The following is a 72,089-nucleotide window of genomic DNA, read 5'->3' on the forward strand; positions in this document are numbered from 1 at the left end:
TTTGTCGATTCCCACGCGATGTTTGACGCGACTACGATGCTATGACCTTTGTTTGTCCTGTTTTTACGTTCAATTTCACGCATAACGCGTGATTCTCGCAGTGTACGGAAAATGGTCTATTAAAAACCAACAAATAATTAATGCATTTACAGTATTTGTATAGTACGGTAGAATAATACTGTTTAGATAAAGAATCATTAATAATTAAAGTATTGCCAACAATTATTACATGTTTCTGTTCAACATGGATTCAGTAAGATGTGGGCAGCACAGCTTTTATTTTCAAAATTTTGGAATGAAAGCAAATTTAGTTTTGCTTAAAAATCATAAATTTAATGCCAGTTTCAGAATAAAATGCATCGATTTCCAGGAAAAAAAAACTGAATTTCTTTTTTACCATACAGAAAAGCAAAAAAAAAGCATGGGATGGTAATTTCTGTTCATTGAGTCAATACTGATGGTACTACTGTAAAACATGTCGAAAAAGCGGCATGCAATTTTAGCGAATTGTGTTAAAATGACGTAATAGCGAAATGTGGATTTAGCAAATCTCTCTTGTCATTGTTGATTTCTTTGTCTGGTGGCCATTTTGAATTGATAATAAAGTCATTAGCGACATCTTGAATTAGCGAATCAGTTCTTTCGCTAAATTCGCGAAAAAGACATGCTGGCGAAAAAGACATGTTTTACAGTATTATTCCTACTGTCTAAACAATACAGTCTGAGCGCAACATAAAATTTAGCCGACTTAAATTCAGCTTGGTGACAAGCAGTAAAACATGTTGAAAAAGCGAGATACAATTTTAGCGAATTGTGGTAAAATGACGCAATAGCGAAATGTTGATTTAGCGAATCTCCCTTCTCTTTGTTGATTTCGTTGCTGCGTTACATCCAGAATATTGACCTTTCATATTGGGACTCAAAAATACTAATTACTACTAATTTCCGTAATAATGTATTAGTATCACTTCATTTGTTATTGTTATAATAACCACAATGAATATGTTTATTTTTTTTTGTGTGTGTTAATTTACTTTTCAATAAAGTGTATTTATCATGTCAATGTATTTTCTGTGTGTTGTTTACAAAGTGTGTGTGGAGAAAAATATGTTGTTTGGCAGCCATTTTGAATTTATAATAACGTCATTAGTGACATCTTAAATCGGGTCTATCCCTAAATTCGCAAAAAAGACGCATTTTGTGACAGTAAAATACAAATTGAGTACAGTAATCTGTCTGAATATGGTATAAACTACAAAACAAGCTGAAATTATTGACGAAATTTTGGAGTTTTTATGAAAAGCAAAGCCAGCTTGGTTAAAGTTATTGCAGAGAGGTCATCAACTGTGCATACAGGGTAATTAAAGCGGGAGGGTCGTCACCTACGTATGCACAGGAATAGAGTCCCAAGTGATGATAACAACGCACGCTAAAACGCAAAGGCTCATGGGTAGACGCTTGTTTGCAAACAATGACACGCTATGGTCATCTGACGCATGCGTAGGTGACGACTCGCCCGCTTTAAGTACTAAGCGACAATAGCAATGAAAAGGCTCATCGGTAGCTGCGTGTTTATAAACAGCGACATGTATGACCGGCTACCGAATGCATAGGTGACGAATCCCCTGCTTTAAGTTACGCTAGGAATGTACTGTATTTAGCCAACAAATAGTGTGCCCCTAGAGGGCGCTCATACCAGAAAACCTCAACACAGAACCCACCCTGAAATAAAACTCATAAATAAGTAAAATTTAAAATTAAATATAAAATAAAATCGCTTACATTTATATTTATATAAAGAATGTCTACAAATTTAGAAATATCTAGATACATGTAGACTAAATACTGTGGAATACTTTATTTTCGCTGGAATTAATTTTCGCTGAAAAGGCTTTTTGGGAGTTTTGCTTGGGATTTATTTTCACTGATTTTTGATGAGTTTAATGTGAAATATAGGAAAAAAAGTATATTCACTGGATTTTATTTTCACGGAATCATACCTTCAGCGAAAATAGCGAAAATAAATTCCAAGCGAAAATAAAGTATTCTACAGTAGGCCAATTACAATATATTAGTCTACCAGTCTATTATGAAATAAGCAGAATTAGTTTATACTAAATTTTCCTACATTTGGCACAATTATATTAAAAATTAGATAAATAATTTAAGCAGAGATAATTAAAAATTTAGTGAAATATTCTACAAAACTCTATCACTTCAATAATCATCGTCCTCATCATCATAATCATTCTGATCAGTGTCATCGTCTTGATCATTATCATCATCATAATCACTATCCTGATCATTATTATCCTGATTTATTTCATCCTGATTAATTTCATTATTTTCATCTTGATCACTATCATAATCATCTTGATCACTATCAGTGCCTTGATCATCAATTAGAGTTGTATCACTTTGATTACTATCAGCACCATCATGATTAATTTGATTAGTTTCATCATCATTATCAATATCATCACCAATTGGATCATCATTTGTATTAGTATCATCATTATCAAAATCACCCTGATCATTATTTGTATTAGTATCATCATTATCAAAATCACCCTGATCATCAGAATCATCACCTTCATTAGCATAATCATCATCTGCGTCATCAATCCCTTGAAGCAAATCGTTGACTTCATCATCATGTTTTTTTAAATGGCTGTTTAATTGTCTCTTGAATGTGAAATTCTGATCGCATAAATCACACTCATATGGTTTCACACCAGAATGTATTTTTGCATGTCTTGACGCAGAGCTTTGATTACGGAAATATTTTCCACACCATTCACATGAGAATGGTTTCTCACCAGTGTGAATCCTCATGTGGTTAGTCAGTGTGATTTTCTTTGAGAATGCTTTCTGACACACCATGCACACAAAAGGCTTGTCTCCAGTGTGTGTCGCTTGATGAAACTTAAGATGGCTGACACTTCTGAAGCTTTTCCCACAGAGTACACAATGGTAGGGTTTTTCACCAGTATGTGTTCTAAAGTGTTCTTTTAGATGACTTTTCTTCATATAGGTACGTCCACAAAGTTCACATTGGTATGGCCGCTCTCCTGTGTGTACACGCATATGGATTGTCAGGTCGCTGACGGTGTAATACGCCTTTCCACACTGCCCACACATGTGCTTTGTTCCATTCTCTTTGCGGGCAGTCCTTTTAATCCCTGCATGCATCCGTTCATGGCTCCGCAAATGGCTGGACGTTGTAAAACACCTACCGCAGAGCTCACACTGATAAGGTTTCTCACCAGTATGTGTTCGCATATGCACTGTCAGTCCCAGAGCACGTGTGAAACCCTTACCGCACTGATCGCATTGGTGTGCTCTTTGTCCTCCATGAGATATCATGTGTTCACGTAGGTGGTTCTTAAGCCTGAATGTCTTGGAACATTTTTCGCACATGTACGGTTTTTCCCCAGTGTGTATCCTCATATGCTCCGAGAGATGACTTCTGGTGAAGTATCTCTTCTCGCAGAGTTCACACTGGAATGGTTTCTCACCAGTATGAAATCGCATATGTACTTTCAAATCGCTCTGAATCACAAAACCTTTATTGCATACTTCGCATTTTAACGGCAAATCAACCGTATTTGTGTGTTTTTTCATATGTCGGTTAAGAGAGCCTTTATCGCGGCAACGATAATCACAGTGTTCACATTTACTTTTTAAATTCTTTTTAACGTCCACAAAACCTTCTTGATGAACAACTATGTGACTTTTAAGATGACTCTTGGTAAAATACGCTTTATCACAAATCTCACACTTGAATTGTTTTTCACCAGTGTGAAATCGATAATGCATTTCCAAGTTACTTCTACAGTCAAATCCTTTCCCGCATTGACCGCATTTAAATGGAATGTCTTCCTCACACGTGTGTTTCACCATATGTCTTCGAAGCGAACTTTTATCATTGCATTTGTAGTCGCAATGTTCACATCTAATCGGATCTAGGTGCACTTTCCTATGCCGTACTAAACTACTTTCTGCTTTGAATAATTTTCCGCAATCCTCGCATTTATGTTCTTCTATAGCTGGCGCTGTTTTGCGTCCACTTCTCGTCCGATGCCTCTTTGTTTTGTTTTTTTCAACGTCTACATCGCCATGGAAGAGCATGTGAGTGCTAAGAATACTTTTATTAGAAAATCTTTTATCACACAATGAACAATTGTATGGTTTCTCTTCGGAATGACTTTTCATGTGTTTTTTTAAAGTAGCCAAAGATGACAAGATACATTTACATGTATCACATTGGAACTGATCAATTTTTACTTCAGAGCCCTTCTTATCGACATGTTTTTTCATGTGCCGTTTCAGAGTGAACTTATCTGCGTAGTTTTTATCACAGTGTTTACAATCATATGGCCGTTCACCTGTGTGTATTGATCCAATATGTCGCTCAAGTTGATTAGGTCTCACGAATTTTTTCCCACAATATTGACATGGCAGCGTTGCTTTATAGATTCGCTTTGCATTTTTAGTAGGTGGGTCCTGAACATATTCCATCGGTTCTTCTTTTATGTCCTGTCCGACCCAGACAAATATTGGTGGAGGTTCTTGCACAGTTGATGATCCTTCATCATCATCACTGACACCTTGTGCATTTGAACTTGTTTCAGTTACATTTCCAGCATCTTCATCTTCATCTTGTACTACCTGACCACTCATCTTTTCTGCTTCCAGCAACTCTTCATTTCCTACTTTCTTCTCAGACAGGTTTGAATCCACCTCAGCACCAGTCGATTCAGAATGCATGTTCTCTGTGTCTATTCCTTCTACCCCGTCTGAGGACAAGCCTTCATTGGTGATCTTTGCTTCAGCTTTATTGATTTCACCATCACAAGACTCATTGGTATCGACCTGCATATTTTCCTCTGTCGACCCACTATCACACGCTAGTTGTTCAGTGGCTCTCTGTGATATCATTTCACATTTCCCATCATTCATTGCATCTGTATTGGCCCCTGCTGTAATACTCTCACCCACTGCATCAGAATCTTTTGGCTGGTTCATGATGATAACAGAACTATCTGCATCTTCTTTTTCAGAACTGTGTTCAGCCTGTTGGACCGAAGACTCTTCAAGATGATTATTCATTGTAGTATTAGTTGCATCTTGGGGTACATCTTCAAAAGTAACTACCTCATTCTCACTGGATGAAGTTGTTCTCTGATGTCTGATTGTCTTGGCTTCATCACCAGTGTCGCATTCATGTTCATCATCTTGATGTCTGGCTTCATCATCGTCCACACAAACTGATGAATTTGTCTTTCTAGACTGATCTTCAGCATAGTCTTCCCCTCCTGAAAACTGATTCTCACTTTGAATGGGTTTGCTTGGCTGGTTGACACTGTTTATTATTTCATCTCGGTCTTGAAAAATATTTCCATCAATGTTGCTCCCCTCTCCATCCATAATAGAGTACCTATCTCTACCACCACCTTCATCTGCACAACTCTGTGCACCGAAATCTGCACAACTCTGTGCACCGAAATCTACGACATGCGCTGTATCTGCTGTAGTTTTAACAACAGACAAATGTTCCTGCTGCAGGCCACTAACATTAGGAGAACTCAGACTCATATGCGGTAATGAACTTGAATCGGACATTATCACAGCGCCATCGGGTGTTACTTTCTGACCGACGAGCGCCGCTGCGCGTATAATATCATCAACAGTAATCTGATCACAGGAGAGATCGTTGACCGTTCCACTAACATCAGAACTCTCTGTGAATTCACATTCAGCACTCAGTCTCTCAGCTGGTGAGAACGCTTTCTCAGGAATGACATCATTCCCTTCACCATGATGGGATTCATCCATTGTCTGGGTCTATCTGTACACTCTGTAATTTAAAAATAAATTTATATTATAAATCTGTGTGCTCTCTGGATTTTTTTCAGGGTAATAGTATAATTAAAAAAAACAGCAAACATTTCCGAAAGCGCCCAGGATCTGAACATAGAAAATTATCAAAAAATAGGGGTGGGTATGTACCCCTCCAAAAAAACGAGAAGGGAATAGAATGGCGAATGAAAACATGCAGTGGAAATAAATGAACAATATGCAACATTAGAAATATAACAAAAATAATTTATTGCTTATAATGTGACAAATAAACCAGAAATAATAAAAATCAGCAGTTAGCGTGAACTCAAATTGAACTAAAATGTCAGGGATTAAACTGTGTAAAAATTATTTCCGGTTTTGATAAATACCAGATCAACAGACATACACGAACAATATCAGTAATATTATAATTTAAGATTGACACAGAAAAAATTACAAAAGTTCCTAGTTGTTGAAGAAATTTCTCAGATCTCTATTTGCACGTTCATTGCTATCTTCGTAAAAGTCAAAACCCTCAAAGTCCAAGTCGGCATCACTGTCGTTATCAAAAAAAATCCCTACAGCTTCGTCCTGAAGTTCATTGATATCGCCGCACACAATTTGAATTTAGCACTTTTTATCCATGGATTCCGCTGTGTGTCAGATTGGGATGTCTAATCACAATAAAGAGACAAGAAAAATTGGGTCGTGTGCAAACGACTCTGCTCTATCATCTTTGACCTTTATTTTTCAAGAATTTTTATCAGAATTTGTATTTTTTGTATTTATTTACACCAGATAATATAAATGAATCACAACAGACTGCAAGGAAATCAACTGTTAACTTAATACAACGAACAAAAAATAGATTGTTATTTTTTTATTACAAGTGTAAGAAAATACCCTTGGGCATATGCCCTGACATGACCTCAATTTCTTTATTGTATCAATATTAGGATGGTCTTTTGCCAGGGCATGGGTGCCTTCCCGGACAACTACGATACATACAAAATCATAATATAATTTTACTCATTCATTTAGGAGATACATGTACTAATATTAACTGAACAAGCAGCCTGTCGGCTGAGATAGCTCCGCTGTTAGCAATGCACATGGCAATTAAAGAACAGAAGATATCATTAGAAAATGAACAAATCTGAGAGAGGTCCACATGTAGTACCTATATGTATAATATATCAAAGCAATTGGACTTGCGGTTTTCAACAAGAAGTCGAAAATATCACTTTTTACCAAAAATTACAAAAATATTCATCAAAATTAGAGAATTAAAGATATCATCATGAAATGAACAAATCTGAGAGAGGTCCACATGTAGTACCTATATATGTAATATCAAAGCAATTGGACTTGCGGTTTTCAACAAGAAGTCGAAAATATCACTTTTTACCAAAAATTACAAAAATATTCACCGAAATTAGAGAATTAAAGATATCATTACAAAATGAACAAATCTGAGAGAGGTCCACATGTAGTACCTATATATGTAATATCAAAGCAATTGGACTTGCGGTTTTCAACAAGAAGTCGAAAATATCACTTTTTACCAAAAATTACAAAAATATTCACCAAAATTAGAGAATTAAAGATATCATTACAAAATGAACAAATCTGAGAGAGGTCCACATGTAGTACCTATATATGTAATATCAAAGCAATTGGACTTGCGGTTTTCAACAAGAGGTCGAAAATATCACTTTTTACCAAAAATTACAAAAATATTCACCAAAATTAGAGAATTGAAGATATCATTACAAAATGAACAAATCTGAGAGAGGTCGACATGTAGTACCTATATATGTAAATATCAAAGCAATTGGACTTGCGGTTTTCAACAAGAAGTCGAAAATATCACTTTTTACCAAAAATGACAAAAATATTCACCAAAATTAGAGAATTAAAGATATCATTACAAAATGAACAAATCTGAGAGAGGTTCACATGTAGTACCTATATATATAATATCAAAGCAATTGCACTTGCGGTTTTCAACAAGAAGTCGAAAATATCACTTTTTACTAAAAATGACAAAAATATTCACCAAAATTAGAGAATTGAAGATATCATCATGAAATGAACAAATCTGAGAGAGGTCTACCCAAGGTACATATACACCAAGTATCAAAGCATTCAGGCTTGTAGTTTTCAAGAAGAAGTCGAAAAAGTAAAACATTGACACGGACGACGGACGACGACGACGGATGACGACGGACAATCACTCATATGATAAGCTCCGCTCGACAAAGTCGACAGCGGAGCTAATAAAAAAATCTCATTCCACCAATGAAAGGAAAAGCATACTAAATATGCATAAAAATGAACATGTTGTAATAAATAGTTGATTACACAGCTAATCCTGTAGTTTTACATGTCCAAAATGTGAAAACTGGAAGGCATTACCTAGTCCTATGTACTCACTGTAAAAATACAAGTACCGGTACTGAATTACAGTCACTTTAATTTTTATTTAAATTTTTGTTAATCAGGGGAAATCATAACATTTTGTAGCTGTCCACATTACTCTGAAGTCCTATGACACAGTGTCGGTAAATTTTGTGAATGCCAAAAAGATTTACATTGTTGTATACTACACAGTACAGTGAGGGTATACCCGGTAACTTCTATTGCATACTGAAATTAAATACCATGCCTTGGGTATTTCTCTGTAGATAACCCCCCCCCCTAAATGTTTTCTGCGCAGATTGTTTTTGCTTACAAAATACACCCTCAAGATTCTAATCGTCAAACCCCTTTATAAATATTCCTTCGCCCTTCTGAGCCCCCCCCCCTCCCAAAGGTTTTATAATGCACACCAGATGGAAACTTGTTTTTCACCAACTTTTGTTGCAATATACCAGTAAGATGTGTGACCTTGGTAGAAATAAAGAAATCTTTATTGTGTAACCTGAGGACATTTCTATTATTGAGAAAGTTAAGATATTCTACATAAACGCCTATATATGCCCCAGGACACCTATAGGTAAGAGTTTTTTAAGGCCCCCTCACCCATAACTCTAATTCTAACCTTGCCCCTCCAGTGCCCCTCCCCAAATTTAATTGTATATACTTCTCTGCAGGATATGCATAGTTATTTGGAGAGGTATATACAATTACATTAGGGTCTGGAGTGGTAGGGTTAGGGTTAGGGGTATAAAGGGGTATAAAGGAAACTTTTCCCCCCAGAGTTCATTATCAACATGTGGACCGTTTTAAGGTAGAGATGCAGGTTCGTGGGCAATTTGAAATTTGTTTTTTTTTTGCTTTTTATTATCCAAAAAGTCTTCGCTATAGACTGTTGAAATTTTGTAGAATTGTGAATAGTGGAACATACTCAAAAAACAATTTTAAAATATAGATAACAGGTGCAAAATTATCTCTTTTGAATGCTTAGCAAGATTTAGCAAGGCTGTACCATAAATAATTAAAAAAAAACATGGTGAAAAAAAGAAATGACAGGATCTCAGATATTAGGCACTGTATTTGCATTAGCAAACTTCTTACTGAGTGAATGGTTATGCAAATTAGCAATTATCTCAGCTTTATTTTAGTGCACATTCCAGAACTTCAAAAAAAATAGCTCCTAGATGCTTTGACCTTTTGTTTTGAAATTTTCACAAATGATTGACAATGTGTTTATCTTCAAACCGCAGTGGGGCATTGTTTTTAGTTGAATAGTGCATGGAGGTAGAAAAAGAGAAGGAGTGAGGACGCTATTGTTTCCGCTGGTTTCATGATGCTTTGGATTTGTTTGCTCAGTACACATAGTAATTAGTTTGCAAACACGCTGTACAATGTCACAGTTAATCGGCTTACGTGTTTCGGCTGTATTCGGAAGCTTCACGAAGATTCTCAACGCACTGCGCATGCCCAAACAAATAACAATAATACAAAATGCAGCGAAAAACGTACGCTGAGTGTACTCAACGCCCGAAATCTATTACAACAAAAGGCGCGATTTTCGACATCTGCACAGTTCTGCACACCAATGAAAAATGACTCGTCAAAACATCTTGTTATAATCTTATCATGTATCTTTAAATTTCACTGCGGAAATTTGCGGGAATTTTTTAATCAATGTCCAAAGTTGGACGACTATTGCGATAAAAAATATCAAAAAGAAGTAAGCACACATCTTGGTAGCGTCCGTATGCAGAATTTCCGGTATCTACAAGTGTGAAATGACCTTTGTGGTCCGATAATGGTCATTGCGCATGCACAATTCTGGTATTTATGGTTTGCGCATTCAATTTTATAGACGATGTTTAAACATAATTTATTTTTTCCAGTTCTACTCTCGTTTTCTTGTGTAAATAAGCGGCTATCATCATGTAGATAAAACGACTTCTAAACAAAAACAATAAGTGGCTTAACCAGACCGAAAACAAAGGATGTTTATAAGATTAACATGGGCTTAAATAGCGTCCTCACTCCTTCTCTTTTCTACCTCCATGAATAGTGTTACAGCAATCGTTACAGACATCGAGCCTGGGTGTTAATTTATGCATAAACTTGAAGTAGTGAAATTTGAGCTGCTGCCCTAAAAAATTGACAACTGGTAGACAGCGCTTTCTTCATAGCAAACAGATGTACCCATAAACCAATTTTGACAGGAAACAGAAGCATGGATTAGAAGCTAATTTTTTTTTAATCACTTTTGACCAAAAAAGCACATTTTTGTGCATATTTCAAACCACAGTGTCCATAAAAATAAAATACTAACAAAACTTTAAAATTCATACAATGACCTTTCCGAAAATATATAGTTTTGTGGACAAGGGAGGTCATCTTGGTTTCCTAATTAACTAATTAAAATAGCTGTCAGGTAAACTGCATCTCTACCTTAATACCCAAAACACCCTGTAAAACAACACCCCTATTGTAAGTGGGCCCCAGGCAGAGTTTGAGCGAAAGCAACTACAATATCAATCGTGGCGCTGTAAGATTTCTTAATCAAGATTTTTCTAGCCAAGCAACAAATTCAACAAAAATTATAGCACGAATTAAACCGCGTATCGGCGACCATGCTTTGTATCCAATTGTATCCAATTGATTGGTATTTGACCGGTCGAGGTCAAGTTGGATCTTCCGTTGAAAGGGACATTCCATTATTATGCAATGTTCTCAACAATTCATACAAATTATGAACAGTAATGATCTGTCCGTCTTACCTTGAACAAAAGATGTCAATTGCAAAAAGTCCAGGTGTAAAACCCGATAAATGGCATTAGTATAGACCAGACGCCCAAAAGACAGGGAGACTTAGGAAAAGCATTATTTAATTGTAGGTTGTGTATTCGAATATACGGACCGTCATTCACATGATAACTCCGAATAGTTGAATAGATCGACGAAATTTATGAATATTTCAAAAACAATTTTTTCTTGGGTGATTTTAATTTCATTCATTTTTTGAACACATTTCCTTTAGGTCATTTTTTGCTGGAATCGTGAGTTACAAATATTGGTTTATGATTCAAGGCGTCAGTTTGCCTAAGATCGTACGTTGTCCAATGTGTTTTGAAACTGGATACATTATAAATGTTTTTACCTTGCCCGTAACATCAAAAATGGAAGAGGAGGTATATTAAGGGAACAATTTCTGTCCGGCGTTGTCGTTAATAATTGTTATTATGTGCACAATAACTTTACTAATTCTATTCCAAACTTTATCAAACTTGGTCACCTTATTCTTCAGTATAAAGTCTTCCCTGAGTATGAACGACAGATGTCCTGTATGAAAATGTCATGCAAAAATTGAGAAAATCTGATAAAGTATTTTGACTGTTTCTACTTGACTGATCACTGGTGATACACATCAAAGGTCACTGATCTCAGTGGAAATATGCATTGTTGTCTGTGTTCAATGAAGCAAATCATTTATCTTGTAATCATATCCTTGGTAATGTATCCCCTAAAATCCATGGGAATACTATACTGGGTTTCAAAACCAACTCGTGGAGAGAGTTTTTGCACAGTCTGATACACATTTGCAAACCTAAAATCTTTACAGAGAACAAGATGACAGAAAATCAATATAATTAGCACCCCTATGAATTGGGTGCCAAACATTGATCAAGATTTGAAGCTAATAGAAAATCTGTTTAGTCCACAGTTATCAAATCAAAAACAATACATAAAAAATACATAAAAAGCAAAACATTGCATCCACATTTTGAAAAGAAAATTGTACTAAAAAATAGGTATTCTGTATTTGACAAACAGTTCACTTGACAAATGAAAATTCACAGGAATTTGTTTCAGCTATTAGAACAGAATAATAGAGCTTTTATAATAATAAAAAATTAAAAAGGCACTTTAAAAACAAAGATTGCAGTGTTTGAAGATGTAGATTCTCAAGCAGCTGTTCTCAGGAGGCAACAGTACTGTTTGCTTCTCTCTCCACTGGACACCAACTAACTATTTAAGTTGATTTGCATTACAAAGAGCATGCAACATGATAGCTATTCATAGAGGGCGTTTTTGTTACTTTTCAAATAATACAGAGTCACACAATGAGTATACTAGTAAAGGCAGTTCATATTTATCTCAGTGAATCATATCAGTGAATCATATCAGTGAATCATCAGTGAATCATATCAGTGAATCATATCAGTATATCAGTGAATCATATCAGTGAATCATATCAGTGAATCATATCAGTGAATTATATCAGTGAATCATATCAGTGAATCATATCAGTATATCAGTGAATCATATCAGTGAATCATATCAGTGAATCAGGGGTGAAATATACTTATATAAAACACGAGCGCATATACAGATAAAAAAAATGCCTGTGGTTTAGGGTATATTTTTTAAATGCTTGACAGTGAAAGGGAAAGTTAATTTCAAAAAACGAGATTAGGTAAAAAATAAGCCCCATTTTTAAGTTAAGTACTCAAGTTTCGGCTTTAACAAATTTGTGAAGACTCGGGAAAGTGAAACAAGATAGAGGGGTATAATCGCATTCACACAATAACTATGCGAATAACGTCTCAGTGGTCTCCGAGTCCCTCACTGACCCTACACATCCAAAAAAACACGGGTTAGGGCTGACTTCACAGCAATATTCACATAATTTCTATTGCAGACAAATTATTTTCTCTAGTTTCGTAAATGTTGCTGTATTATTAGTTGTTTTTAATTTTCCCAGTGAAAAATGTGTTTCGCTATTCTTGTTGCTCTGTTTTGTGTGCTGATTTGTTTTAAAAATCCACCCAAAGTGTGACACCTAAAAAAACATAAAAACATTTCCGCCGTAATAATAATAATAATAATAATAATAATAATAATAATAATAATAATAATAATAATAATAATAATAATAATAATAATAATAATAATAATAATAATAATGCCTTTATTGAAATCATATCCTGTTCAGGATCTGGATTTGTAAAATATAATAAAGTGTCTGATACATGTACATACCAAAATGGCAAGACAAAATACAAATGAAGACAACTGTGCTTACGCACTTGAGATAGGGTCCGTTAGAGGAGAGAAAGGAATGGCCAACAAAGGCGTGAAGTGGAGTTGGTTATCACAACGCTTCATTCTAACAAAGCACTCAAAATCAAGAACAATGTACAATGCTTATATAACAATAACACTATGAATATTAATGAGTAAACTTAAATGAGTGACATATAATTAACATAATAAGTAGGAGGTGTTGATGGGTGGAGCTTACATTTGCACACGGTTCCCGACATCCTCCCCCTAGCAAAGATGAAAAACACCGAATAAAGATTACATGACTGTTTATAAACACATCCTGTAAATCGTATTAACAGCAGGATTAACAGATGGAGCATGACAAACAAGACGTTTACAAGAAATAATACATAAAATACTACTACTAATACTAAAAGTCAACACCGTCTGGAATGTAATTATACTTGGTAAATAAACGCTGGGTTCTAACATATTAGTGGCGTTCACGTTAGAGATCTCGGCACGTGCTGAGACTCGGGACCGAGTCGGCACGTGCCGAAAATTGTGTGTGAACGGTCGGGACCGAGTCGGCACGTGCCGAAAAGAACTCGATCTCGGTCCCGATGGATGCTTGGGACCGAAACTAGGCACGTGCCGAGATTTGCTGCCTGAACGACCGGCACGAGCCGAAATCACGCCCTCGGTGGTAAATTTAAGAAAAACATAAGTTGATTGATACTAGCATAAAATGACGATGACAGGAAATTCGGATACACTAGTAGGTGGTCGGATGCTGAAGTATTGAATGCAAACCGTCATCAGCGACGCATATTTATGTGCTGCTACAACCTATATTTTCGTGAACAAAATAATTGTGTTTCGAATCTTCTTTGTCGTTCATGTGCACGATGGCTCGTAATAAACACCATTGCAACAAATGGATATAATTTCACTATAACAATTATTATTATTATCATCATATGCGTATCGTTTGTGCCAACAGATCGACGAATGAGAGCGTGATTTCGGCACGAGCCCAGTCGGTCCTAAGTGGGTCCTGAATAACGTGAACACAACTGCTGTAATCCCTCTGCAAACACAACTGATTAAAAATTTCGGCACGTGCCGAGATTCCGTAACGTGAACGTAGTAAGTGTTAGACACATAATCGAATGTTGACAATCCGGCTTTTAATGCCTTTCCCTTTTGTTATAATTTCTTCCAGGTGTGGCAATCTACAGTAACTCATGCTTACCATCTGTCTAAAAGGATCGTCTAAACGATGGCGTGAATAAATATAAGACTGAATGATTTTAAACAAGGTATAAAGTTATCAACCTAAATTACGATAACACATGAAACGAATGTTACGAATACTAACTTGAAATAAAGGTTCTCAATGACCAAGTATTTCACAAGGTTGATAAAGTTTGCATGGAAACGAAAATGTTAACCACTGTTTGATACATTACATAAACCAACGTTATGTAGAGAGAATCGATGACCAGACTTTAAAGCGTTGGCGAGCTTTCGTAGCCGTCTTGCGAGTTGGTCTCACAATATTGGTATCATTAACCTTAGATTGTACACTGCCTTCAGTAGGAGTGTAATTTTTACCATTTTCTAATTGATAATTGACCTCCAATGGATAAAGTTTTGTAATGGGTCTGCTATTCTTGCCAGTGGCTGTCCTGATATATGCAGACCTCACTAAACCATCATTTCCGGTGTTCAGTTGTTCGATCATGGCCAGTTTCCACTTTATCCGTGGTACAGAAGTGTCTTCCACCAAAACTATATCTCCCACCCGAATTTGATTTTGTAGGGCCCCTTTATCTGATAATCTATCTTGTTCGCGTAACGAATTGAGATACTCTTGAGCCCATCTTTTCCAAAAATGATTTTGAATTTTGGCAAAATGTTCAGATATCTTTTGGAGGTTTTCAAAATTGCCATATGTTGGGTCATTTAGTTCCTCCTCATCTACACTGTAATACGGCATAGTCGTAATAAGGCGGCCATGTAAAAAATGTGAAGGTGTTAATGGTAGTATAATGGTGTTAATGGTAATATATAGTATACTGGGAAGATATCCACTTATCATCTCAAGCATCAAACGTATGATTAACTACTGGCTGAAAATAAAACATATGGATGAAACCACTCTGATCTCTGAGGCCTACAAACTTGGCACCAATTTGGACAAAGAAAACGTCAGTAATTGGACCACAGGCATAAAAAAATTACTGAACCTTTTGGAAATTAGTGATGTTTGCGAAAAAACCAGTATTATCCCATTAGCTACAAAAAAACTAAAAAATATGTTTGAGAAACACTGCACAGAAACAGTGCATAATGACAATAAAGGCACTAATCACAAAAATAAACTTCGTACCTACAGACAGCTGAAAACTGATTTTGCACTTGAAAAATACCTTGAAATTATTAAAAACCCCATCCACAGATCATCTATGACTAAACTGAGGATAAGTGCCCACATACTTCAGATTGAAGTTGGGCGATATCACAACATAGATGTCTTAAATAGAACATGCCCTGTCTGTGACTCCAATGAAATTGAAGATGAAGAACACTTCCTCTTCAATTGTAACCAGTACAAATTTGAAAGAGATGCTTTGTTTGAAAACGTAAACTTATCCGGTAATCTGAAAGCACTTCTCAATAACAAAAATTCTGAAACCGTCCAAGCAATTGCCAAGTTTATCAGCGACTGTTTCAATAAAAGAGAGAATTTCATGAAAAGCAATTTATCAGCTGCCTCAAAATAACACCAAAAAAATATTTATATAATAATATTTTCACAGTATTACTATTTATTTCTTTTTTATTATTATTATTATTATTACTTATGTATTTTATTGTTCCTTATATCCTTATTGTATTCTAATCTAGATCCCAGAAGGGATACGATATCAATAAAGGTTGTTATTATTATTATAGTAAATCATTGGAATCAGAGGAGAGATAAGTTAGTGGGCGGTCATTTAATGTGGCTTCGATTTCTGTAAGAACTGTCTGTAGTTCGTCAACAGACACAAAGGCGCGACCGAGGACTTTTTTGAGGGATGTTTTTGTCATACCAATAAGTCTCTCCCAAAATCCTCCAAACCAAGGGGCACGTTTTGGTATGAAGGACCACTCCATGCGGTGGTTTGCAAAGTAGTTTTGAATTGACGCTGACTCGAATAATTTCTGTATTTCTTTAGCTGCGGAAAGATACGTTGATCCATTGTCCGAAATAATTTTACTAGGTAATGAACGCCTCGCAGCAAACCGTCTGAAGGCACGTAAAAATGTATCGGTAGAGAGATCCATAACCAATTCTAAATGAATAGCCCGAGTCACAGCGCATGTGAATAAACAGATATAGGCTTTCCGCTCTGACTTCTCTACCGAGACAAACACGGCTCCGGTAAAGTCCACACCTGTAACGGTAAAGGGTGGAGCATTATGTAATCTACATGCTTGTAGGGGTGCAGGAATCGGTTTCCTGTAGGGTTTTCCACACACTAACCGACAGACAACACAATTTCTCAGTATCGATCTCACAAACGGCCGAATTTGTGGAATCCAAAATCTTTGGCGAATATGTACAGTATATTTTTATTAGACGCATAAAATCCTTAGGAAAGGATAAAAAGGGTCTTACAGAAAGAAATTAAAAAACAAACAAACTACAATCTAAAAAATAAAACAAAAAATAAAAATATTTCTAAAAAAAAAAAAAAAAAAAAACAAGTCAAAAACAAAAAAATACAATTTGCAGCCAATGGTGAATACAGAATATAGAATGAACACAGAATGTGGCCTAATACACTGATAGTTGTTGCTGTTTTGTGTGATTGTTGCCTGGGAACCCGAGTGTTTAATATTTGAATGGGCGGCGGTCACCACAAGTTTTGCGAAATGGTTTCCTCTAGGGAGAAGAATTGGAAATTTTGTGTCACAATTCACTGGCGCATTGTGAAGCCTGCCGCCAACACAAATAAAGCCCTCTCTATCAAGAAACAAACGAAGTTGGTGGGCTAACGGGCTTGTAGATTTCTGTTTGATACTCAGTACTTTAATTTCTGAAGGGTATGCGTGAATTTGAGCATCGTGAATCCACATTTTTTCGGCAGAGTTAATTTCACGAGCAGTTAAAGTGCTCAAGTGTCGGTCTTGCTTTTTGGCCTGTATGTTATGAATAAATCGCATAACATATGCGCTTACACGTAACAGTTTTTAACTGTAATTGGACGCGTTAATAACATTAGCAATACCGATAATTTCAGTAGTATGTTTATCCGTAATTTTGTGGGTGTTTGTCAAAGATTTCACAAACAGGCCAATCACCGAATTTAAGCCACTGAGGCCCATACCACCAAAGCGTATTATTTGAAAGTTGGCATGGGGTAATTCCGCGAGATAATATATCTGCTGGATTGTCATTTGTAGGACAATATCTATACTCATTGATTATCGCATTTGTTTTGATTTCAGTAATGCGATTCTGCACAAAACAAGGTAATTTTTTGTTATTTTGTAGCCAATGTAGGACGATCTGACTATAGCAGCACAAAACACACTTGTCAATATTAATCTGTTCATTTAGGCTTGAATAAACGAACTTTATGAGACGTGCTCCTAACAATGTACCCATAAGCTCGGTACGTGGGATAGTCAATGGTTTCACACGGTTCCCGACAACAACATGAAAACATGATAAAATAACAAATAAAAACAGGGAGAACATAGAATGTTAGAAAAACAAAACAGAAAAGGTATCTTAATGAGTTATGCCAATTATAAAAATTATAAAGCAGCTGGTATTTTTTGTTTATGGGTGTCATTTCTTAAATTGAAGCACTCGTACGTAATGCAGGACAAGGTACAAACCTAATCATTCTTTATCCTCTAGTGATTTGAACCACGGGATTCGTAAACAAAAAATGAAAAAAAAAAAACTAACACAAAATTATATTTACGGAATTGATTGATATTGCTGTAACATTATTCACAAAATATATTACAATAGTTTCATCTTTTTTATTTACATCATTTTAAGGACTATTACGAATGACAACAGTAACGAACACCCGCGCTGTGAATTCATCATTTCTTTAACAAGTCGGCAAGTGTTTGTTGCTCGAGTTGATAGCAGGCGCCTATTCCAAAGAACGTTAATTACAAAACTTGGACATGGTCTCCAGGCGGTAACGTTGTCGTCGTTAAAGTGGTTGATTAAGGTAATATTACACTTAATGTTAAAATGTCCTACAGTTGTGAACTGAATTTGCGAATGTACCTCTCACTCGACACTCTGACAGTCCTGGTCCGGTATGTGGCGTAAAAAATAGTTGAAGATTGTGTTGATATGAATCGCGGTTTTCACACAAATTTGTGAGGCTCGATCGATTTTATTGACCTAATTTTTGAGACCTTTTCAATATTTCTTTCCTTAATGCGCCTTTACAAAGTCCCACAAATTGGACATGAGTTGCCTTGATGAAACTTGGCCATCAGGCGTTGTTTTGATAATGCACAGTCCCTCTGATGGATAATGGTACTTGCCAGAAAAATAACATAAACATACTCGAATAGCAAGGCTTGTAACAATATTTTGTAGTATACCATAAATTGAAAGTGAAAGGTGCGTAACAAAGAATATAAAACCATATACCAATTAATCACACTGTACATGTGTTTAATTCACTGCTCATGCAGAATTACCGGTATTAGTTTAGTTGCCAGACTTAGTTAAGGTAGAAGCCTACTCATAAATTAAAAAAAAACAGAATTTATTCATTTTGCAGAAAATTGTACTCCAAGGCAATATAAGGATATTGACCTAAAAAAATGTTGGGTGTCACCAGCATTTTTTTCGAGAAATTGATAGTTTTATTTTAGTGGAAAATCGCCATTTTGACACTATTATAAGGCTTTTACCACAGGTTTCTATGGCAGAGATATTATGCAATATCTCAAAATCTAGCCTGGTGACATAGGCTGAAAAAATCATATATTGTTTTTGTTTTTGTTTTTAGTAATATTTTATTGGGGTATCTCATATGAATTACAATACTTGAAATACACAATAAAATAGGATTACATTTCTTGTATTTTCTTGCTCATTTATAAGTTCCAATACTTGGTTTATAACTAGCTGCAATGACCTCAGGTACATTTATTACATCAGTCTAACCCATAACTTTCAGAAAATTTCCCCATTTTTTAAGGTGTCCTTTTAATTTATTTTTTCTGATTGCAATATGAAATTCTATACTTTGAACATTTTGCATGTATTTTCTATAAGCCATTAAATCCGGCTTCTGTTTTTTACACCTTGCACTGTATATGTAATATCTGGCTGCCAATAATGTAAAATTTAAGAGAATGGAAAAATCTTCATCTCCAAGGATAACCTGTATGGGATTAAGTGTATTTACCAATCCCATTTTCCTTCCCCACAGCATGTAAAAACCATCCCAGAATTCCCTAATAAAAATACAATCGTAAAATAGATGTAACAAAGTTTCATCCTGTTCTCCGCAAAAGGAACACTTTGAAGATTCAACAAGACATGGTTTGAAACTTCCAGACAACAGATGTTTTATATTATTACTATTACTGCATAGATGGCAGTGAGATTTATGTGTCTGTCAATCAGTCTATGTCTATCTTCATTGATGAGGTAGAGTTAAATAACTCAACTACAATAACAAATATTATTATAATAACTTTATTACAAAACCAAAACCATCAGAGGGATAAGTATAGTACATTGTAAATAACAAAAATTAAAGTAATAAAACTAACTAAAATAAAAGTCAAAAATTATTAGGAAAAATAGAAAAACAATGTATAAAATAGTGAAACTGACATTGGGCCATTCCAGTTTATATCTGCACCCCCCCCCCCCCCCCTGTTGATGAGCTTGTGTGTTTACTTCATACAGGGTATAATTTCCATGGGTGTATAAGTCATACAAAGTTTTATTTCCAAATCACCATTCATCATACAGTGTTGGAAATCCAACATCATCAACCGGTATGTGGTGAGATAAACTAGGCCATATTTTATTTAGTAGCCATAACTGCCTGGATTTCCAGAATTTTTTTTTTCCATACTCGTCTGGATTTCCAGATTCTGTTTCTCCATATACAGTTGGAATTCCGGGGTATTTTCCCCATCATACAGTGCTGGAAATCCGACCTCATCAACAGGGGGGGTGCAGATATTAACTGGAATGGCCCATTGCATAGAAAAGACATTGGTTCTCTCATGGGTTAGATGTGTTTTTATATAATTAAGTATTTCCATTGAATAATGTATTTTTTCAAAAATTTGGAGAGGGCAAGGTCATGCTTCATTATTTTAAGAAAAACATCTGCATTTTGCTTGCCTGCAATTTTTTTAGTGATGTTACACTCTGGAAATAAAGATTGTCTTTCAATTTTAAAACATGCACATTCCAGAATGAAATGCATCTCATCCTCTATCACATCATTATTACATTTCTTACACTTTCTATCCTCAAGTTGGATTTTTGGATTTTTTCGGCGACCTAATTCTATTTCTAGAGTGTGAATTGATCACTTAGTCGAAATCTTGATAATATTTTCTGTAGATTAAAATTAATGATATTATAGTGCTCAACATCAAATAGGTTACAGAGCTAGGCATACTGTAAAATGGTTAATTATTCACTGGGTTTTAATTTGGCTTATTTCGCTGACTGGAAAATGCGCTAAATTAAAACCCAGTGAATATGTAAAATTTAGCATAGAACACATTATCTAAATGATAAAACCGTGAACTTAAAACCCACTGAATATGCCAGAAATGGTAAATCTGTGAAATTTAAACCCAGTGAAAAATAGTTATTTTACAGTATAATAATTACACAGAGGTCGAAATTTAGGCCTCTCCACCTAAATCATACAGGCATATTTCAGCTGTGTGAGGTAAATGTACAAACTACTGTAGAATACTTTATTTTCACATGAAATTTATTTTCGCTGAAGGGATGATTCCGTGAAAATAAAATCCAGCGAATATACTTTTTTTCCTATATTTCACATTAAACTCATAAAAAAATCAGTGAAAATAAATTCCATACACAACGCCAAAAAGCCTTTTCAATGAAAATTAATTCCAGCGAAAATAAAGTATTCCACAGTACTTGTCCCTCTGGACAGGTAAATATCAAGTTTTCACTAATTTACCAAATCAGGTTTTCCAAAATTGCTAATGCCCAGAAAATTGCCAACAATTGTTTAAAGGCTTATGAAATGATGAATCTCCAACGTTTTATTTCAAAAGATATGTCTCCATTTATCTTTTTTTTTTTTTTTTTTTTTTTTAATATGTTTTTGAGCCAGGCGACAGTTCCGGACATTTAATGTCACTGTTGTCTCTCCTGACTTTTTTTTTTTGTAAGTGCAAATTGCAAGTGCTATTGCTGACACATTGTGCATTTTCCCACAGGAGTCATTTCCTGTTTGGGACTACCAGGTACATGACAGGGCTGTGTGGCCAACTCCCTATCAAATGGCAATTGTAATGCGCTATCCTTGCGTCAACCAGGCCTGGTCGAACACAAGCACCTTAACCAAGGTTCCCCCAAAGTCGCATTCGTTAGTGAATGAAACTCGGCCAGTGGAATTGGCCTTCCCATTGAGTCTGTGGCACACTCACCCAGGGTAGGGGTTGACCCTTTGATGTTCAGCCTAAGGTAGGATTTGAACTTGGGTCTACCGATCATGAGTCTGATGTGACAACCACTATGCTAACAGTGACCGGTCTCCATTTATCCTGATAGAGACAGGTACATAATCATTTAAGACAGGCACTTTTATATTCCGACCAGTCCAATTGGCAATAGGCAAGTGGTTCAAACAATGAGCAAATTTAAAATACTGTAAAGGGGGTAATTTTGCTTATTTCACTGACTGGAAAATGCGCTAAATTAAAACCCAGTGAATATGTAAAATTTAGCATAGAACGCATTATTTAAATGATAAAACCATGAATTTAAAACCCGCTGAATATGCCTGAAATGGTAAATCAGCGAAATTTAAACCCAGTGAAAATTAGTCATTTTACAGTAAGCTGCCATCAAAATTACCGGTACTGTACATAGAAGTGGGTAGACACACAAAACCAAAGTCAAAAGTTCAGGACAGGAAATGTGACAAATGTAACATGATTGAGGATGAAATCCATTTCATCACTGAGTGTGATCTCCATACATAAAATAGACAAGAATATAGTCTATTCTCCAATCCAGATTTCAAAAATTACAACAACAAAGATAATTTTATACACATTTTAAACACAACTAACAAACAATGTCTACTCAGTTTATTAAATTACATACAGAAAGCCTACAAAATAAGAAAAGAAAAGGTGATAATTAATTAATGTATTGTTGTGCTATAATTTTAGTTGTAGTTTATTTAAAATCTGTATTATCAGTTATTGTATTGTATGTGCAGTTTAATTGTAGCTTTAACACAGCAATTACCAAAACTGAAATGTCAGATTTCATTAAGGATATAGCATATAGCATTGTAATTGTTGTTAATTCTGAAAATGTTTATTTTTCAATTACAGGTTGATCTTGGGTGAGAATGGATAATATTCTTGCTATTGGTGACATAAGAAGTGAGCAACAAGGGCAGAGATGTGACTAACTGCATTCCAGGCAGTGACACTGAAAGGTTATATTCTCTTTGTGTTGGTAACATAGAACATGAGAAAATGGCCGGGCCTGGAGTCATTAAAACTGAGCTATTTATAGGAACAGACTTGGGTAACCATGGTAATACAGATGCCTATTCTGCCACTGAAGCTGGGCATGATGACTTGTCAGGAGTTGATAACATAGAACATGAGAAAATGGCCGGGCCCAAAGTCATTAAAACTGAGCTATTTATAGGAACAGACTTGAGTAACCATGGTAATGTGGATGCCTATTCTGCCACTGAAGCTGGGCATGATGACTTGTCAGGAGTTGATAACATAGAACATGAGAAAATGGCCGGGCCCGAAGTCATTAAAACTGAGCTATTTATAGGAACAGACTTGAGTAACCATGGTAATGTGGATGCCTATTCTGCCACTGAAGCTGGGTATGATGACTTGTCTGGAGTTGGTAACATAGAACATGAGAAAATGGCCGGGCCCAAAGTCATTAAAACTGAGCTATTTATAGGAACAGACTTGAGTAACCATGGTAATGTGGATGCCTATTCTGCCACTGAAGCTGGGTATGATGACTTGTCTGGAGTTGGTAACATAGAACATGAGAAAATGGCCGGGCCCAAAGTCATTAAAACTGAGCTATTTATAGGAACAGACTTGAGTAACCATGGTAATGTGGATGCCTATTCTGCCACTGAAGCTGGGCATGATGACTTGTCAGGAGTTGATAACATAGAACATGAGAAAATGGCCGGGCCCAAAGTCATTAAAACTGAGCTATTTATAGGAACAGACCTTGGTAACCATGGTAATACAGATGCCTATTCTGCCACTGAAGCTGGACATGATGACTTGTCTGTAGTTGATAACATAGAACATGAGAAAATGGCCGGACCCAAAGTCATTAAAACTGAGCTATTTATAGGAACAGACTTGGGTAACCATGGTAATGCGGATGTCTATTCTGCCACTGAAGCTGGACATGATGACTTGACTGGAGTTGGAGTTGTTACGAGAAAACAAACAAACAAGGATTTGTTTTGCCTGCAGTCAAATGTTGGAGAGAATAAAGATGAATGCACATGTTCTGCGAATGATGAGTTTGATCTCAGAGACAACAAAATTAAAATAAAACAAGAGCCAAAACTTAAAGATGGACAAGAATTGATGGAAATGAGTGACCATTATTCAACTGAAATGATGTTCAATGATGTAAATACACTTGAGATAAGTTGTAATCCAGGTGGAAGCATTGTTCATGTAAAGAAGGAACATGCTGTCTCTATGCCAGGGGTAACAGGAGATGATGTCGAGACAAAAGAGGAATGTACATGCGGGGAACCAAATATGAATTCAGATTCTGTGGAACAGGATACAAAATTACTGTTGGTGGGCTTGGATAACTCGGTAAAGAATGAATTAGGTTCATTTGTTGTGGAATCTGTTTCTTCAGATACTTCAGTTCAGCAAATTGCATCGACAATTGAACCTTGTGAACAAACAATTTTAGAATATAATCCAGATAATAAATTAGAGGTACCTCATAAAGAAAATAATGAAACGAGTGTCAATTTCTGTAAGGCTGTCAAGACAGAAGTATTGCCAACAGAAGACTTGAGTTGCCAGAATTCAGATGTGGATTGCTTTAGGGGTAATCAATTCGGCGATGAGTTTGATGCCTCTGTTTCTGTAGAGACTGATGGTAAGAAAAATGCATTCAGCGACCAGATAACACTTGTTAATACAGAGGATTTTGAAAAACACATATTACGCCTTAAAAAAGCAACTTCTCTGGAAAGCAGTGGTGTCAACACTTTAAGTCTGCAGTGTTTGAAGTGCAGTTTATGTTTTCCTTCATTAGAAACTCTAAATACTCATACGATAACCCATACTGAATGTGAGTTTGTATTTTTTTGTAAAGTGTGTCATAATGTGTTTACTGAGAACTCAATTAATGCACATATACAGACACATACTATTGCCCAACATGTAGAACAAGACCCAGCTGAACCCGTAAATGCAAATTTTAGTAATACTCTCAAAGCAGATATATTATTAAATAAAAACTGCCAACATTCAGATGAAAACTACCAAGCTATAGATGTATCAATTTCTGCAGAGACTTCTAATAAACAAAATGCATCAACAAGTGAAACTTGCGCACATACTGTATCAGGAGAGCCCCATCAAAATCAGAGAATACTTGTTAGTAATGATGAACTTGAATGTCTCAAACATCTCAAAACGACAGTTTCTTCAAAAAGCAGTGATGGCAGCTCTACAGTTAAGCTTTTCACTTCAGTTGAATCGCTAAATACTCATAATAAAGTCCATCCCGAACATGATTTCAACCAGTGTAGCATGTGCAAAAATGTGTTTCCTGAGAAAACATTTGGTTCGCACACATGCACAGTACCACGTTCTAATAATCAACATAGTGAACTAGAAACGTCTCTTTTAAATAAAAATGCCCAGTCATATAATTTTGTCAAGAGATTACGATGCAATATTTGTCGAAAGACATTCTCCAGCAGAAAAAGTCTTAAAAAGCATGAAATCACACACAGTAAGAAATGCAACGAAAGAAAACCAGGATACAAATGTCAGTATTGCACAGAAGCGTTTACTTCGAAGATAAACTTGAGAATACATGCAAATATACATTCAGACCAATACCAGTATGAGTGTGATCACTGTGAGTATCGATGTAAAGCTAAATCCCACCTTGTGACTCATATGAAGACACATACAGAGACGTCAGTGGGATGCGTAAAGTGTGGGAAGCGGTTTGCGTCACAAAACAGTTATACTCGACACATGGCAGCACATGCTAAAAATGAGAAATGCAAATGTGAATATTGTAACTACTCCTGTAGGAGCAATTGTAATCTGAAACGTCACATTGCATCCATGCATCAAGATACAGAAAAATTACATACCCATGAGAAATCATACAAGTATGGTAAACGGGACACAGGTTTTAAATCAACTTTACCCAATGTACATTTATCAAGTCATTCTGATAGGGTGCCTTTTCAATGTAAAGTCTGTGGAAAGGGATTCTCACGAAAATATTGTCTGAATGTTCATATGGCTATTCATTCTGATGTTCAACCTTTGAAATGTGAACACTGTGAGAAGAAATACTATACAAAGCATGGTTTGAAGGACCACATGCGAAAACACACTGGTGAGAAACCGTACAAGTGTAGTGAATGTTGTGCAACATTTAGAGTAAAAATTTCTCTTGACAGACACTTGATAACTCACACTGGTATCATACCGCATCAATGTGATGTCTGTGGAAAAGGATTCTTGAGGAAATATTGTCTGAATGTCCATATGGCTGTTCATTCTGGTGTTCAACACTCTATAACTCACACTGGTATCATGCCGCATCAATGTGAAGTCTGTGGAAAAGGATTCTTGCGGAAATATTGTCTGAATGCCCATATGGCTGTTCATTCTGGTGTTCAACCTTTGAAATGTGAACACTGTGAGAAGAAATACTATACAAAGCACGGTTTAAAGCAACACGTGCGAAAACACACTGGTGAGAAACCGTACAAGTGTGCTGAATGTGGCGCCAGTTTCAGATTAAAAATCTTTTTTGATAGACATTTAGTGACTCACACTGGTATCATGCCCTATCAGTGCGACCGCTGTGGAAAAGGATTTGTGCGGGCTACACATTTAAATGCTCATATGAGAAAACATGCTGATAATAAAAACCCTGAGCATAAAGAAAGTTTCACCATGAAAAATGGCGAGCACCATGCGACTCATCTCAATTCATCAAGTAAAACTGACTTGAAAAACAATGTCACACTTGTGTGTGAAAAATGCGGCAAAACTTATCATAAAATCAGATCGTTTAAAATTCACCAAGAACAAGCACATAGTCAACGACAGTACAAATGCCACCAATGTGGTAAAGTCTATTCAGGACTGAAAAGTTTAAAAGCACACCTGCGGACACACTCTGCGAAAAAATCCTACCAGTGCATTGCATGTGGCAAACGTTTTATATCGAGGTCACAACTTACTGTACATCAGCGGATACACACAGGAGAAAAGCCATGTAAATGCAACGTGTGTGGAAAGGACTTTCGAACTTTATATGCTCTCCGATATCACCAATTTACTCATACAGGGGAAAGACCACATAGATGCAGTTACTGTTATCAACATTTTCGCACAAAAATGGCCCTGAGCAAGCACATTCGCCAACATACTGGTGAGAAGCCCTTCCGGTGCGAGAAGTGTGGAAAGTTATTCACAAATAAAAGACCTTTTACAGAACACTTAAAGCTGCATGAGAAAATCAACTCTTATAAATGTGTTCAGACTTTGGAAACAGTTAAATAACCATGAGAAAAAAATAATAATAAAATATTGAATTTGTTTAAAAGTATTGAGAAATAAAGGGAGATGTGTACTAATAATTTACGGGAAAGTTAGTCATAAATCACTTGACAAATGTTTACTGGTTTATTATGTAAAATCATGAAGCATTTTTGTGTGTGTTACAGTGACATATTTTGTCCTAATACTATTTTAGAAATCGCTAATTTCAGAACAATTCTATAAACAAGTTATTTTTGAATAAGTGGGGGGTGTATTTTCATGTCTCATGAAGACATCCATGTGAATTATGGGAGTAGACGATGATTTGTAAAGTTATTGCGCAGAAATGTGTTGACTCCATATTGCAAAGGATTGTGGGATAGAAAATTGAACTTGTGTTTGGGAAGGAATACTTGTATCTAACATCAACTGTAAACCTCTTTTGTTTTTAAGTAATTCATTCGTGTATTTTTTTAAATTGTATGGTTATATTGTTGGACTTTCAGTTAAAATCACTTTTACTGTTTTTTATTTTTTCGCAGTTTTAGAAGACATTTTAAGTGTATGGTGACAGCCATGCCCCTTCTGATATCCTAACATTAAATTATGATCTACTGTGGAATACTTTATTTTTGCTGGAATTAATTTTCGCTGAAAAGGCTTTTCGGCCGTTTTGTACAGAATTTATTTCCACTGATTTTTGATGAGTTTAATGTGAAATATAGAAAAAAAAGTATATTCGCTGAATTTTATTTTCACAGAATCATCCCTTCAGCGAAATTGGCAAAAATAAATTCCAAGCAAAAATAAAGTATTCTACAGTATTTACTGACTCTTTGAGTGGGGGCATACAATAAGTTTGTTATAGTGTTCACTATAATGAAGCACTTAATACTTTGGGTTTGTTATAGTGAAGTGTTCATTATAAAGAGGTCACTGTGTAGGTGAATAATGATTTCTTTTATCTTTGCGCGATACCATAAATATGTTTCCTCTATTTTCTCTCATTTTTTAATATCTCCCAGATATTTGTATATTGTTCACTTGATGTGTCATATTTTCTCTCTTATTAAACAGATTGCATTTATTGTATTCCACATTCCAATTATTAATTTATGTAAATTTATGCACTTCTAAGAGACAAATATGGTATTCAAATGTGGGTGTAAATGAAGAAACAAACGAACATGTAAATGAGAATGGCATATGTTCTGTTTAGAATTTTCGTCCACTTGTGACTGTTCATATCTCTCTCTCCACAAAATATCCAGAAATTTAACTGGAACCTTGTACATTTACCTTGAAAATTCAGGATGTATTGACTGACCATAACACAAAAATATATTTTTTTTTTGCAAACTGAATGTTATCTGCTTTTCAAATATTTGTAACAAGTACCAACCATAACGAATGACATACTGTAAAACATTAATTATTCACTGTATTTTAATTTCGTTATTTTCACAGATAAGTAAAACCTGCTAAATTAAATCCATGTGAACATGTAAAATAACAATAAATCTTATTTTTTTCTTGAAAAATTCGTAATATTAAAACACAGTGAATATGCTCAAAATAGTGAAATTATATGTTGGTGAAAAATAAATGTTTTTACCGTAACAGAGTTCAAAATCTATTATTTCTTTTCAGATTCTGGAGTTTGAAATAAACAAAGTAATATTACTTAGAGGGCAGTAGTCGTCACACCACACATTCATGAGAAATATGGGTCTCATATAAACAAAGATTTAGACTGTTGCGCAGATCAATGAGTACAAACTGAGACATTATCAAGTTTTAATTAAACATTTTCAGGTAATTGGAAGGTATCAAAGGAATCACCGGCGGTAATTATGCGAGTCAAGCCCAGGTCAAACCTCATACTTGTGATTTCCATTAGAGGAGCGCATTGGATTGTGGGAAAATCAATGTTTATCAACACAAATGTCGACCACCACCCCTAAAATGACCTGTGTATGCCATATTTTTAAAAGTAAATATATTTTGATCTTAAACACACTTAGAAGTCAAAGTGAGCAGTGAGTGTTACACAAAATGTCATATGGTGATTCCCCATAATTCAATGTGGTCTCCCAGTGTGAAAGCAGGTTTTGACCTGTCAGCGAAGTGCACTAAATACTGTCTTTGAATCTTTCTAATTGTTCCCCAAATTTATTGGTATAATAACAAAATATCAATATCAATATCTTTGTTAATATGCATGCGAGGTGTGGCAAGCGAGTGTTACTAGGGCCAAACAAAAATTTTGTTTATTGTCCTAGGGAAAAGTGACAGGGTCCAAATTTTTTTTGGGGGGGGTGGGTTTGAATTTTGGTCCTTTAAAAACTTGTCTTGATTTTTTATATATTGTATTTTGGTCAGCAAATGAGAGCAAGTAAAACGAAACAAAAAATGGTCTTAGATAAACAAAAATAACAATAGAAAAATTTGAAAACAAAAAATTTGGAGGCTATAACGACATCTGATTTTAATCAGCTAAATTACAAATTGTACTGTCTAATTGCATTTTTCAGGGATTTCGGGATGACATTCTTAAGGTAGCGAGAAGGGAAATTTTCACTTTTTTCTTGATTTTTCAAAAATTGATAAAACGGTTACTTTAGACCTTGATACATCACCCCAGGTTTACAAAAGATCGAAATTGCGAAATAACGTTGCTCAAATTAGTGTTTTAAAACACTAGCAGAAAAGACTACAACTGCCGTTTCGTGGATATTTGCATAGTGTTTATCTTTGGAAGGAATTAAATGATAACATCTTATCTGTATACTCTGTTGTTGACGATTCTGATATAACGGGTGATAAGCTTCCAGTTGCAAACAATGTGTGTTTATCTAACGTCCATTGTCAGCATTATTGTCAGTCGAGACTTCGTCAGACAGTACTCATTTCGCCCAACTTTCCGCTTTTACATCGACCGCTTATCGCTTAATTTCCGACCACGCGGTCTTGTCCGACCGGAAACCGACCGCATTTTAATCGCGTTTTTTTTTCGCTCGCTCGCTCGCTCATTGAAAACATTGACCGCTCGCCCAAACACTGAAAACTGGCACATGGGTGGTCGAAATGGTGGTTTTGATAGTAAAGTGTGAACATACAACTAGTATTAACTATTATTACATTCTGAACGACACTTCAAATCTAATAGCTCTATTACACTTGTATCGTGAAAGCAACTGAACTGGGACTTCTTGTTACGTGTTTTGGGTGCTTGTTCTAGATGTAATATTTTTATTTTTATTTTAATGAGACAGTTACGTGAAAAAAGCCTAGGTAACTCCTTTTGACAGAGCAGAGAAACGAGGAAATGTTAGTGATTAATTCCAAAAATAACGATATCGAATCCACATCGGTCCACGTCTGGTAAAATTTGACATTCAATTTTTAAAATTAAGTCACGATCATTGAATGAGCTCGGTCTATACCGTATACGTACCGCAAAAGTGTTCCCACAAAAAATATTTTCGACTAAAAACGGCCACATGCCCTGAAAAAATCGAACAGAGCTTGACATGTATGAATAATTTATTGGGCTTAAATGAAAAACGTGTCAAATTTAGTTATAGCCATAACTATTTGGTGGCCAGTCGATGAACAATTCAAAGTCCTTCAGGGCTGAAAATCATCGACGCTACTCTGGTTTACTTTATTTCACAACTTGCAGAGAAAACTGATTCGCGTGAGCTCTAATGTATCTTAGTCTAGTATTTTCTTTTTGAACTAAGGTCAAATTCCATCAGTTTGTCAAAATATATGTTTTTCAGCGAATAATTTTGAAGCCTGTCACAGCACAAACAACTATGTGAATCGACGCCGGTGATTGGATTGTACGACGACCCTTAAATTAGCGTCAGATATGCTTTGTTACAACATCATTGATTGGCTGGGAGTCACCTGATCGGAGCACGAACTGGGTCACAGAACCATATTTGTCCGTATTATCAACAGGACTTTGCAAAATAACCACACCCACATTTTCAATCATTTTTAGCGCGGAAGTTGCCAACAAATGTAAAAAAAATCGTGAATTTCATGGATTCGAATAAAATAAAGCAAGCGATTGATAAGGATGATTATTAATATTTGCCCCGATGCTCTTCGAATTTTTATTTTTTTTATTTCAAGGTAAGAAATGGCTAGCTGAAGTTACATCGTCTTCAATGCGGTTGTTTCAGCGCGAACAACTCTAGCTCTGTTTTGGGCATGGTTTAGTTTTGCTATGTAAAATAAAATATATATTAAAATAATAATACTTGATTAATTATTTGGGGTTTCAGTCCACAAATTACGGACATGATCTCCATGAATTACGGTCAATGTTTGTCTTCTCTCGGCTAATTGTCACGGTGTTGATCGACGCCCTTCCTAAACTCAGTATAGAGAAACCAACGGGGATCGACATTCCAAACAAACAATCGAAATTATCAACGAAAGACGAGATTTTTCTAGATATTTACAAACATACTGTCATGACAAACATATGTAAAATTAACAAATACACAAAGAGGTGTAATATTAGGTTTTATTTTAGGCTTAGAAATATTTTCTTTCACTCAGCCCATGCATGTAACTGCCATTTAGCTTTACGGTCCTTCAGCATCGGGGGAAAACAACAATAATTATACAAAACACATTGCGAAGACTCAACAATCAGGAAAGAAACCCCAGACAACCCTGTCGTACTTGTGTTGAAATACATTTTGTATTTCACGTCAGAATATTGTTTAAAATAAAATATTCAGTCCAAGCCAAATCGAGGTCAAAGGGTCAGGTTGCGTGCATATAATTATATATAGTTAAAACAAAAAGTATTTGAACTTTTGTCAGCTGTTCAACATCTATAAAAACCAGAAAGACAATTATAAGACAATGTGAACCTCGCAAATTATTCTGTTAGTCCAAATTTTAAATGCGCGCGAGCGAGCAGGTGGGCGGTGATATTTCGGGGTTTGCGCGATCGAAAATAAAGCGGAAATTGTTCGGTCGAATTCAACAAGCGGTCGCAAAAGCGAGAGAAAAAGGTGATTGGAAAGCGAAAGCGGGCGGGAGGTTGTGCGAAAGGAGTACTGTAACTTTTCACAACTTTCTTTTAAATCATTTTATTTTCCAAGTCAATATTCTATTTTACTAATATTTTTTTTTTCTAACGCAATGGCGAAGAAAAGAAAGAAAGCGTTGACAGACGAGGCAAAGAAAAATCTGCCACTCAGTGTCGCACTCTGACACAGCAATATTTTTTCAAACATCGGCCATTTTGTTTCACCATGAAAACCGTTTTATTAGATGTCTTATCTGAGACACTTGAAGGATTAGCTTGTTTGTAAACTGTCAGCGTGTACAGTGGGACAGTAATGTTTGTCAGAGGATTATCCCTCGTTGTTCGTTTGCATAACAATGGAAAACCCGAACGTTCCTGGAGTACGGACTCAAATGCCAGCAGTTTTCTTCATTTTTCGCGCTCGAGCTTGAAATTATTCATTATCTGACACTCTTTATGAGTTCTATGATATCAGTGGTTAATATGTTTGGCCATTTTTAGTGTATATTTATAATAATGCAGCAAATCTACAGTGTTCTATTAACCAAAACTGTTTTTCGCGTTTTTCTCGAGTTGAAGTTTTGATCGAGAACGACTCATTGGGACCGCCGCCAAATCAAGTGCGTTCGGACTAGGACATTCAAACTCGCAGTTATCGTTCAAAAGATAATGATGGTGCGAAATATGTCTGGGTTTTTAAAGAAAATGCTTTGTCACAGAATAATAGTCTGTTAAAGGTGCCAAGTATGAAATAATTTGGGGACAAAAAAACAAACCTGCATAGAAATCGGAATAATAGGTCTTTTGATTATCGGAGACGCATTTCAATGGACTTGATTACGGACAATGCATAACTTAAATTTCACCAGGAAATTCCGCAGTGTGCTCTCACAATCGCGTACTTAGTCATTATTACAAGGTTCGCCATTTTTGATGTCACGTGATAATTATGTAAACAATGTCTGTCCAGTTTGTGCGAACTTGCACCTCTATACTTAGTCTTTTGATATAGATAACCTAAATTACTGTTCTGAACGAGACAACAGACAGAGAATGTTTTATTTAAAAACGTCACAAAACCTTCTCGCTACCTTAATCTGTTAATTCAGTTATAAAGATTTGAAGATACATTATCCAAGATTATGCCATGGCTAAAGATGTGTTTTTAGCTCCGCTGTCGACTTTGTCGAGCGGAGCTTATCATATGAGTGATTGTCCGTCGTCGTCGTCGTCGTCCGTCGTCGTCGTCCGTGTCAATGTTTTACTTTTTCGACTTCTTCTTGAAAACTACAAGCCTAAATGCTTTGATACTTGGTGTATATGTACCTTGGGTAGACCTCTCTTAGGTTTGTTCATTTCATGTTGATATCTTTAATTCTCTAATTTTGGTGAATATTTTTGTCATTTTTGGTAAAAACTGATATTTTCGACTTCTTGTTAAAAACCGCAAGTGCAATTGCTTTGATATTACATATATAGGTACTACATGTGGACCTCTCTCAGATTTGTTCATTTTGTAATGATATCTTTAATTCTCTAATTTTGGTGAATATTTTTGTCATTTTTGGTAAAAACTGATATTTTCGACTTCTTGTTAAAAACCGCAAGTGCAAATGCTTTGATATTACATATATAGGTACTACATGTGGACCTCTCTCAGATTTGTTCATTTTGTAATGATATCTTTAATTCTCTAATTTTGGTGAATATTTTTGTCATTTTTTGGTGAAAAGTGATATTTTCGACTTCTTGTTAAAAACCGCAAGTCCAATTGCTTTGATACTACATATATAGGTACTACATGTGGACCTCTCTCAGATTGTTTATTTCGTGATGATATCTTCAATTCTCTAATTTTGGTGAATATTTTTGTCATTTTTGGTAAAAAGTGATATTTTTGACTTCTTGTTAAAAATCGCAAGTCCGATTGCTTTGATATTACTTATATAGGTACTACATGTGGACCTCTCTCAGATTTGTTCATTTTGTGATGATATCTTCAATTCTCTAATTTTGGTGAATATTTTTGTCATTTTTGGTAAAAAGTGATATTTTCGACTTCTTGTTGAAAACTGTAAGTCCGATTGCTTTGATATTACATATATAGGTACTACATGTGGACCTCTCTCAGATTTGTTCGTTTTGTGATGATATCTTCAATTCTCTAATTAATTTATTTTGGTGAATATTTTTGTAATTTTTGGTAAAAAGTGATATTTTCGACTTCTTGTTAAAAACTGTAAGTCCGATTGCTTTGATACTATTCATATTGTTCATTTTCTAATGATGTCTTCAGTTCTTTAATTGAAAAGTGCATTGCTAACAGCGGAGCTATCTCAGCCGATAGGCTGCTTGTTTAAAGATCAGTATTGCTTTTAATTAGCATAAAGCAAAAGCAGTCAAAATGATAGTTTCTCATTCATTTTTGAATTTTAGTCATTTTTTTTAAAAAGATTTTGAGCAAGCTTGAGTCTGCCCTAGCTGCTGCGATATATTTTCAGAAAACCTAATTCCTCCACCTTCTTATTACAGATAATATATAAAATAATATAAACACCTAACATAGTGATTTCAGAAATGGAGGTACATCATAAATTGAGACATCCAAGAATAGATGTGAACACCAATGTAAAGAACGCAGAACGTCTTTTGGCAACAACTCGCTTTTTTTTTTTTTATAAATTCTGTCAATACCTCCCCAAAATGCCATGAGCTGCCCCTTTATTTAAAGCGGGGGAGTCCTCACCTGCACATGCATCAGATGGCCATATCGTGTCATTGTTTACAAACAAGCGTCTACCCACGAGCCTTTTGGGTTTTAAGCGTGTGTAGTTATCGTCGCTTGGCGCTCAATTCCTGCGTGTACGCAGATGACAACCCTCCCCCTTTAATATATATATATATATATATATACCTGTCAAATAATTTGTAATTTTTGTTTTGTAATCCTAGTAACTTTTTATTTTTTGTTATGAGCTGGTTCTCAAAATAAAAAAAAACCTCTCCAGTACCCCAGAAAATATTTCTGGGTAGGGTTATAAAGGAACTCTATTCCAAATAAATAAATAATAATAAATTAATAGTCACTTGTGTAAAAATGTGTACGTTAATGACCAAAGTTATAAAATAGGTGGTGCACAAAATCTGTTTGTTTTTATCTATTTCACTACTGCACAGCGCCCTCTATTAATAAAACCTGTAAAAATTGTGTCCTGTCAAATATTTTAGCCAAAAGCAACAATCGCCTCATAAACATTTTTTCTTACTATTTAGCTTAATAAAATAATTCTTTTAAATCCTCCAGCCCCTCCAGATTGCTATACATCATGTCTTCGCATATAAGTTACAATGCCGTAAGAATCGATGCATTGCAGGACAAGATACGAACACAAAGAGAACATTAGAACATATCTTCGTAATTTATGCCACCTGGTTTATAAACAAATGTAACAGACAAAAAAATTAAATTAGATTGATGTATAATTTTTAGTGACTTTTTACCAGCGTTAATTATAGACGGGTGTACATTTTTACTTTTCATAATTAATCTTATGAAAATAAATGCGAAAAAATAATGATCGAATCCCCGCACTACGAATGTCATTTTCTTACCTCAGTATTCATCTAGTTGATTGAACGCTAATTTAAAAAAAGTCGAATGTAATATTGGTTTCAAAGAAGTGCTGGAAGAAGGTAATATTTTTCTCATTGCCAAAACTGATTAATTCTGAGAAATTTGGAATGCTATTATTATTTTCTTACATATCGGACGATTTTAGACAGGGTTTTATTGTCAACGGAAAAACCTCGACCTTCCATGCAACCTTCAAGTTGCAAAACGGCAGCAACTTTTCTGCTTTGCCGCTAGAGGAAACTTGATGATACCCCATTCCATGGAACTTCTCCAATCCCCGTTGGGAGGTTGGATTTTCTGATGAGCATTACTGGAAGGAGAAGCTGCCATACCCACACCGTGGCACAGCCACTTTAGGGTATTTTAAGCTATTTTTTTGTTTGTTTGTTTGTCTATTTATTTAATGCTCTACTTTGTATGTTACTAGTTGGGTATATGGGACTATAGTTTTTTTTTTTACAATTATCTTAAAATAAGGTATTATTATTATTTACTTATCTGACGTATTTCCTGGGGGCAGACAACTGCCAAACTATGAACCACAATTATTGAGGGCCAACAATTCCAAAAAACACACAATCAGTACTATTTATTATTAATTGTACTGTACTGCACAGTTTACTAGTGATTTGAAAGATAACACTGATATAGATCATTAGAAACGTCTATTTTGCATCAGGGCTAATCTTCTATTACGGAAATTTTCAAAATGTAGCTATGAGGTCAAACTTTTGTTATTTAAAACTTTTTGTTATAACTTTTTCTGCTGTCAACTATAGTACTCCTTTTGGAAGTCTGACCTTAATGCTTTGCGTGTATTTTATAATAACTTGTTTCGCCGCTTTTTTCATTACCCACGTGATTATAGTGTAAATCATATGTTTGTATATAACAAAGGTCAAGTCTTTTTACGAAATTTTTAGAAATCTTGTATTTAAATTTAGAGAGCGTATATACACCTCTGATAACAGTCTGTTGGTGAGCTTATGTAACTCTGATGTCCGTTGGAAGTCTGCCTTGTTCCAGCATTGGAATAATATTTTGTACTATTAATGTTGCCATAAGTACACTGACCTATATACATATATTTTTTGTTCATTTATTTATTTATTTTTCATACTAGTTTTATATGGACTTTCAAATGATTGACAGTCTGAAATAAAGATAAATAATAATAATATAAGGTTATTACGAAGATACCTCAAAGTATGCACGAAGACAGTACAGCGGCAGTATTGACCGACGCGCAGCAGAGGTCGATGCGACAGCGTACTGTCTGAGTGCATACCTTGAGGTATCTTCGTAATAACCTTATTATTATACATCTTTTCCCTTCAAGGATACATCATGGAAATGCCGAAATCCAAAAAGTTTAGAATAGGATCAGCGAACTTCTTTGTCCGGTCAAATCCTGGTGGCAGCCATGTTTGTTTTTATTATTAGAGGACGCTTACGCGCGTAATCATTCCATATTTGGAATTCGCATTTCCAAATATGGTAGTATGAAAATACCCCGTAAAATACCGCAAAATTATGGCACGCTGTAACTTATGGCGTTACGGTGACAGATGTATAATAATAATGTGTACTGTAATTTTCAGAATTTTGTAAGGCAGTAATGCGTACCTTGAATAAGAATTCATTTTCAAGGAAAAAAAAAGTAAAATCACACCACTGTGTTTTTATTCAGATGTCAAAATAAAACTAATTACCTGGTTGTTCTGTAGGACAACTGCTATAAAAAACTGATGTTTCTATGAAAATGTAGTAATAATAAAATTGTGTTTTCAGGGATCGAAATACCCTGGTGCACACTGCACTCTGCACATAGATTATTAGCTCATGCAAGTAAACTCAAAATATAATGTGCACGCTGTGCATGTAGAAATTAACACAACATTTTCTCATTATATTCACTAAGCTTTAATTAAGTTCAACCAAGATTGTGAGACAACTAAAAAAAATCAAATTCTTTCATGATTGCATCAATCGAGAACCTATAAATTTTATTAAAACTTTAAAAATGGTGCATTTCACAACAAGTTAGTGCAGGTAAATTTCAAATTCAACATGCACACTATGCATGCAGAGAAAAAATTCTATTTCAATCCCTGGTTTTCAAACTCTTTGAACATCAAGGTCAACTTTTATTTATCTATTTATCGATTAATTATCGGTCATAGGCAAAAAAATATACATCACATTTTTCAAAATATGTAGTGTTGTGGAATAAAGCTAAATAAAATTGAAATTAGACCAAATAAAATTAAAAGTGTGTTTCTGGTATGTTGAAAACAAAAGTAGGGCAGGTAGATAGGAATAACTTTTTATTTAAATAAAAATTAATTTTTTATTCTCAATTTATTATTATTACACAGTGCTGCTTGGTCCCATACTGTTAGATAAATATTTGTCTTCAATTAGGCGCCACTTTATTGCACTTTCATTTCATGGTAGCGCTTATTTGTGGTTAAATTTGAGCAACTTTGTTTCAAATATTTCAAGCACATCAAGTTTTTGTATCGGTAACTGTGTTTCAAGCCATTGTTCTTGCTCCATTCTGGTGATATATTATTGGCAATATTTTACATTACAGTCAGACACTTAGTCACTGTAGCCTTTATTTTAAATAATGAGTAAATGATCTGTTTTCAGACAGTCTAGAAAGTTATACAAAAATTATCATCTCTTAGAATACATTCACAGTGTGTCGTACGATCAACAGAAAAATAAAACAAACACAAATGCATCGCTTAGTAGTAAATGATCACGGTAGCGAAATCTGGTCATGCTGCATTCCACAGTTACGATTATTACTCAGTCGTAATTATAACGTACAAAAAATAAAATGCAAGTAAAATTCAACTTAATTTCATCGTAAATGCTCGATGCGATACGATGTCCGCCATGCTTGCTGTTTAGGACTTGACCTGAAACATGTTCTTTGACCAATCAAAATGCTGGATGATGCCAATGTGATCAAATTATCATAATTCATTTAAATAATGTATGAACGCAACACGGAAGAGATTTGCTGATGTTTGCGATCTTTTTACTTTGATTTTGGTGGGCAACGGCATGATTTTTTTTTTTCAAATCAAGAACTTAGTTATTTTTGGAAAGTAAACTGAGCATTTAAAGAATAATTTAACACTGTTTACTGTGATAACAGCGCATTTGAAACAGAACATTTTTGTGTTTATGGACTTATGGACCACGCGAATATTTTCTACAGTAGACCAAAGAGACATGTTTCAAAAGATTATAGACCGATTTCTCATAATTTGTTAGAAACAAAACCATTTTTTTTTACATAAATGCCCATCGTACAGTAACAGTGAGGGACTTCACGATCGTGTCTATCGCTACTAGCCGGAAATGGTAGTTGATTCGCTGGCGCCCAATTCACGATCATTACGTGCCAAAATTTCAACTTTTTCTGGCGCTTAATTGGGGTGTAAAATATGATGTTTTCAAGGCACTGGTGCCTAATTGAAGGTAGCGCTTAACTGAAGACAAATACAGTATTTTTAAATACTACACAACATTTTGTTTATACATATATTTTGTATATATTCATTAAAGTAACCTTTTGATTAAAAAATATCAATGAAGGGTGTATCTACAAGTGTCCATTTTCCAGTCTGGCCATAAAAAGATACTGAAAATCTAGGCAAGGTCGGGTTACTGCTGGAAAATGCATTATTTTTTTTTATTTGGCCTTAATATCATAGTTACAACTATCAAAACTAAACCTGAATAATTTGTTGGCAACTACAATGTCAAATTTATATCATATTATTTTTAGAAACTAGCGTTTTTATTGAAAGTTATTTTACCTATATTATGATAATGTTTTTTTTTGTTTAAATTGAAACTGTTGTATTTATTAGTCCCCGTTCGGACGCAGTCCGAAAACGGGGACTTATGTTTTGCCCTGTGTGCGTCCGTCCGTCCGTCCGTCCGTGCGTCCGTGCTTCCGTGCGTCCGTGCGTCCGTGATCACCTGTATCTCGAACATGCATGGACCGATTGAGTTCAAACTTCACTCATACATCACACATTATATGGGACATATGCACATGCATTTTTTTCATGATCCGATTAACGATAGCCGAATAGCGGCCATTTTAAGGCCGAAAATGCATCAAAATCGCACATTTTCACCATTCCGAACCTGGATCTCAGTTATGCATGGACAGATTTTGTTCAAATTTGGTACATACATTAAACATAATAGGACCTTGATGCACGTCATTTTTTTTTTTGGATCGGGTTCGAAATGGCCGACTGGCGGCCATTTTGTTTTAAAGAATTCAGTTCTGGATCCGTATCTGAGACATGCTTGGATTGATCGAGTTCAAACTTCACACACACAAGGTACATCATGTCACAAATATGTATGTGCAATTGTTTCATGATCTCATTAACGATAGCCAAATGGCGGCCGCTTTAAGGCCGAAAATGCATTGAAATCGCACATTTTCACCATTCCGGACCCGGATCTCAGTTATGCATGGACGGATTTCATTCAAATTTGGTACATACATTAAACATAATAGGACCTTGATGCACGTCATTTTTTTTTTCGGATCAAGTTCGAAATAGCCGACTGGCGGCCATTTTGTTTTAAAGAATTCAGTTCTGGATCCGTATCCGAGACATGTCTGGATTGATCAAGTTCAAACTTCACACACACAAGGTACATCATGTCACAAATATGTATGTGTATTTGTTTCATGATCTCATTAACGATAGCCAAATGGCGGCCGCTTTAAGGCCGAAACTGCATTGAAATCGCACATTTTCACCATTCCGGACCCGGATCTCAGTTATGCATGGACGGATTTCATTCAAATTTGGTACATACATTAAACATAATAGGACCTTGATGCACGTCATTTTTTTTTTCGGATCAAGTTCGAAATAGCCGACTGGCGGCCATTTTGTTTTAAAGAATTCAGTTCTGGATCCGTATCCGAGACATGTCTGGATTGATCAAGTTCAAACTTCACACACACAAGGTACATCATGTCACAAATATGTATGTGTATTTGTTTCATGATCTCATTAACGATAGCCAAATGGCGGCCGCTTTAAGGCCGAAACTGCATTGAAATCGCACATTTTCACCATTCCGGACCCGGATCTCAGTTATGCATGGACGGATTTCATTCAAACTTGGTATATACATTAAACATAATAGGACCTTGATGCACGTCATTTTTTTTTTCGGATCAAGTTCGAAATAGCCGACTGGCGGCCATTTTGTTTTAAAGAATTCAGTTCTGGATCCGTATCCGAGACATGTCTGGATTGATCAAGTTCAAACTTCACACACACAAGGTACATCATGTCACAAATATGTATGTGTATTTGTTTCATGATCTCATTAACGATAGCCAAATGGCGGCCGCTTTAAGGCCGAAACTGCATTGAAATCGCACATTTTCACCATTCCGGACCCGGATCTCAGTTATGCATGGACGGATTTCATTCAAACTTGGTACATACATTAAACATAATAGGACCTTGATGCACGTCATTTTTTTTTTCGGATCAAGTTCGAAATAGCCGACTGGCGGCCATTTTGTTTTAAAGAATTCAGTTCTGGATCCGTATCCGAGACATGCTTGGATTGATCGAGTTCAAACTTCACACACACAAGGTACATCATGTCACAAATATGTATGTGCATTTGTATCATGATCTCATTAACGATAGCCAAATGGCGGCCGCTTTAAGGCCGAAAATGCATTGAAATCGCACATTTTCACCATTCCGGACCCGTATCTCAGTTATGCATGGATGGAATTTGTTCAAATTTGGTACATACATTAAACATAATAGGACCTTGATGCATGTCTTTTTTTTTTTTCGGATCAAGTTCGAAATGGCCGACTGGCGGCCATTTTGTTAAAGAATTCAGTTCTGGATCCGTATCCAAGACATGTCTGGATTGATCAAGTTCAAACTTCACACACACATGGTACATCATGTCACAAATAGATATGTGCCTTTGTTTCATGATCTGCTTAACAATAGCGAAATGATGGCCATTTTAAGGCCGAAAATGCATCAAAATCACGTATTTTCACAATTCCAGAACCGGATCTCAGTCATGCATGGATGGATTTTGTTCAGATTTAGCACAATGTGTTGTACATATGCAGGTGCATTTCGGTCATGATCTGCTTTGAATGTATATGTCACTCAAATATGAACGGAACGGGGACGTGTCATTGACAATGACTTGTTTTCATGATGGTCCTAAATTAACAAGTTTTCATGTTTGATTGCCAGTACAAAATTGGTTGTCAGGACAACCAGATAACTACTAATTTCAACCCTTGTTATTACGTGATTATTATTTTTTTTCACTTACAGATAAAATTTGGTTTTGGGCACTAATCCAACTTCATAACTGGAACAAGGATGAACAGTTTGCATGCAAATACTGACATTGATTGTCAGCCAGGAATATTTAACAAAGTACCTCAGCAGGGAACTTCACAGACAATCCCATCTAGGTGTGTTAAAGAAGAAACTACAGAGAAGCTACACATGCCAAAAGATAGTATTGTTGGAGTCAGGTGTGGGGACTTGACTGAAGTGAGAGATGGGAATACAGAAATATTACCAATTGAAGACTTGAGTTGCCAGAGTGCAGATAAAGATGTTAGTGAAAGAAATGAGGAGTGTAGTATTGATGCGTCTCGTTATGGAGGCAGTGAAGATGAAGTGAGAAATGTGACAAAACTGAGAGAGGATGAACAAGGTGAACTTTGTGTTATGGAACTGATTGAACAGTGTCCAGATGGGAGCCTTGATGTCAATGGAAAGGTGACCATTGGGGAGGGCGGAGATGATAGGACAATGATAGAATACGGCAGACCTGAAGGGGAACTTTGTGTTAGGGAACTGATTGAACAGTGTCCAGATGGGAGTCTTGATGTCAATGCAAAGGTGACCATTGGGGAGGGAGGAGATGATAGGACTATGATGGAAAGCGGTAGACCTGATAACAAGTTAGAAACTGAGGAACAAGTTAAAAAGATCTTTGTGTGGATGGTCGGGGGAAAATTGGAAGAGAATGAATCAAATGCCGATGTCAAGGATTATTCTTCTAATAGTAGACATCTTGGCGACTGTTCAATTATCCAGTGCTTAAGATGTGGATTACTGTTTTCATCCCAAGAAGCTTTAGATGATCATGAGAAAATTCACAAAGAGAGTGATCCATATCAGTGTGGGGTGTGTCAACAAGTGTTTTCTGAGAATACAATTGGTCCACATATGCAGTCTCATTCCGATAATGATTACGAAGTACCTCAACGACAAATAACGATAAAGAAGCCTTTACATGCTCCTGCTAAGAGATTAAAATGCAGCTCATGTGAAAGGACTTTTCGTTGTCAGCGAGGTTTAACTACACATGTAAGGACACATAAAACCTACAAATGTAAAAACTGTACATTGGAGTTTGCGACGAAACAGAAGTTGGCTAAACATCTTAAAATGCATCTTTGCCAAGAGTTTTACGTGTGTGCAAAATGTGGAGACCGATTTTTAAATAACAGTGCACTTTTGGATCATATGAAAACCCATAAAGATAAATCTGTGAAATGTCGGCAGTGTGGAAAACAGTTCAGTTCACAGCGCAATTTGAATATTCATATGAAAATACATTCTGATTATAAACCGTGTGAGTGCCAATATTGTGACTATCGCTGCCGTGACAAGGGTATTCTTAAGAGACACATGGCAAAGCACCGAGACAAAGAAAAAATGCCATTGAAATGCAAACACTGTGGAAAGGGATTTGTAAGGCAGTATGATATGAATGTACATATACAGTTTCATTCCGGTGTAAAACCATTCAAATGCGAGAATTGTGAAAAGAGCTACTATACTAAAGGACATCTTAGAGAGCATATGAGAAAACATACCGGTGAGAAACCATACCGGTGTGACAAATGTGGTACTACGTTTAGATTAAAAATTTTCCTTGATGATCACCTGGTGACTCATTCTGATACACAACCACACCAATGTGGTGTCTGTGGAAAGGGATTCACACGGGCGGCTACTTTGTCTGTGCACATGAGAACTCATACTGGTGAGAAACCTTACGAGTGTGGCGACTGTGGGAAACGTTTCACAACGAAAAGCCACTTGAAAAATCATGTGGTTGCGGTGCATGATTGCGCAGCAAATGAAGTCATTTTAAAAGGCAGTGCTACCCATATGTGCGAACATTGCGGTAAGATATACTACAACAAAAGTACACTTGTAATACATCAACGCGTGCATACGGGTGAGAAACCATACCAGTGTCCACAGTGCGACCATACTTTTGCCTCAGCGAGGAATCTAAAAAGTCATCTTCATTTCCACTCAGGCGAGCGGCCATACCAGTGCATGCTATGTGGAAAATGTTGCAGTACAAAAAACCATCTAAAGGTTCATCAACGCGTGCATACAGGAGAAAGACCCTATAAATGTACAGTGTGTGGAAAATCTTACGTAACCTCCAGTCATTTAAAATTCCATCAACTGGTTCATACAGGGTGGAAGCCACATAAATGCGGTCTCTGCTTTCAGCAATTCCGCAGCAAGCAAGCTTTGAAAAGCCACATGAGGGGACATACTGGTGAGAAGCCCTTCCAGTGTGAAAAATGCGGAAAGTTATTCACAAATAAAAGACCTTTAAAAGAACATTTAAGGCTGCATGATGGAATCAAACCTTACAAATGTGAACTGTGTGATGATAGATTTCGACTTTTAAAACAATTACACAGTCATGAGAGAAAACATGATAAAGAAGTATTGAATGTGTTAATAAACCTGGAAGACTAAGAACATTACAGTAAAAAATTACTGATGACATGGGTGTATATCACTGAGGGTGTATATCACTGAGGTGTATATCACTGAGGTGTATATCACTGAGGGTGTGCATCAGTGAGGAGGTGTATATCAGCATGTGTATACATTTGTTGTATCACTAAGGGGTGTATATCAGGAGGTGTATATCACTGAAAGGTATAAAGAACTAAGGTGTAACAGGAGGTGAATATCATTTAGGGGGTGTATATCAGGAGCTGTATCAGTGAGGGGTATCAGAAATAGGGTGTATATCAGTGAGGGGTATATATTCTAAAAAATATTTCTCCCTGGTGAGATTGTTACTTTGGAAAATTTGCGTAGTATAGGTTTACATAGTATACATGTACAACAAAATGTACGACCCAGTACTAATTTTTTAAGGCTTGGATTATCCAAAATACATAAATTTTGACAATTAATTTGACCTTGTTAATCTTTTCACCACCTGACCTTTCGCCCAAATATTTCTGCACTTTTTTTTCCCTGATATTCTTCAATAGTTTTTGAAATGAACACTAATTTTGGAGACAACAAAATTTGAGTCAATTTTCAGTTTTTACCCCCAAAAAAATTGGCTTGTTTTGTCTGAATTGCAGAAAATAAACTGGACTATGTTGTGAATTTGTGATAAAAAGAGGGGCTGCATGAGTGAATCCAACAAACTGGTGGTGGTGAAAAAGTAAAGCAAGTTTTGCATCAGTGTATAAATCATGGACTGACTAATTTGTCGTATTTATTTTGACACGTACATTTTTTTCCTAGTAGGATTTAATTTGTTTTGCGAAAAACTGCTTCAAAAGATGCAAAAATAGACAGTTTTGAAGAGATTTCCATAGGGTACAACCATAAGTAACCGTAATTACATATGATTTTATCACCGTATGTAATCACACAAAATTTTGAGATATGGTGAGAATGTTACCATAGAAACCAATGGTAAATGCATCAAAAATTATCAGTAGTTTCATGGGTGTTTGACTTGTTTTTGATGACCATTTGTATATTTTATCTGAACAAAAAGCATCAAATAAATCCATTGTGTAAACATCAAGTACGTTTGACCATTTGTTTTAACTTAGACTAGCAAAGTCTGGACTTCTTTTTTGTTTTACAAAAAGAAATAATTAATTGTTTTAGTGCTTTTAGCGTGAGCGCGAAAACTAAACTGACTGCTAAAGAGGGATTTCTTTCGCAGTCGCGCTAGTTTTTGTGATCATTTTAAAATGGCTAAATTGACAAATATATTTTTTTGTAAAACAAAAAAGAAGTCCCGACTTTGCCAGTCTAGTTTTAACTGAGAGGCGGTTTTACAAATATTTTAATCGATGACAGCCAGAAAATTTGTTTTTGCAAAAAAATTGCTAATTTCATAAATGTACTGTAAAATACTTTATTTAATTTTTGCTGTATAGACTTTTTTGGTGATTTGTATGGAATTTATTTTCACTCATTTTTGACGAGTTGAATGTAAAATATTGGGAAAAAGGTATATTCGCTGGATTTTATTTTCATTGAATCATTCCTTCAGCACAAATTAATTTCAAGTGAAAAAAAAGTATTCCACAGTATGCCGCCTTACTGGTAAATTAGTTCTTGGTATTACCAGATTTGCTCTATTAACAGCACATGTGCTTAGATAGATGGATAGAATTTTTTATTTTGAACGTACCAATGAAAACTTGAGTAAAGTCCAAAAATAACAAAACATTCAGAACAACAAAAACTTACAGTACTAAAATATATCAAGAATATAGAAAATAAATTTTGCAAAAATGCTAAGAATGAAAAAATCATTACTTGAAACAATAATAGGAAATAATTCATCCATGCTAAAATCTTCCAGCTTTGGGGCATAGATGTATAAAGCTGCAAGGAATCTAGATCTTTGTTCTTTGATTTGACAATTATTACAATATAAAATGTAATGTTTCTCATCCCCTACTTCATTGCATTCATGGAGATTACATAGCCTGTTTTCCTTCAAAATGCCTTTATGTCTACCAGTTTCAATGGGAAGAGAATGTGCAGTTCTAAATTTAGTATAAGCTATTCTATGATTTTGATTTTTAATTTTTTCTAAATAATGTTCAAATTACAAATTTTCTTTAGAACACCTGTAGAAGTCAGGCTTACAATTGTTCAACAAATTGTTTTTCCACTTCATACGATACATATATTTGCCTATGTGAATGACAGAGGTGTGCCTATGGCCAAAATACACATTTACATGTTCATGGCAGTCAATATCCAAGTTGTATTACATGAATAAGTATTAGGGAAAACAATGATCCCCTGATTTGGATTTTTAACTAGGAACTTATCTGTACTTTGTAGGGTCACTTATTAATTCTACTGGTGCTAAAGATTGGTACCCTGTGTATACATAAATACCATAGATTTTGATCATTCTCAAATTGTTCTGTGAAAGATAGAAATTGGTCCATTTTTATTGACATTATCTTGTGTGTTGAGTTTGTATTCCAGCCATGTCACAGATATGCAGAGAAAGTGTGGAGACTCTGCACGTGGCCGATGCCTTAGATTCTCACTCTGAATATAAATTGGATTTCTCAGATCAAAGTTAAAGTTATAACCAAAGAAAAACTGTAGAGACTCTGCACGTGGCTGATGCCTTAGATTCTCACTCTGAATATAAATTGGATTTCTCAGATGAAAATGTTAAAGTTATAACCAAAGAAAAACTGTAGAGACTCTGCACGTGGCCGATGCCTTAGATTCTCACTCTGAATATAAATTGGATTTCTCAGATCAAAGTTAACGTTATAACCAAAGAGAAACTGGTATCATTCAGATTGTCGTCGGCCCCTTTGTATAAATAATGATATTTGGTATGCTCATTTGTGAATGCAAGCATCTGAAAATAATGTTTATTACAGAGCAGGTAACTTTCTGGCAGGGCTGGTGAAATTTTAAATTTACCTGCCTCGGTGTTTGATACACAATTTTGAGAAATTTCAATAACTTCAATCTTTAAATCCACTGAGCCCAAAATTAAAATTTTCGGACTATAAAATTCAAACATGGTTATTTGCGTTTCCTAATAAAGGTAGGATGCAGATACGCTGTGCAATATCGCAAAATTATGATGTCATAACTTATGGATACTGCTATATGGCAAAAAGGGTTTAATAATGAGGTTATTCACAAAATACTGGAATTTACAACAGGGTCACTGTTCCCTTTAATTTGTTTGAATCTTGAAAATACTGAGAAAATTTGTCCATTTTCCCCTTGAAATGTTTTTTCTGCATACAAAATGCATGTAAAGTTTTTCAAAAGACAAAATTTCACTGAGAAACTACAATTGAATCTGAGAAAAATGAGCGAAAATAAGGCTTAGAGGGAACACTGATCAGGGTGCATAGTAAGGTGAAGGTGTCGTCAGACCAAAGCATACAAGTATGTAAATCTCAGTCGCGGTATATTGTATACCTCTGAATTCTCCTGTATGTACCAGTAATGAACAACATACTGTAAAATAATTTATTTTAGCTGGAATTAATTTTCGCTGAAAAGACTTTTTGGGTGTTTTGTATGAAATTTATTTTCATTGAGTTGAATGTAAAATATTGGAAAAAAGGAATATTCTCTGGATTTTATTTTCAAAGGATCATTCCTTCGGCGAAAATAAATTCAAAGCGAAAATAAAGTATTTTACAGTACATGATGTATTAAACATGAAAATGTTAAAACAAGGATGGCATTTAGTAATAAACACACAAAGGTTTTTATAGATTGTTTAATTCTATTGTTTTCATCGCCATATGTACACTGTATGATAATGAAAGCTGATCGTTTCAAATCTGCATGGCTGAAATACATATTAAAAATATATGTATCGTCTTGGCCAATATGACGCGTCATTAAGGCCAGACTTTTTTTTATTCCTTGTTTCTCGAGTTTTTATAAGGCAATTTTTTTGAGGAGGGCGGAAAAAAAATTAAATTCTTTTTTTCCATTAGATTTGTGTGATTCTCAAAGAATTGTAAGTGAGATCATTGATCGGAGAGAAGAAATGAAAAAAGTTTATTCCATGTATAACATTGTTTCTCATCTGCGCGAGACTTCAGTACTTTGATCATGATACTCCCACGAAAATGCAACTTGGGTTTGTTATGCGGTGGGCAGAAAAAAAATGAAGATAAAAGTAAGTTTTTTTTTAGCAATTTTTTGCACGAGAAATTACGCTGAAATAAAATTCATTCAGCGGGTTCGCGAAACAAGGGATAATAAAAGTCTGGCCTAAAGCACAGTAATTGTTGTGCATTGAGTAGTTACAATCATTCCATAATCATATTTTACGATAGTTATTATAAAATTTGTAATTTGATAATACAACATTCACATTTTATGACAGACCAAAAGAAAAATAAAAAACTGAGAAAATCAAATTTCATAAAAGTTTAGTTTGTGCCATCAGAAGCTGCCAACTGCCACATAAAATGTTGAATACCTATCACCTTGGTCAACACTGAAGTGATCCATATTTGTATTTCATCTTGACACAAAATTCAGTCCACTTAGGGCACGCTGGTCTTGTGAAAACAGAATAATCATCAGCAAACTACCTACATACTGTAAAGGGGTTAATTATTCACTGGGTTTTAATTTTGCTTATTTCGCTGACTGGAAAATGCGCTTAATTAAAACCCAGTGAATATGTAAAATTTAGCATAGAACACATTATCTAAATAATAAAACGGTGAATTTAAAACCTACTGAATATGCCTGAAATGGTAAATCAGTGAAATTTAAACCCAGTGAAAATTAGTCATTTTACAGTACATAAAATCAACGGAGCAATCATGTACCCTGTAACCTAGCAACTTGAGAACACAAAACTTATCTGTTAGAAATTACAATTTTTCAAACACTTTGCATACAAATAATGCTATGAAAATAAAAACACAATTTCAAAATAATATTTGCCCTAATTTGGTTAGCTTCAATGTCAAGTTTAGATTAACCAATTAGATAAGCCACTGCATATTCTCCTCTAACCCTGCTAGTTCAACTTATTATTTCACTTAATAAGTTTAAACTGTTCAAAAAACATTGTAATTTACTTTCCCTCTTTGGTTTGAAAATTTACATAATGGAAACATTTATGGTGCAATGGTGTTGCACATTGGGTTTTTCGATCATTAAAACTGACACATGAAAAACGCAAGTTATTTGTATCTGATGCTGACACCCCTCTCAAAAAAACCCTGAAAATTTCTCAATGCAAAATTAAACAAAAAGTACAAAACCCAATACATACTACTAGTTTCGTCTGCATTTTTGCAAACCTTCATGTACATTGACATTTTGTATGTTGCCTGATTTTTGTATCGCATGTACAGTAAAACATGTCAAAATTGACCTTGGCTGAAACAGTGATTTATGGTAAGTTTTCAGAGGGAGTTGGTTTATTTGTGATATGCTTGGCTTCGATAACAATATTTACATGTGCTGTAAACATAGGATACATGTACAATGTTTACATTCACTCATGTTTCTAGTCCAGGTTTTGAGTAATGTCTTACTGTAAAATACTTTATTTTTGCTTGGAATTAATTTTCGCTATTTTTGCTAAAGGAATGATTCAGTGAAAATTAAATCCAGTGTATATACCTTTTATACTATATTTTACATTCAACTTGTCAAAAATCAGTGAAAATAAATTCCATACAAAACACCCAAAAAGTGTTTTCAGGGAAAATTAATTCCAGCTAAAATAAAGTATTCTACAGTAATTGATTTAAAATGGCAACTATCCCATGGTGCATCTCACTTATTATGTACTCTATTTCTCAGTGTGAAAGACATGAGTATGGCAGTGCTTTAATGTGTGAAAATTTGTCTTTTTGTCATCAGACTTAGGTAATCCCTCCATTATTCTAAGCAGGGTTTGTAGGAAATGAAAAATGCTTGTCTAAAACAAGATTGAAACAAGTATTTTTTTTTTACTGCATTTGAGCCAGAGATACTTGTCTATTTTTTGTCGATTATTTATTGGTATTTTGTAAAATGCATGAAATTTTCAACCAAAAGTGGACATGTTTTTTTGAAATCATGCCTGTCAAATGACATTTTCACTCATCTAAAATGACAGGTAGTCAGGTGACTGGCTCAAAGCCTTGTTCTAAAAAGATACTATTTATACTGGAAGTCTTCATGAATAACGAACTAAATGTGAAAAAAAAAACATGTTTGCAGACGATGTGATTGTAGCCTTATATACATTGTCATATTGGTCAGAGGAATTATCACCTGCGTATGTGACGGATGGCCATAGTGTTTCATTGTTTATAAACAAGCGTCTATCTATGAGTCTTTGCGTTTTTAGCGTGTGTTGTTATCGTCGCTTGGGAATCAATTCCTGTGCAGGTGACGACCCTTCCACTTTAAGTACCAATATGACAATGTATATACATATTTTTCGTAACGATGGTATATAAGGAAGGCTACAATTACATCGTTTGCCAACATTTTTCACATTGATTTTGTTATCCATGAAGACTTCCAGCTGGGAATGTGTTAATAAAGTCGAGATTATTTGATAATCATTTTGTTAGGGTTTAAACATTGCAGCATTGTTAAAGACACCACAGTCATCGCATCTGATCAGATTTTGTCATAACATGTCACATTAATCTGTGATTCAGCCAATGACGGTGAGAGAAAAAACATAATACAATGCAATGACTGTGAAGCTTTTATTTACTGTGAGATTATGTTTATGGTCAACAAGTATAAACACAGACTACAGGGACAATTCACCACGTTCAATTACCCACCATAGACTCCAGTCAGTCAAAATGACTATTTTGAACTGTAGACATTAATCTGCAATTCAGCCAATGACTGAGAGAAATCTAAGTCAGGGGAAGCTTCATGACCTCAAGATTTTCCCCTTACGTCACAAACCATGTGACCGGGGTAATGAGGTGCCGCCATATTACCTTCCAAGTCAGTCTCATTTCTCTCAGCAGCGAGTGAGGTGCAATAAAAGTGGTGCGATTTTTTTCCTTGCCGAGTTTTTGGTCTAACTAGCTGTCACCTACATGGCAGCTGTGGCTGGTAGGATAAGTCTTTCTTATTTTTTTACCCCCCCCCCCCCCCCGTGTCGTATAAACTCAGACTACAGGGACATCCTGTGGTAGATCACAAACAGCCCTCTTTTTTTTTGTTCGTCTTAGTTTATTGTCTGTGTGCAGTTTCATATGAGCTGTCAAGTTTCCATTCTGCGTGAAAGCCCTATTACAAATCTGACACTGGTATGGTTTCACACCAGTATGTATCCTAAGATGGCAGTTTAATCGGTACACAAAAGCAAATCCTTTACCGCAATACTGGCATTTAAAAAAATCACGCTGGGTATGCATTTTCTGATGAGCTAATAAATCGCTTTCGATCGGGAACATTTTCCCGCAAATTTCGCACTGGAACGTTTTTTCGCCACTATGTCTCACTTGATGTTTCAGCATATTACACTTGACCGTGAAAGCTTTGTCACACAGATTACATTTAAATGGTTTCTCACCAGTGTGTGTCCGCATGTGTATCTTCAAGAACCCCTCTTTCAAGAAATTCTTTCCACAATACTCACAGGGGAAGGCTTTTTCACCGTAGTGTAATCGTCTGTGCTCATGCAAATAATATTTGGTGCTGAAAATTTGTTCGCATTCTTCGCACGGATAGGCATCTTTAACAGCTTTTGTTTTTGAAGCTTTACATTTTCGAGATCTGTTATTGAAGTGTATTCGTCTGTGAATTTCTAGATTATTTTTCTGAGTAAATCGCTTATCGCACAAATCACACGGGTAAGGTTTCTCACCAGTATGAATCTGCATATGTCTCTTCCAACGATAGTTTGTCGCAAATTTCTTACCACATTGCTCACACGGATAAACCTTCCCCACGCGATGAGTCTGCAGGTGTGTCACAAATTTATACCGACCGTGGAGCACTTCATGACAATGTGGACATGGAAAATCTTCTTGCTGCTTGCTGTGTACTTTCATATGACACTTGAGATTCTTTTTAGAGGAAACGACTTTATCGCATTTGTCACAAGGATATGTTTGCACTGAGTGGCTTTTTGCATGTGCGATTAGGTAAGCCTTCGTACGAAAGGTTCGATCACATTGGTTGCAAGGGATTTTGGGGCCGTCAGAATGCACAGTGATATGTCGCTTGAGGCTCCCTTTTGAGGCGCACATTTTCCCGCACTCTTTGCACCTAACTGACTTCACCATTACGTGTTTCTTTGCATGGCGTCTCAAGAGCGCACTTGTCCTGAATTCCTTTTCACAGTTATCGCATTTGTGTATTGTATGACTCTTCCAATGCTCAACTAACTCAGCTTCAGTTTTGAATACCAACTTGCACTGTAGACAAGGGTAAGTCTTTGTCCTTGGGTGATACATCATCATGTGACGTACAAGATGACATCTCGCATCAAATTGCTTTGTGCAGTGACAACAATGGTACCTTGCCCTACCACTATGAGATTCTGTATGCTTTGTAATATCCTCAACGGAAGTAAAAATCTTATCGCATTTTTCACAAATGTAGACTGCTCGTCGAGTTTTTACAGGTGGATTGGCACTTGAACTTGGTTCATGTTTGCCCAGTTTCTCTGTAGGTTTACTCACTGTGTTCCCCTTACTGCTTGGATCAGACTGTAATTCAGTAATTGAACATTGTTTGTGTTTGTCTATTTTCTCTGCATTATTACTTACTGTGGGACCCTCACTGCTGTCATCAGACTGGGGATCTTCTTCACCAGTGTGGTCATTCATGTGAAGGTTTAACACTCCTTTTGTAGTGAAACTTTTACCACAATAAACACAAAGGTATAAACAATCAGAATCCTCCTCTTGACAATAGGAGTTTGCACGATTTCGTTTGTCACTGGTAGTTATTGCAGCATGTTGGTTGTCACTGGTAGTCATTGCAGCATGTTGGTTGTCACTGGTAGTTATTGCAGCATGTTGGTTGTCACTGGTAGTTATTGCAGCATGTTGGTTGACAGTGGTAGTCATTGCAGCATGTTGGTTGTCACTAGTAGTCATTGCAGCATGTTGGTTGTCACTGGTAGTTATTGCAGTATTTTGGTTGTTACTGGTAGTCATTGCAGCATGTTGGTTGTCACTGGTAGTTATTGCAGCATTTTGGTTGTCACTGGTAGTCATTGCAGAAGGTTGGTTCCTACTGGTAGTCATTGCAGCATGTTGGTTGTCACTGGTAGTTATTGTGGCATGTTTGTTGTCAGTATAATGATTAACATTGGTAGTTGATATTGTACACTGGTTGTCATTGGTAGTCACTGCAGCTTGCTGGTTAGTACTGGTAGCTGGTACAACCTGGTTATCACCTGATAGTGTGGCATATTGCTTACCACCAAGAGCCAATGTAGCATTTTGGTTGTTATTAGTAGTCACTGTAGAGTGGCGAGTGCCACTGGTAATCACTGTCAAAGACATTGTATCATGTTTGTTGTCACTGGTATACAACGCCACTTGATGTTTTGTATTGACAGATTTTGGGCTATTATTTGTAAATACTGCACACTGCTGGTTATCTCTGGTAGTCATTACAGGATACTGGTTATCACTGGTATTTACTACAGCATACTGGTTACCCCTGGTAGTTGGTACATTTGGGTTATTGTTTGTAGTCATTGCAGCAAATTGATTATCGAAACCAGGTGTTGCAGGAAGCTGTTTGTCATTGTCAGTGATTTGAGCATAATGGTTATCATTGGTTGCTATTATGGGACAGTGGTTATCATTGTCAATCATCTGTGCAGCATGTTGGTTATCACTGGTTTTTAATTTGATATGCTGGATATCACTGACCGTTCCTAAATGATACTGGTTATATGTATCATTGATAGTCAATGTAGCGTTTTGGTTATCACTGCTAGTCAATACAGCATTCTGGTTATTATTGGTTGTCATTGCACTATACTGTGTATCATTGGTCATCATTGCAGCATTCTGGTTATTATTGGTTTGCATTGCAGGATACCGGTTATCAATGGTAGTCCTAAGAGGATTTTGGTTATAACTAGTTGTCATTGCAACATGTTGGTTATCAGTGGTTGTCATTACAGCAAACTGGTTGATACTATCATCAGTGCCACCACCATCCATTGTTGCAAACTTGAAATTAACTAAAATTGAAAAACAAAAAATTAATTACATACAATTTATTATAAATTTGATTCTGGAATAACATTTTCATCACTAGTAAAAATGGTTCAAAGCAGATTTGATGTGTGGATTAATTATTTTAATAAGGTACAGTACAGTAACCTCCAAGCTGGCTATCAGCTGTGTTTGTCCTTTCGTAAAAAATATAAATTTTAAAGTGAGTATCATTGTTATTAATAATTAAAACTAATATTTGTGGCATATTACTAATATTTAGATAGATTACATAATATAGATATGTGGCAGTTTTAAAAATAAATTAAGGCAGCTTTAAACCAGCTAAATGTTAAGTTATGCTCAGACAACTACACAACCAAACTTTCTTTCTTTCTTTCCGAGCTTTCTTTGATGTCATCTCTACACCCCAGTAGAGCTTTTTACCACCTATGGTTATTGAAAGAGCAGACTGCCCATGTTTTTAACATTTAAAGTGTAATACATGTTTTGAGAAAGAAATGAATCAATAATTAACATAATGTAAAATACTTTAATTTAGCTGGAAATAATTTTCGCTGAAAAAAAGTTTTGGGTGTTTTGTATGGAACCAGAGGTACAGTACAGAAGAGTGACATGATACCAAGATCCTGTTTCAATCTTGCTCTCGCATAAGCATTCCAACTCAGAAAAATGCGAATGCACATGCCCGAGGTAACTAGGATACTGGGATTTCCAGATGGATCAAAATAGCTGCTCACGATATGACGGATTACGATAACTATCTTTTTCACTGTATTACATTTTTTTACTATGAATGTGGTAATACATGTTTTATTGTTTTATTTTAAACCACCTATGTCATATCAGAAGGTAGTAGCATCAGTCTCGCTAACTACGAGATGAGACTTGAATGGGATCTTGACATGATGTCAACATACAGTACTATGTGCGTTGCAAACCCCAAGTAATGTACCTTTGGTTGCGTATATTGCCCCCTTTCAATGGTTAGTTTGTTTTTAAATGTTGTTTGTTGCATCATATGTTAAAGAGCACTAGTCGTATTACCACGCATGCACTAGATATGGGTCTCATATAAACAAAGATTTCTGTAGTAAAACCCACCCTTTAACATTGTTGTCAATGAAATGTTAAACAAAAATAAAAAAGAAAATGGTTTGACAAAAATATTCAAAAAACAGATCTGCGTAAATGTAATGATTTGAGGCTATGACGTTAGTCAGTCGCCGGTACATTCGCCTACCACTCGTATAATAACAGTGAGGCGAATGTACCGGCGACTGACTACGTATACCGACCCTACTTTAGGTCATTTTTTATTATCCAAGAAATGCTCCGAGCGCCGGTGATCTGAACCAGAACAGTATTGTCAGTAAATTGAATTTCTCAAATCCATGTCCGTCGCGATTCAAGGTGGTCAATATATACATTGTACACACTGTCAATAAAAATAACTTAGTAAGACTTGAACATTATAATATTTTTAATATTTTGCCTCTAAAATGCGTCAGTAATTATTGCAGATTTTAATAAGATAATAATAACACTTACCGTCGACGGCAATGTTGACAATAACCACAAATCGAGATTTAAGATAATCATCTTTTATATTTATAGAACGCAAGTTCGTCGTTAAAAACAATTACAATATCATGCAAAAAAGGCAAATAATTATAAATTCGCTCACTCAAAAAATTAATATATATATCTATAACTTGAAAATAGTTGGCAGACTATCGCCAAAATTCAAAGTAAATGCACTATAACGTGTTTTCAAGAAACGAATGACCGGTATAAAATATCATAATACTGAAAAAGGTGCAATCACAATATGGACGTTGAGGGCGCAAGTGAAAATAATATGCATTCACAACTACTGTGTCCAATCATGGAACGACCATGGTCCAATCATGAAAGGTACTATAAACGTTAATACCTTCCATGGTAAAATTCAGGGCTACCGTACACACTTCTGGGAGGAAATCGGTGTACAGCATTGAATTAAAAGAAAATGGGATTGTCTCAAATTGGTTCATTGATTGAAACATGGAACTAACATGAACGTGTTTAGTTTGATATACTAGTGGTATCGATTGCTGTATGCGCTAAAATATACACACATATTGAACACCAACAAATAATATGTCTTTTCGAATAATTTTTCACATTAATTGTTGTTGTTGTTGTTGTTAATATGCTGTGTACTCTCTGGTGTTATAGTTTTAATTAATCAATTAATTAAAACTGTAAATAGGGACCGGTATTTTGATCAGGTACGTTACGCGATATATATATCATAAGAGAATTAGGAATTTCTGCATGTCAACGAACGTGTTAACTTGAAGGCATTGACTTTACATTATTCATTTTCTCCGGTGAAAGACGGAGCCCGGGAGACGGCGCTGTCAGGAACCACCACAAGAGAGCGTGGCAACCGACGACGCGGGAATCGCCGACTCAGAAAAAAACGGAGGGCGTACAAAGGTTCCGTCAATGGTCAATCTTTGCATAAAATGCGCGGGTTGAAATTATTCTGCTAACGACACCACTGTGAAAGTATTTTATTCAAACACCGATGTTGAAACAAGTGAAAAATCTGTGTATGACGGCCGATGCATACTTGTCCCATTGCCTGTCGGCCCCCCTCTATTGTGAATGCGGATGACTACCCGCAATTGCGGACATCAGTTGCAGTGTTTGCATCGGCAATAAAACCCTGACTAAAATGCGATCATATGGTAGATTTTATGCCTTTTACCAGATGTATATTTCGAATCGAAACCCCCAGTAGGCCTACTGTGTAACATCGCTAAATCGGGCGAAAAGGAAAACGGGCGAACCGGTAATTGGGCGAACTGGTAATCAGGCGAAGGAGTTCGGACGAAGTGTATTTTGGGCGACGTGACCGCCGACTGTACCCCGAAACAAACAATTATTATAAAATTTCATGTGTTCCATATTTTTCTCTTCAAAATTCCAAACTTCGACACTTCAATAACCAACTTGAACTTGTCCTATTTATTTGCGCAATAAAAACAATTTGAAAAATTTACCCAAAATAAAATATTTAAATACATGTATAGTCCAATATGAACAAATCTGTTTCAAATAATCACGCAATGAGCGAGCTCATCACAACTGTCCGTATATAACCACCCACACTTCTACTTTTGCCGTTACGATATGTTATTAACACAAACAGCTGAGCTTGACTGATGAGCGCTGATAACTTGAAGAGAAATTCTGTGTAATAGCATTTGGTCTCTCGCGTACGACAATTTAGGCACCAGCTGGAAAAAAATGTTAGGACGCTTTTTCATAAGTTTCGTCAAATTCTATTGTTTCTAACTCGCGAAAACGAATTATTTACGGATACCATAAGTCCATTTTTATGGAAAAACTTATTACAGTATACGCTCTTCAGACAGCTGTGTTATTAATTGGCAGATTAATTGTATAATTCTAAGTTGTGTAAATAGTAAATTAGTTCACCATCTATGGCATAATATAATATTCAATTTCCTTTTTTGAAATGGCTTTTTTAATTGATCATTCTATTTTATATCCCAGTATATAATTTTCATGATCAAAACGTGAAATGATTCATTCAATAAGGTGAACTATCCAGTGGAGTTGTTTCGTGCATTGGCAACAAATGTGTGAATGGATTTATGAATGAATTTATGAATGAATGAATGAATGAATTACGACGTGCGTTGGTGGCGTCTTCTCGATAAATAACAGCTGTTTTTTGCTCGCATTATAAATACGTAATGAAGTGAAATTTATTTTCAAAAATCTCGTATATACCACTCGTATCTGTCAGTACATTGAGGTATACTGCTATGTCTATATTGTTGAGTTGTTGTTTTTTATTATGCGTACATTTATACTTTTAGTGACATTATTTCGTTTTGATAACTTTTCCATTTATTACATAGCAATTTATACGATTGAATGAAATAAATTGAAAAGCAATTGCTTCGTAATGTTTTATTTATATTCAACGTGTCCGACTTCCCCAATATTAGTTTGACGTCTTCTGTTGAAGTTGGTTTGACCCAATTTGTGCATAGCAAACCATGGCAGAAACGTGGCTTTCAATGTTGCTGTTTTTATGTTCACAGCACTATGGCGGTGACAACATTACTTCTGGAAATCATAAAGTACCTTCAAAGGCGTTGGCAAGATTGTTTACATAAGGGGCAAGATCTGCTCACCATCCCTCTACCTTACGAGGGGATCCGGGGGCATGCTCCCCTTAACAATTTTGAAATCTAGACCCTCCAAAACGCTATTTCCTGCATTTCGAGTGGCAAACAATACATTTTCGTTGGAAGCCACGTAACCCACGCTCTCTGTCTGTTTATGCGTTCGACTAGAGACTGTGATTTTATAGCGATGCTAATCACAACATACCAGAGAGGGCGCTATAACCCAAAACGGAAAATGGCGAACCTGTGCAAAACGTGAGGTCTTGGTGCGTTTTACGTTGGTGATACTTGGCTCTGTTTACCTATCTGCTGACGCCTTAAACCGGAACTAGCTTTGATTATCGTCACAGTAAGTAAGTTGACCAGATTATGTTCACAAAGCACTGATAAATGCGACATAGTTTTGGAGTTTGTTTTTCGTGGCTCACTATCGCCTTGTTGGGAGTCCGAGAACAAAGGTCACCTTTCAGTGGTGAGCACCGGAACCACAGGGGAGTCATAATCCGGCATGTGTTTCATTTTAACTCCCCACTTATACGTCCCTAGATCATCTCTTATGTTAGTAATTTACATATCTTTACTTCCTAGTCGATATTTCGGATACTTTCAAACGCTCTGGGACTGATACAATGTGGACGATCTATTGTAATTGTATTGCTAAGCGCCACCATGGAGCTACCTCCATGCCGCCACCAAGGACATAGTCAGCCATAAATAAAGCCACAGAATTTATAATTATAATTCAATGATAAGATAAACTTTATTACTGCTGAATGGAAATAATAAAATACATTTCTACTTCAGCTCTGGTCCATAGTCGAATATTCTGCTGTATTTACCGGTACTACTGGTACTGGTAACTTGTCGGCGTCCGGCATCACAGGGATGAAATGTTTCATATATTGATGACTTTATAGTGGTTTCGTAGATTAATATATAATAATAATAATAATGAATTTATTGCATCCTTAAAAATAGTTCCATTGGTTGACAGGAATAAAATGTTAGTAATTAAGTACAATACATATAAAACTAAAGTAAAATGTCGGTTATTGTTATTTCTGATCTTAAATATTTTGTATAAGGACTCAACAACTTCTTATTATTATGTCTTCTTTTGAACTCATAAATATATTTAAATATTATGATCAAGTATAGAAAATAAACAAATAAAAAGTAGGATACACTCCATTTCATTATAATTGAAAACAATCAAAATTGTAGTTATGATGTTAACAACAAATTACAATTGTCATATCTATTCACCAACTGAACAAGTATTAACAATTTCTGGTCAGGTCAAAGGTCAGGAAACAGGTGACTATCATTTCGCATGTGTTAAATTGTGATCATCAGTGTGCATCGCCATGACAATGTGTGCATCGCCATGACAATGTTCACTGAATCAAAACAATTTTGTTTCTGTGGGAGTAAAAGTTTTAACATTCTGGCAACCTTGATTACATCATGGTTACGGTAGTAAGTAAAAAAAAAGAGTGATCAGAAAAAACAAAAGGTTTTTAATCCTCTTAATCTCCGCTGTTAATCCTGGGATTTGTAGATCTACGGTTTCACAAAAGTATGAATGTTTTTCTCTATAAAAAATTTATAAATGTTTTCGAAATTTTAAATCATTGGTGAAAATAACTTTGACAATGCCTTATTGGATATATCTTTTACGTATACGACGATAAATCAGCCAACGATTGGATGAAACCTGCCAAGCATCAAAATAGTGTGTGTTACCAAATGGTTTTTATCGCCAGTGAACACATCTGTTTGGATTTAAATGAACCATGATGGTATTCTGTGGTTCATACTTAGAAATAGTTTATAAATTTCCTTACTGTGGATGCATGAATGGAAATAACATCTAATTACCAACATTGTCAACAAACTTGCTAACGAATCACCTGTGCTGATTCAAACTTGCGTCTAAAATCATTATCAGATTAGGCCATCACAATGTCAATAGGATGCCAAGATACTTTTAGAGAGAGGCTTGACTGGTATATGAATTTTCCATTATAATTTTAATTGTCACATTCCCCATTGAGTTCAGTTTTTTAAATTTAAAATAGCCCAAAACAAAGGAAATTTAGCATAAAGTAACGACTTGAGACTGTGCCCTTCGCAGTAAATACCATTGCCTCCTTTTGAGAATGAGGTGGCCCAAAGTGTTACAAATTGATAAAGACCTCCAGACATCAACACAGGCTTTTCGCTCACAAGTTTGCTGACGATGTTGGTAATTAGGTGTTTCTTCCATTCACATGTCCACAGTAAAGTATACTCATGCCGTCATGAATTTCTATGTTGCTAAGATACACACCACTGTACCATGTATTTATCTGCGCGAGCTGCTCGGGAACACTGTTTGAAGAACTGATGAAAACAGCTATGAGGGGTGGCAAGGGGGAGGGGGTAGCTGGTACAGTTTTACGGGAAATAAATAGGGCTTTTTACAATTTACAATGAAAAAAGACGTTTTTACAGTTTACAGTGAAAATTGAATGTTTACAGTTTACAGAGAAAATAAAGGTTATTTTACATTTTACGGAAAATTAAGAAAGAAAACCTAGAAAATTCTTGTACGTACCGAGAAAAATGACACATTTTTACAGTGTACGAAAAAAATATTTGATTGATTACATTGTACATCTAGCCTGTGACACAATTATGGAATTTATTTTGTCAATTTACGTTGTACGAACAAAAAATATTGCAATTACGTTGAACGAAAATAACCCTTGTCCCCCCATCTATAGTTGAGAAACAGCACATACTGTAAAATACTTAATTTTTGCTATTTTTGCTAAAGGAGCCGCTCTTCAATGAGTAACTGCTGTTAAGGACTCCTCTCAATGGCTGGATAGACTGCAGTACTAAACCCAAAATTTGATAAACAAAATTAACCAAATGTCTAAGAAGCCTAGTGGGTACCTGTTTTAACACATCGACTGCTAAAAAACCTTCACAGATAATGAATAGGAAAAATGGTGTTGACAAGCAAAGGGTTGGTCTATCAGGTTTATTAGGAACGTTAAAGCTATTCTATTTATACGGTAAAACAGGTATTTTTCGCTAGTATGTTATATTGGCTAATTTAGCAAATCTGTAATTTCACTATTTCAGGATGTCGCTAATTTGAAAGAAAAAGTATGTTCTCACAATGACATGTTGGCAGTTTAGCTAAATTAGGATTCTGTTAATTGGTGCCAAATTCATTAAAATGGCATGTAGTTGTTTCAAAATGTATTACAGTAGTATGAAGTTTATTGTCTTCTATTTATAAAGTTTTCTGTCTTCTATTTATAAAGTTTTCTGTCTTCTATTTATAAAGTTTTCTGTCTTCTATTTATAAAGTTTTCTGTCTTCTATTTATAAAGTCCATTGTTTTCTATTTATTCTATGTAGCCTATTGGTGATGTCAGCAAGGTGTATGATGATAGAGGAGTGAATCCAAGATGGCTGCCATTGAGTCATTGCTACAATGTCCACATTGTGGGGATTTATTTACACAAACAGATATTTTGGAGGAACATGTAAGATCGCACGAATGTAGGTAATTTATAAAATATGACGATAATTAAAATACCATAATAATTTCAGTTATATCAATCTGCAGAGGTACATTACTTGGAGTTTGTAACGCGCATAGTTTCGTCACGTCAAGATCCCATTCAAGTCTCATCTCGTAGATAGCGAGACTGATGCTATGACCTTCTGACATGACATATACTAGTATCAATGTTCAAAACATGTCTCGCCACTATCATAGTGTGAAAATATAATACATCGAAAATGTACAGAAAATATAGTTCTCGTAATCCGTCATATAGTGAGCAGCTATTTTGATCCACCTGGACATCCCAGTATCCTAGTTACCTTGGGCATGCACATTCACATTGTTCTGAGTTGGGAACACTTATGCCAGAGTAAGATTGAAACAGGATCTTGATATCATGTCACCATAGTTGCAAACCCTGAGTAATGTACCTCTGGTACCCGCTAATACTTTTAAAGTTGCATTCCCATTGTGAGGTACCATCTCTCCCGTCTCTACCTACCTACTGCATGCTTATAGGAACCACAACTTTTTTTATTTGGCCTCTTCATGCATGCAAGCTATGAATTGTTTGTACTGAGGGTCTACTGTGAAACAGTTTGTTTTCACTCCCGCTGACATTTAATTTAACTACTGTAAAATACTTTATTTTCGCTTTGAATTAATTTTCACTATTTTCGCTGAAGGAATGATTCAGTGAAAATAAAATCCAGCAAATATAACTTTTTTCTTATATTTTACATTCAATTTGCCAAAAATCAGTGAAAATAAATTCTATTCAAAACACCCAAAAAGTCTTTTCAGCGAAAATTAATTTTACAGTATTTTGATGTTTTCAGCAATTTCATTAGGTTTCACAGACTAGGCAAAGGAAACAATGAGTTCTATTGTTATTTTACATGTTCATGTAGATTTAATTTTGTGATCCATGTAAAACATGTCTTTTTCGCGGATTCCCTTGTTTAAAAAATCAACGTTCACAGTTGTATAATTTGTAACTGTAATGTTAAGGTAGAAACCCACTCATAAATTGGAATACCCAGGATTTATTCATTTTGCAATAAACTGTACGCCAACGCAATATACGAATATTGATGTAGAAAAGGCTGGGGGTCACCAGCCTATTTTTCGAGAAAATGATGGTTGTATTTTCGTGAAAAGTCACCATTTTGACACTATTATAACACTTTTACCACAGGTTCCTATGGCAGAGATATTATGCAATATCTCAAAATCTAGCCTGGTGACATAGGCTGAAAAAATCATATATTGTTAATGAGTATTTTTTGTTGCTCCAAATTATTTAAAAAATCTGGGTTTTAAAAAGTGCCCAAAAATGCAATTTTCTTTAACATTGTGTTTTATGGAATTGTTCTAAAAATAATGTTTTTCAAAAAGCATAACTGTAACACACAAAATAATGCTATTTCATTGTACCATGAGACATTAGCTTCATGATTGTACATAATAAACTAATGAACATTATCATGCGATTTATGACCAATTATGACTGGGCTTCTACCTTCTTTGATTTAAATTTGTAGTAGATTTAGATTCAGTCATGATGGCCACACCACACAAACATATTCCACACTATTGGAGGCCATTGCTCTAGGTGAATCGTCAGACATTTCCCACAATTCATTAGTCACACTTTTCGTAGGTCTGGCGCCCTCACAACTTCCTGTGTGTAAGGTCAACTCAGAGTGAGGCTATTTGGGTAAGATTTAACTTGACATTTTTTCAAAGTTAAGAATATTTATAAGAAGGGTACAAAATATTAATTTTTTTTTAAATTTTTTTTCGCAGCACGTCAGAAAAAGCCTGATACTGATGTACAGAGTGAAACTGTGAAGGCCGAGACGAATACCGTAACGGACGACACAAATAATACGCTATGTGTTGATGACAGTCATTCTGGTGAAAGTGGACCTGATGTCAGTGAAACCGCTAGCGATTTAACAGATGCGCACTCGACTGTGGTTTACGACGCCCCTAGTGAAGCAGTTGCCATGGATACTGGAAGTCAGATGGCGAACGCAGGAATCGGATTGATTTGTGAAGCCAGTAGTAATCTTCCAAATTCTCCCAATGTGGTGCCTGTTAAGCTGGAGCATGCAGTGACTGGTGAGATCGGTTTGGCAACTGGGGGATCGGGTTCCGGCAATAGTGCCGGTAACTGGAACCAGGCTCCAGTGAGTAGGGATGTGCATATGGATAATCAAGAAACTGGTACAATGTATCTGGGCAATTCCGGTCCTGTAAATACTGAACATACTGGTACTGATATCACTGTAGTTGATGGCGTAACGAGTAGCGTTACTTTGAGTAGTACTCACCAGTCCGACGGAAATCAAACATTGTTTGTTTTATCGCGAATGCTTGATGACCACGAGGAGTCCTACAGCCAGTCACAATTGATCTCTCCACAGCCAGGGCCATCGTCAACCAATCAGCTTACTAGAACTGTGAATTTGAACGATTCAGAGAGTGATTCTGAGGAACATATTCCAGAGGACGTTTTAGATTTGCCCAATAATCGAAAACTGAAAGCTGATAGTTGTCACTTTTACAAGCCGAGCATTGGGAGTTCGTGGCAAGAACCGACAGAGTATTTCCCGTCAGAGTTTCAGGATTCGGATCTCTCTGAGGATGAGTATGATTGCAACTTGGGACTCTGGCATGATCACCTAACAAAGACGTCTGTTGAGAACTTTAGCGGTCCGACACCAGGACCAACATTTCGTGTCGCTGAATCTCAAAATCTTGACAAAGTTTGCGCTGATTACTTTCTGCAGTTTATTACAGAAGACATGCTTGCTGAAATGGTTAAGATGACAAAGAAATATTCTGTGCATTGTATCCGTAAGAAGCAGAGACTTGATCCAATGTACACCGACAAGGATTGGGACTTGTGTGATCCTGACGCTAAAATTAACGTAACAGAAATGAAGGCTTATATTGCTGTAAACATTCTCATGGGTGTCAGCCCTCGAATAGAAGATCTGGATTACTGGTCGCTGGAACCCGCTTTGCAAAATCCCAGAGTGGCTCGAAGCATGACACATAGCCGTTACCAGAAGATATCTCAATATTTCCACCTCGCCGACCCGAGACACGATCCTTGTAATATGCCATTGACGTACGAGGAACGGTTTTTGAGAGTACAGGAGAAGCCTTTGTATAAGCTCGGAAATTTCTACATGCAGTTTCTCGGTAATTGCATCAAGAACTACAATTTGCATCGTGATATCTGCGTTTCTGAAGACCAGTTGTATTCACCCAATTGCGTAGTGCCGAACAGAAGCCCTTGCGTCAAGCCATATGTACTGATGGATGTGTTAACCGACTACGTTCAAAATATTGATTTCACTGCTCCGCTGAAAGATGGTGACAGTAAAGTGAAAGATGTCGTCAATTCATTGGTGAGGAACGTGGCTTTCCGAGGGCATCATCTGTATGTTAATGGTTTTTACACATCAGTCGACCTTGCCACCGTTCTTCTTGAGCAGAAGACGTATTTGACAGGCGTTTTACATCCTGGGTATAAGGACGCACCTTTTGAGATTATGGACGTACCACAGAACAGAGCTTCTCACCACGTCAGAACTCTTAAGAAGGGTCAGTTCCTTGCACGGCGCTACCGACTTGCCTCTATCTCGGCTGTTACATATCGTGATACGTCACTTTCTACCATGATATCTACGTGTCATGAACCGTTCGTACATGCGGCAGACTCTGATTGGCTGCTGAGGTACATCAATATCAACAATTCTGCTCACCTAGTTAAGATTCCTGCACCGCGGATGGTGGTTGAGTACACTCAGACACGTAGTCACGTCAACAAAGCCCTTCAATCTCACACGCAATACGCTACTTTCCAGTCGCGACAGCACAATAAATGGTGGAAGAATCTTTTTCAGTTTTGTCTCAACGTGGCGTTATCCAATGCATACGTCTGCTACAAAGAACAAAACAAAGTGGATACAGCACGATTTGATTTTAAAACATTCGTCTTGCGCGTTGTGGATGGTTTACTTAATAACCTGCCTCGTGTAAAGCCAGACACACCTACGAAGCCAAGTCCAACCGTTGTTGATGTAACTTCTAGTCATAAGCTGTCATTGCACAATGGACGTGGCAAACCCTGTTTCCAGTGCAAAGCTGACGGACGAACACAGCCGAGTGGTTATGCTAGAGACACGCGCTACTTTTGTTCAGTCTGTGCTGTGCATCTCTGCAAAGGAATGTGTTTCACTAAATGGCACAACCGTCTATCCGCCGGCGACACCATGACAAGGAACCTTGGGAGGAGATCGTTCAAAGGTGCTGGGTATCGTAAACGATTCGGTACTGGTAAAACTTTTGGTGCTATGCGCAGTGAAGTCGTTAGAAGAACCGGTGCTACGTCAAGTACAAGGTCGGACTTCAGAGGAAATGTTGCTCACTCAAAGCAGTATTCTCAGGTAAGGCAACTTCTGTTAATTGTAAATTTCACAAGAGTCAAATTTCCAAGAGTGTAATGTTGTTACTTGCCGTGTTTTGATGCCAGCTCAAAAATTAATTGACAAAACCATGTATATTTAGAGTTATTTATAGGTCAAAATTTTGACCATTCTCACGTCTTTCTCACGTACGTGAGTTGGGTCGGCCGGAAATTAGCCATTGTCACGTAATTACTTTTTCGTGTGGGAGTTTGACAGTTTCCGGTCAGTTCTCACGTGCGTGAGAATGACTGTTTTTTAGTGCGTTCTCACGTGAAAAGAAACATTGCGTTAGAGTCCGATCTCATGTGCGTGAGAATGATTGTTTTTTAGTGCGTTCTCACGTGAAAAAGAAAAATGCGTGAGATGACGTGAGAACGCACTTAAAAGCAATCATTCTCACGCACGTGATTTTGGGTTCTAACGCAATGTTTCTTTTTCACATGAGAACGCACTAAAAAACAATCATTCTCACGCACGTGAGATTGGGATGCAAAACCCTATAAGGGATCTCACGCATTTTCGATTTTCACGTGAGAACGCACTAAAAAACAATCAATCTCATGCACGTGAGATCGGGATCTAACGCATTTTCGATTTCCACGTGAGAACGCACTAAAAAAAAACCATTCTCACGCACGTGAGATTGGGATACAAAACCCTATAAGAGATCTCACGCAATGTTTCTTTTTCACGTGAGAACGCACTTAAAAGCAATCATTCTCACGCACGTGAGATCGGACTCTAACGCAATGTTTCTTTTTCACGTGAGAACGCACTAAAAAACAATAATTCTCACGCACGTGAGATTGGAATGCACAACCCTATAAGGGATCTCACGCATTTTCTTTTCACGTAAGAACGCACTAAAAAACAATCAATCTCACGCACGTGAGATCGGGATCTAACGCATTTTCGTTTTTCACGTGAGAACGCACTAAAAAACAATCATTCTCACGCACGTGAGATTGGGACGCAAAACCCTATAAGGGGATCTCACGCAATGTTTCTTTTTCACGTGAGAACGCACTAAAAACAATCATTCTCACGCACGTGAGATTGGGACAAAAACCCTATAAGGGATCTCACGCAATGTTTCTTTTTCACGTGAGAACGCACTAAAAAACAATCATTCTCACGCATTTCCCTGTTTCACAACACCTGTAAAGGATCTAACGCATTTTCTCTTTACGTGAGAACGCACTAAAAAACAATCAATCTCACGCACGTGAGATCGGGATCTAACACATTTTCGTTTTCCACGTGAGAACGCACTAAAAAAAACCATTCTCATGCACGTGAGATTGGGACGCAAAACCCTATAAGGGATCTCACGCAATGTTTCTTTTTCACGTGAGAACGCACTAAAAAACAATCATTCTCACGCACGTGAGATTGGGACGCAAAACCCTATAAGAGATCTCACGCAATGTTTCTTTTTCACGTGAGAACGCACTAAAAAACAATCAATCTCACGCACGTGAGATCGGGATCTAACGCATTTTCGATTTCCACATGAGAACGCACTAAAAAAAATCATTCTCACGCACGTGAGATTGGGACGCAAAACCCTATAAGAGATCTCACGCAATGTTTCTTTTTCACGTGAGAACGCACTTAAAAACAATCATTCTCATGCACGTGAGATCGGACTCTAACGCAATGTTCCTTTTTCACGTGAGAACGCACTAAAAAACAATCATTCTCACGCACGTGAGATTGGGACACAAAACCCTATAAGAGATCTCACGCAATGTTCCTTTTTCACGTGAGAACGCACTAAAAAACAATCATTCTCACGCACGTGATATCGGACTCTAACGCATTTTTGATTTCCACATGAGAACGCACTAAAAAAAATCATTCTCACGCACGTGAGATTGGGACGCAAAACCCTATAAGAGATCTCACGCAATGTTTCTTTTTCACGTGAGAACGCACTTAAAAACAATCATTCTCATGCACGTGAGATCGGACTCTAACGCAATGTTCCTTTTTCACGTGAGAACGCACTAAAAAACAATCATTCTCACGCACGTGAGATTGGGACACAAAACCCTATAAGAGATCTCACGCAATGTTCCTTTTTCACGTGAGAACGCACTAAAAAACAATCATTCTCACGCACGTGATATCGGACTCTAACGCAATGTTTCTTTTTCACGTGAGAACGAACTAAAAAACAATCATTCTCACGCACGTGAGATTGGGACGCACAACCCTATAAGGGATCTCACGCAATGTTTCTTTTCACGTGAGAATGCACTAAAAAACAATCAATCTCACGCACGTGAGATCGGGACGCAAAACCCTATAAGGGGATCTCACGCAATGTTTCTTTTTCACGTGAGAACGCACTAAAAACAATCATTCTCACGCACGTGAGATTGGGACGCAAAACCCTATAAGGGGATCTCACGCAATGTTTCTTTTTCACGTGAGAACGCACTAAAAACAATCATTCTCACGCACGTGAGATTGGGACGCAAAACCCTATAAGGGATCTCACGCAATGTTTCTTTTTCACGTGAGAACGCACTAAAAAACAATCATTCTCACGCATGTGAGATTGGGACGCAAAACCCTATAAGAGATCTCACGCAATGTTTCTTTTTCACGTGAGAACGCACTAAAAAACAATCATTCTCACGCACGTGAGATTGAGACGCACAACCCTATAAGGGATCTCACGCAATGTTTCTTTTTCACGTGAGAATGCACTTAAAAACAATCATTCTCACGCACGTGAGATTGGGATGCAAAACCCTATAAGAGATCTCACGCAATGTTTCTTTTTCACGTGAGAACGCACTAAAAAACAATCATTCTCACGCACGTGAGATTGGGACGCACAACCCTATAAGGGATCTCACCCAATGTTTTTTTTTCACGTGAGAACGCACTAAAAACAATCATTCTCACGCACGTGAGATTGAGACGCACAACCCTATAAGGGATCTCACGCAATGTTTCTTTTTCACGTGAGAATGCACTAAAAAACAATCATTCTCACGCACGTGAGATTGGGACGCACAACCCTATAAGGGATCTCACGCAATGTTTCTTTTTCACGTGAGAACGCACTAAAAAACAATCATTCTCACGCACGTGAGATCGGACTCTAACGCAATGTTTCTTTTTCACGTGAGTACGCACTAAAAAACAATCGATCTCACGCACGTTCACGCATTTATCTGTGTCACCCTTGAAGTGTACTGTGTTACGTGAGAACACACGTAAAAACACCCATTCTCACGCACACGCGTGAGTTTGGCCGATATCCGGTCTAACTCACGTACGTGAGCATGGTCATTTTTTGGCATTTTAAATACCTGATATTTATTTTGTGAAAAAGCATCTAAAATTGATACTTTTGCTTCGAAAGCCATAAAAGGAGTTAGGTAAAAAAAATATAAATGATTTGTTTTTGGTCAGTAATGTGTGTCAGTTTAAAAAGGGGTCAGCCACAATTGTTTTTTTGGTTTCTGCCAAAACACTGAAAAAAAGAAAGAAACAAGGAAAAACAAATCTTTTTTGGGCCTTTTTTTTTGAGCTTTCCTTTTCCAAAAATCTTTAATGAACAAATGGTTCACCTTAAAAGAAATTGGCACATTTATGGCTATGGTATATGCAATGTTGACTGTGGATGTTAATTATTTACAGAATTGCGTGTTTGTACTTTGGAAGCAAATACTAGTATATTTAATTTATTCAAGATAGTGAGATACACATGTCTATTTTATTGTAAATATATATTATATGTGATAATATTATTAATGGTACCATAGGGCCAGCCCGGTAAACTGGATCTGAAACAGGGATTTATGTTTTTGGTGTTTGGTTCCATGATTAGGCATGGTGCTTAATTTAATTTCATGTTACCATAGGGCCAGCCCGGTGGACTCGGTGCAAAACAGGCATTTATGTTTTTGGTGTTTGGTTCCATGATTAGGCATGGTGCTTAATTTAATTTCATGGTACCATTGGGCCAGCCCGGTGGACTCGGTGCAAAACAGGGATTTATGTTTTTGGTGTTTGGTTCTATGATTAGGCATGGTGCTTAATTTAATTTCATGGTACCATTGGGCCAGCCCGGTGGACTCGGTGCAAAACAGGGATTTATGTTTTTGGTGTTTGGTTCCATGATTAGGCATGGTGCTTAATTTAATTCCATGGTACCATAGGGCCAGCCCGGTATTAAAACTGGATCTGAAACAGGGATTTATGTTTTTGGTGTTTGGTTCCATGATTAGGCATGGTGCTTAATTTAATTTCATGGTACCATTGGGCCAGCCCGGTGGACTCGGTGCAAAACAGGGATTTATGTTTTTGGTGTTTGGTTCCATGATTAGGCATGGTGCTTAATTTAATTTCATGTTACCATAGGGCCAGCCCGGTGGACTCGGTGCAAAACAGGGATTTATGTTTTTGGTGTTTGGTTCCATGATTAGGCATGGTGCTTAATTTAATTTCATGGTACCATTGGGCCAGCCCGGTGGACTCGGTGCAAAACAGGGATTTATGTTTTTGGTGTTTGGTTCCATGATTAGGCATGGTGCTTAATTTAATTTCATGGTACCATAGGGCCAGCCCGGTGGACTCGGTGCAAAACAGGCATTTATGTTTTTGGTGTTTGGTTCCATGATTAGGCATGGTGCTTAATTTAATTTCATGGTACCATTGGGCCAGCCCGGTGGACTTGGTGCA

General features: G+C 36.2%; 4 protein-coding genes and 1 long non-coding RNA gene across 5 annotated transcripts; 2 read left to right on the forward strand and 3 right to left on the reverse strand.

Moving 5' to 3' along the window:
- Positions 1-2,130: 2,130 nt before the first annotated feature.
- On the reverse strand, positions 2,131-5,838 carry LOC100372183 (uncharacterized). Its single transcript, XM_006820685.3, has one exon. The coding sequence runs from the start codon at positions 5,836-5,838 to the stop codon at positions 2,218-2,220; it is 3,621 nt and encodes a 1,206-aa protein (XP_006820748.3). The 3' UTR covers positions 2,131-2,217.
- Positions 5,839-16,254: 10,416 nt separating this feature from the next.
- LOC146730139 (uncharacterized) lies at positions 16,255-16,635 on the reverse strand. The gene has a single exon (XM_085494453.1). The coding sequence runs from the start codon at positions 16,633-16,635 to the stop codon at positions 16,255-16,257; it is 381 nt and encodes a 126-aa protein (XP_085350579.1).
- A 1,803-nt stretch (positions 16,636-18,438) lies between these two features.
- LOC146730140 (uncharacterized) lies at positions 18,439-45,986 on the forward strand. The gene is made up of 3 exons (XM_085494454.1): positions 18,439-18,548; positions 22,918-27,366; positions 42,467-45,986. The coding sequence occupies exons 2-3, from the start codon at positions 23,065-23,067 to the stop codon at positions 44,903-44,905; spliced, it is 6,741 nt and encodes a 2,246-aa protein (XP_085350580.1). The 5' UTR covers positions 18,439-18,548; positions 22,918-23,064; the 3' UTR covers positions 44,906-45,986.
- A 5,992-nt stretch (positions 45,987-51,978) lies between these two features.
- On the reverse strand, positions 51,979-55,101 carry LOC146730141 (uncharacterized). Its single transcript, XM_085494455.1, has one exon. It carries the CDS (start codon positions 55,099-55,101, stop codon positions 52,078-52,080), a length of 3,024 nt encoding a protein of 1,007 aa, XP_085350581.1. The 3' UTR covers positions 51,979-52,077.
- Positions 55,102-59,558: 4,457 nt separating this feature from the next.
- LOC144356287 (uncharacterized) lies at positions 59,559-62,872 on the forward strand. Its single transcript, XR_013421423.2, has 2 exons — positions 59,559-59,683; positions 62,748-62,872. It is a non-coding gene; the product is annotated as an uncharacterized LOC144356287 (long non-coding RNA).
- Positions 62,873-72,089: the final 9,217 nt, after the last annotated feature.

The sequence above is a fragment of the Saccoglossus kowalevskii genome, chromosome 20 (genome assembly GCF_978046115.1).
Source record: "Saccoglossus kowalevskii chromosome 20, keSacKowa6.1, whole genome shotgun sequence".
In the NCBI taxonomy this organism is placed as follows: Eukaryota; Metazoa; Hemichordata; class Enteropneusta; family Harrimaniidae; genus Saccoglossus; species Saccoglossus kowalevskii.

Coding starts and splice junctions, on each gene's coding strand:
- LOC146730139 (XM_085494453.1), bottom strand. CDS start 16,635: ATGGATCTCTCTACCGATACATTTTTACGTGCCTTCAGACGGTTTGCT.
- LOC146730140 (XM_085494454.1), top strand. CDS start 23,065: ATGGCCGGGCCTGGAGTCATTAAAACTGAGCTATTTATAGGAACAGAC. Junction 27,367..42,466: donor GTGTTCAGACTTTGGAAACA/GTTAAATAACCA, acceptor TAATCCAACTTC/ATAACTGGAACAAGGATGAA.
- LOC146730141 (XM_085494455.1), bottom strand. CDS start 55,101: ATGGATGGTGGTGGCACTGATGATAGTATCAACCAGTTTGCTGTAATG.
- LOC100372183 (XM_006820685.3), bottom strand. CDS start 5,838: ATGGATGAATCCCATCATGGTGAAGGGAATGATGTCATTCCTGAGAAA.